The sequence below is a fragment of the Lolium perenne genome, chromosome 2 (genome assembly GCF_019359855.2).
Source record: "Lolium perenne isolate Kyuss_39 chromosome 2, Kyuss_2.0, whole genome shotgun sequence".
NCBI lineage: Eukaryota > Viridiplantae > Streptophyta > Magnoliopsida > Poales > Poaceae > Lolium > Lolium perenne.
Window position 1 is genome coordinate 263798709 of NC_067245.2, and position 72089 is coordinate 263870797.

Sequence of the window (72089 nt, forward strand, 5' to 3'; positions counted from 1 at the left end):
ATAAAGATAAGGAGAGGTTGCTACAGTAGTAAATAACTTCCAAGACTCAAATATAAAACAAAGTACTGTAGTAAAAACATGGGTTGTCTCCCATAAGCGCTTTTCTTTAACGCCTTTCAGCTAGGCGCAGAAAGTGTGAATCAAGTAACATCAAGAGACGAAGCATCAACAACATAACTTGTTCTAATAATAGAATCATAAGGTAACTTCATTCTCTTTATAGGGAAGTGCTCCATACCTTTATTGAGAGGAAATTGATATTTAATATTACCTTCCTTCATATCAATGGTGGCACCAACAGTTCGAAGAAAAGGTCTTCCCAATATAATGGGACAAGATGCATTGCATTCAATATCCAAGACAACAAAATCAACGGGGACAAGGTTATTGTTAACCATAATACGAACATTATCAATCCTCCCCAAAGGTTTCTTTATAGCATTATCAGCAAGATTAACATCCAAATAATAATTTTTCAATGGTGGCAAGTCAAGCATATCATAAATTTTCTTAGGCATAACAGAAATACTTGCACCAAGATCACATAAAGCATTACAATCAAAATCATTGACCCTTATCTTAATGATGGGCTCCCAACCATCTTCTAACTTCCTAGGAATAGAGGTTTCAAGTTTTAATTTCTCTTCTCTAGCTTTTATGAGAGCATTTGTAATATGTTTTGTAAAGGCCAAATTTATAGCACTAGCATTGGGACTTTTAACAAGTTTTTGTAAGAACTTTATAACTTCAGAGATGTTACAATCATCAAAATCTAAACCATTATGAGCTACATCAATGGGATCATTGTCCCCAATGTTGGAAAAAAATTCAGCAGTTTTATCACAAGCAGTTTCAGCAGTTTTAGCGATTTCAGGTAATTTTGCACGCTTTGCACTAGGAGTAGAAACATTGCCAACACCAATTATTTCACCATTGATGGTAGGAGGTGTAGCAACATGTGAATCATTATCATTACTAGTGGTGGTAATAGTCCAAACTTTAGCTACATTATTCTCTTTAGCTAGTTTTTCATTTTCTTCTCTATCCCACCTAGCTCGCAATTCAGTCATCAATCTTATATTCTCATTAATTCTAACTTGGATGGCATTTGCTATAGTAACAATCTTATTTTCATTATCCTTATTAGGCATAACTTTTAATTTTAAAAGATCAACATCAGAGGCAAGTCTATCAACTCTAGAGGCAAGAATATCGATTTTATCAAGCTTTTCCTCAACAGATTTGTTAAAAGCAGTTTGTATACTAATAAATTCTTTAAGCATAGCTTCAAGACCAGGGGTACACTCCTACTATTGTTGTAAGAATTCCCATAAGAATTACCATAACTATTACCATTAGCAGCAGGATATGGCCTATAGTTGTTACCAGAATTATTCCTATAAGCATTGTTGTTGAAATTATTATTTTTAATGAAGTTCACATCAACATGTTCTTCTTGGGCAACCAATGAAGCTAAAGGAACATTATTAGGATCAACATTAGATCTACCATTCACAAGCATAGACATAATAGCATCAATCTTATCACTCAAGGAAGAGGTTTCTTCAAAAAAATTTACCTTCTTACCTTGTGGAGCTCTTTCCGTGTGCCATTCAGAGTAATTTGTCATCATATCATCAAGAAGCTTTGTTGCCGCCCCCAAAGTGATGGACATAAAGGTACCTCCAGCAGCTGAATCCAATAGGTTCCGCGAAGAAAAATTCAGTCCTGCATAGAAAGTTTGGATGATCATCCAAGTAGTCAGTCCATGGGTTGGGCAATTCTTTACCAAAGATTTCATTCTCTCCCACGCTTGAGCAACATGTTCATTATCTAATTGCTTAAAATTCATTATGCTACTTCTCAAAGATATAATTTTAGCGGGAGGATAATATCTACCAATAAAAGCATCTTTACATTTAGTCCAAGAATCAATACTATTTCTAGGCAGAGATAGCAACCAATCTTTAGCTCTTCCTCTTAATGAGAAAGGAAACAATTTTAATTTTATAATGTCACCATCTACATCCTTATACTTTTGCATTTCACATAGTTCAACAAAGTTATTAAGATGGGCAGCAGCATCATCAGAACTAACACCAGAAAATTGCTCTCTCATGACAAGATTCAGTAAAGCAGGTTTAATTTCAAAGAATTCTGCTGTAGTAGCAGGTGGAGCAATAGGTGTGCATAGGAAATCATTATTATTAGTGTTTGTGAAGTCACACAACTTAGTATTTTCAGGAGTATTCATTTTAACAGTAGTAAATAAAGCAAACTAGATAAAGTAAATGCAAGTAACTAATTTTTTTTGTGTTTTTGATATAGAGAACAAGACAGTAAATAAAGTAAAGCTAGCAACTAATTTTTTTGTGTTTTGTTTAAGTGCAGCAAACAAAATAAAATAAAGCAAGACAAAAACAAAGTAGAGAGATTGGAAGTGGAGACTCCCCTTGCAGCGTGTCTTGATCTCCCCGGCAACGGCGCTAGAAAAAGAGCTTGATGCGTGCAATTAACACACGTCCGTTGGGAACCCCAAGAGGAAGGTGTGATGCAGACAGTAGCAAGTTTTCCCTCAGAAAGAAACCAAGGTTTATCGAACCAGGAGGAGCCAAGAAGCACGTTGAAGGTTGATGGCGGCGAAGTGTAGTGCGGCGCAACACCAGGGATTCCGGCGCCAACGTGGAACCTGCACAACACAACCAAAGTACTTTGCCCCAACGTAACAGTGAGGTTGTCAATCTCACCGGCTTGCTGTGAACAAAGGATTAACCGTATTGTGTGGAAGATGATTGTTTGCGAAGAACAGTAAAGAACAAGTATTGCAGTAGATTGTATTTCAGATGTAAAGAATAGACCGGGGTCCACAGTTCACTAGCGGTGTCTCTCCCATAAGATAAATAGCATGTTGGGTGAATAAATTACAGTTGGGCAATTGACAAATAAAGAAGGCATAACAATGCACATACATATATCATGATGAGTACTATGAGATTTAATCAGGGCATTACGACAAAATACATAGACCGCCATCCAGCATGCATCTATGCCTAAAAAGTCCACTTTCAGGTTATCATCCGAACCCCTTCCGGTATTAAGTTGCAAGCAACAGACAATTGCATTAAGTATGGTGCGTAATGTAATCAACACAAATATCCTTAGACAAAGCATCGATGTTTTATCCCTAGTGGCAACAGCACATCCACAACCTTAGAACTTTCTGTCACTGTCCCAGATTTAATGGAGGCATGAACCCACTATCGAGCATAAATACTCCCTCTTGGAGTCACAAGTATCAACTTGGCCAGAGCCTCTACTAGCAACGGAGAGCATGCAAGAACATAAACAACATATATGATAGATTGATAATCAACTTGACATAGTATTCAATATCCATCGGATCCCAACAAACACAACATGTAGGATTACAAAGAAACGATCTTGATCATGATAGGTGATACGTCTCCGACGTATCGATAATTTCTTATGTTCCATGCCACATTATTGATGATATCTACATGTTTTATACACATTATATGTCATATTTATGCATTTTTCGGAACTAACCTATTGACGAGATGCCGAAGAGCCAGTTGCTGTTTTCTGGTGTTTTTGGTTCCAGAAATCCTAGTAAGGAAATATTCTCGGAATCGGACGAAATCAATGCCCAGCATCCTATTTTTGGACGAAGCTTCCAGAACACCCGAGAGCCGCCAGAGGGGAGCCCTGGGGGCCCCACACGCCACCCTGGAGCGGCCAGAGGGGGGGCCGCGCCCCCCTAGTGTGTGGGCCCACCAGACCCCCTCCGAGGCTGCCCTTCCGCCTACTTAAGGTCTCCGTCGCGAAAACCCTACCACGTTCGACGAAACCAGAGAAAACCTTCCAGAGTCGCCGCCATCGCGAAGCCAAGATCTGGGGGACAGGAGTCTCTGTTCCGGCACGCCACCGGGACCGGGAAGTGCCCCCGGAAGGCTTCTCCATCGACACCACCGCCATCTTCATCAACGCTGCTGTCTCCCATGAGGAGGGAGTAGTTCTCCATCGAGGCTCGGGGCTGTACCGGTAGCTATGTGGTTCATCTCTCTCCTATGTACTTCAATACAATAATCTCATGAGCTGCCTTACATGATTGAGATTCATATGATGATGCTTGTAATCTAGATGTCATTATGCTAGTCAAGTGGATTTTACTTATGTGATCTCCGGAGACTCCTTGTACCACGTGTGTAAAGGTGACAGTGTGTACACCGTGTGGGTCTCTTAGGCTATATTTCACAGAATACTTATTCACTGTTATGAATGGCATAGTGAAGTGCTTATTTATATCTCTTTATGATTGCAATGTGTTTTGTATCACAATTTATCTGTGTGCTACTCTAGTGATGTTATTAAAGTAGTTTATTCCTCCTGCACGGCGTAATGGTGACAGTGTGTGCATCGTGCAGTACTTGGCGTAGGCTATGATTGTGATCTCTTGTAGATTATGAAGTTAACTATTGCTATGATAGTATTGATGTGATCTATTCCTCCTTTCGTAGTGTGAAGGTGACAGTGTGCATGCTATGTTAGTACTTGGTTTGGTTATGTTGATCTGTTATGCACTCTGAGGTTATTTAAATATGAACATTGAATATTGTGGAGCTTGTTAACTCCGGCATTGAGGGTTCGTGTAATCCTACACAGTTAGTGGTGTTCATCATCCAACAAAAGGGTGTAGAGTCTAGCATCTATTTATTTATTCTGTTATGTGATCAATGTTGAGAGTGTCCACTAGTGAAAGTATGATCCCTAGGCCTTGTTCCTAAATACTGCTATCGCTGCTTGTTTACTGTTTTACTGCATTTATACTACCTGCAATATTACTACCATCAACTGCACGCCAGCAAGCACTTTTCTGGCACCGTACTACTGCTCATATTCATTCATACCACTTGTATTTCACTATCTCTTCGCCGAACTAGTGCACCTATTAGGTGTGTTGGGGACACAAGAGACTTCTTGCTTTGTGGTTGCAGGGTTGCATGAGAGGGATATCTTTGACCTCTTCCTCCCTGAGTTCGATAAACCTTGGGTGATCCACTTAAGGGAAACTTGCTGCTGTTCTACAAACCTCTGCTCTTGGAGGCCCAACACTGTCTACAAGAATAGAAGCACCCGTAGACATCAAGCACTTTTCTGGCGCCGTTGCCGGGGAGGAAAGGTAAAAGGTACTCACACTCCGGATCTCGGCTACTAAGCTATTTTCTGGCGCCGTTGCCGGGGAGGAAAGGTAAAAGGCACTCATACTCCGGTCCCAGGTAAAGTACTTTTCTATTGCCGTTGTGTGTGTGCTCGAAGCTATTTCCTTTAGATCCTGCAAATTGCATCTTTTTGTTTCTTGTTTACACTAGTTAGGCATAATGGACAACAATGAGCTTCTTATTCTATTTCCTGATTTAAGACATGGATGGTTTGATGCGAAAATTAAAAAACCTATGAAACATATTAGTATGAACGCTTTGAACACCATTGTTGCTAATGCTATGGAAAATTCTAAGCTTGGGGAAGCTAGCTTTGATGAGCATGATATTTTTAGTCCCCCAAGCATTAAGGAGAAAATTTACTTTGATGATACTTTGCCTCCTATTTATGATGATTATAATGATAGTGGTCTTTTGGTGCCGCCTACTATGGAGGATAAGTTTAATTATGATTACAATATGCCTCCTATATTTGATGATGAGAATAATAATGATAGCTACTTTGTTGAATTTGCTCCCACTACAACTAATAAAATTGATTATGCCTATGTGGAGAGTAATAATTTTATGCATGAGACTCATGATAAGAATGCTTTATGTGATAGTTATATTGTTGAGTTTGCTCATGTTGCTACTGAAAGTTATTATGAGAGAGGAAAATATGGTTGTAGAAATTTTCATGTTACTAAAACACCTCTCTATGTGCTGAAATTTTTGAAGCTACACTTGTTTTATCTTCCTATGCTTGTTACTTTGCTCTTCATGAACTTGTTTATTTACAAGATTCCTATGCATAGGAAGCATGTTAGACTTAAATGTGTTTTGAATTTGCTTTTTGATGCTCTCTTTTGCTTCAACTCTTATTTCTTGGGAGTGCATCATTGAAATTACTGAGCCCATCTTAATGGCTATAAAGAAAGCACTTCTTGGGAGATAACCCATGTCTTTATTTTACTACAGTACTTTTGTTTTATATTTGTGTCTTGGAAGTTGTTACTACTGTAGCAACCTCTCCTTATCTTAATTTTATTGCATTGTTGTGCCAAGTAAAGTCTTTGATAGTAAAGTCAATACTAGATTTGGATTACTGCGCAGAAACAGATTTCTTGCTGTCACGAATTTCGACCTGCCTCTCTGTAGGTAACTCAGAAAAATCTGCCAATTTACGTGCTTGATCCTCAGATATGTACGCAACTTTCATTCAATTTTAGATTTTTCATCTGAGCAAGTCTGGTGCCACTTTAAAATTCGTCTTTACGGACTGTTCTGTTTTGACAGATTCTGCCTTTTATTTCGCATTGCCTCTTTTGCTATGGGGGATGGATTTCTTTGTTCCATTAACTTCCAGTAGCTTTGTGCAATGTCCAGAAGTGTTAAGAATGATTGTGTCACCTCTGAACATGTGAATTTTTGATTATGCACTAACCCTCTAATGAGTTTGTTTCGAGTTTGGTGTGGAGGAAGTTTTCAAGGGTCAAGAGAGGAGGATGATATACTATGATCAAGAAGAGTGAAGAGTCTAAGCTTGGGGATGCCCCCGTGGTTCATCCCTGCATATTTCAAGAAGACTCAAGCGTCTAAGCTTGGGGATGCCCAAGGCATCCCCTTCTTCATCGACAACATTATCAGGTTCCTCCCCTGAAACTATATTTTTATTCAGTCACATCTTATATACTTTACTTGGAGTGTCTGTTTGTTTTTGTTTTTGTTTTTGTTTTTGTTTGAATAAATGCTTGTGTGGGAGAGAGACACGCTCCGCTGGTTCATATGAACACATATGTTCTTAGCTTTTAATGTTCATGGCAAAGGTTGAAACTGCTTCGTTAATTGTTATATGGTTGGAAACGGGAAATGCTACATGTAGTAATTGATAAAATGTCTTGAATAATTTGATACTTGGCAATTGTTGTGCTCATGTTTAAGCTCTTGCATCATATACTTTGCACCCATTAATGAAGAAATACATAGAGCTTGCTAAAATTTGGTTTGCATATTTGGTCTCTCTAAAGTCTAGATAATTTCTAGTATTGAGTTTTGAACAACAAGGAAGACGGTGTAGAGTCTTATAATGTTTACAATATGTCTTTTATGTGAGTTTTGCTGCACCGGTTCATCCTTGTGTTTGTTTCAAACAACCTTGCTAGCCTAAATCTTGTATCGAGAGGGAATACTTCTCATGCATCCAAAATCCTTGAGCCAACCACTATGCCATTTGTGTCCACCATACCTACCTACTACATGGTATTTCTCCGCCATTCCAAAGTAAATTGCTTGAGTGCTACCTTTAAATTTCCATCATTCGCCTTTGCAATATATAGCTCATGGGACAAAATAGCCTTAAAAACTATTGTGGTATTGAATATGTACTTATGCACTTTATCTCTTATTAAGTTGCTTGTTGTGCGATAACCATGTTCCTGGGGACGCCATCAACTACTCTTTGTTGAATATCATGTGAGTTGCTATGCATGTTCGTCTTGTCTGAAGTAAGGGCGGTTTTCACAATCAAATGGTTTGAGTATGCATACTGTTAGAGAAGAACATTGGGCCGCTAACTAAAGCCATGAATCATGGTGGAAGTTTCAGTTTGGACGTAAAACCTCAATCTCTTATGAGAATATTAACTGTTGAATGCTTAAGCATTAAAAGAGGAGTCCATTATCTGTTGTCTATGTTTTCCCGGTATGGGTGTCTAAGTTGAAGAATGATCAAAAGCGAGAAATCCAATGCGAACTTTCTCCTTAGACCCTTGTACAGGCGGCATAGAGGTACCCCTTTGTGACACTTGGTTGAAACATATGTCATGCAATGATAATCCGTGTTAATCCAAGCTAATTAGGACAAGGTGCGGGCATTACTAGTATACTATGCATGAGGCTTGCAACTTGTAAGATATAATTTACATGATACATATGCTTTATTACTACCGTTGACAAAATTGTTTCATGTTTTCAAAATAAAAGCTCTAGCACAAATATAGCAATCGATGCTTTCCTCTTTGAAGGACCATTCTTTTACCTTTTATGTTGAGTCAGTTCACCTATCTCTCTCCACCTCAAGAAGCAAACACTTGTGTGAACTGTGCATTGATTCCTACATACTTGCATATTGCACTTGTTATATTACTTTGCATTGACAATATCCATGAGATATACATGTTATAAGTTGAAAGCAACCGCTGAAACTTAATCTTCCTTTGTGTTGCTTCAATACCTTTACTATGAATTTATTGCTTTATGAGTTAACTCTTATGCAAGACTTATTGATGCTTGTCTTGAAAGTACTATTCATGAAAAGTCTTTGCTTTATGATTCAGTTGTTTACTCATGTCATTACCATTGTTTTGATCGCTACATTCATTACATGTGCTTACAATAGTATGATCAAGTTTATGATGGCATGTCACTCCAGAAATTATCTTTGTTATCGTTTACCTGCTCGGGACGAGCAGGAACTAAGCTTGGGGATGCTGATACGTCTCCGACATATCGATAATTTCTTATGTTCCATGCCACATTATTGATGATATCTACATGTTTTATACACATTATATGTCATATTTATGCGTTTTTCGGAACTAACCTATTGACGAGATGCCGAAGAGCCAGTTGCTGTTTTCTGCTGTTTTTGGTTCCAAAAATCCTAGTAAGGAAATATTCTCGGAATCGGACGAAATCAATGCACAACATCCTATTTTTGGACGAAGCTTCCAGAACACCCGAGAGCCGCCAGAGGGAAGCCCTGGGGGCCCCACACGCCACCCTGGCGCGGCCAGAGGGGGGGCCACACCCCCCTAGTGTGTGGGCCCACCAGACCCCCTCCGAGGCTGCCCTTCCGCCTACTTAAGGTCTCCGTCGCGAAAACCCTACCACGTTCGACGAAACCAGAGAAAACCTTCCAGAGCCGCCGCCATCGCGAAGCCAAGATCTGGGGGACAGGAGTCTCTGTTCCGGCACGCCGCCGGGACGTGGAAGTGCCCCCGGAAGGCTTCTCCATCGACACCACCGCCATCTTCATCAACGCTGCTGTCTCCCATGAGGAGGGAGTAGTTCTCCATCGAGGCTCGGGGCTGTACCGGTAGCTATGTGGTTCATCTCTCTCCTATGTACTTCAATACAATAATCTCATGAGCTGCCTTACATGATTGAGATTCATATGATGATGCTTGTAATCTAGATGTCATTATGCTAGTCAAGTGGATTTTACTTATGTGATCTCCGGAGACTCCTTGTCCCACGTGTGTAAAGGTGACAGTGTGTGCACCATGTGGGTCTCTTACGCTATATTTCACAGAATACTTATTCACTGTTATGAATGGCATAGTGAAGTGCTTATTTATATCTCTTTATGATTGCAATGTGTTTTGTATCACAATTTATCTGTGTGCTACTCTAGTGATGTTATTAAAGTAGTTTATTCCTCCTGCACGGCGTAATGGTGACAGTGTGTGCATCGTGCAGTACTTGGCGTAGGCTATGATTGTGATCTCTTGTAGATTATGAAGTTAACTATTGCTATGATAGTATTGATGTGATCTATTCCTCCTTTTGTAGTGTGAAGGTGACAGTGTGCATGCTATGTTAGTACTTGGTTTGGTTATGTTGATCTGTTATGCACTCTAAGGTTATTTAAATATGAACATTGAATATTGTGGAGCTTGTTAACTCCGGCATTGAGGGTTCGTATAATCCTACACAGTTAGTGGTGTTCATCATCGAACAAAAGGGTGTAGAGTCTAGCATCTATTTATTTATTCTGTTATGTGATCAATGTTGAGAGTGTCCACTAGTGAAAGTATGATCCCTAGGCCTTGTTCCTAAATACTGCTATCGCTGTTTGTTTCCTGTTTTACTGCATTTATACTGCCTGCAATATTACTACCATCAACTGCACGCCAGCAAGCACTTTTCTGGCGCCGTACTACTGCTCATATTCATTCATACCACTTGTATTTCACTATCTCTTCGCCGAACTAGTGCACCTATTAGGTGTGTTGGGGACACAAGAGACTTCTTGCTTTGTGGTTGCAGGGTTGCATGAGAGGGATATCTTTGACCTCTTCCTCCCTGAGTTCGATAAACCTTGGGTGATCCACTTAAGGGAAACTTGCTGCTGTTCTACAAACCTCTGCTCTTGGAGGCCCAACACTGTCTATAAGAATAGAAGCACCCGTAGACATCAATAGGCAGCTCACAAGATCGAGCATGATAGCACAATTAGGAGAAGACGACCATCTAGCTACTGCTATGGACCCATGGTCCAGGGGTGAACTACTCACACATCAATCCGGAGGCGATCATGGCGATGAAGAGTCCTCCGGGAGATGATTCCCCTCTCCGGCAGGGTGCCGGAGGCGATCTCCTGAATCCCCCGAGATGGGATTGGCGGCGGCTGCGTCTCTAGAAGGTTTTCCGTATCGTGGCTCTCGGTACTGGGGGTTTCGCGACGGAGGCTTTAAGTAGGCGGAAGGGCAGAGTCGGGAGAGTCACGGGGGCCCCACACGCTAGGGCCGCGCGGGCCCCCTCTAGGCCGCGCCGCCCTAGTGTGGCGGCGCCCCGTGGCCCCACTTCGTCTCCCCTCCGGTCTTCTGGAAGCTTCGTGCAAAAATAGGACCCTGGGCGTTGATTTCGTCCAATTCCGAGAATATATCCTTACTAGGATTTCTGAAACCAAAAACAGCAGAAAACAACAACTGGCTCTTCGGCATCTCGTCAATAGGTTAGTGGCGGAAAATGCATAATAACGACATATAATGTGTATAAAACATGTGAGTATCATCATAAAAGTAGCATGGAACATAAGAAATTATAGATATGTTTGAAACGTATCATGCACTCTCAGCTATTTGAAACAAGTCATGGTAAAACCATAAATACTAAGCACATGACAATAATAACATCCAACATGACATGCCAAAGTCTATGCCACAGTGTAGACAAACTTCCATTTGCATCACTATAGTTATGAAATATTTTACTCGTATCCAACACCAATCAATTTATTTGAAATAACTCTTAGAGATGAAATACAATATGGATCAGAGAGCTAATCATACATAAATAAAGAATACTAACGTGCTCTGAAAAAAATTCAAGTGAAAGAACAAGAGCTAAACGCAGTATCAGAAAATTAGAATACTCGCAGAACAATAACAACGAAAATTAGAGCGTTCTATGCAATTAAAAAGGAGCGGGTCTTTCTCCAAAACAAATATGCCGGGATCCAACATATGCTACAGCAAACAAAACTAAACTAAACTAAAATAAAGACGCTCCAAGAACAACACATAGTGTATGAAGCAATAAAAATATAGCGTATAGAGAGATGACCTGTTGCTCTGTTGATGAAGAGGGGATGCCTTGGGCATCCCCAAGCTTTGAAGATTGTACCTCTTGAATATTTCTTGGGGTGCAGGGGCATCCCCAAGCTTGAGATTTTGTCCATACTTCATCTCATCACATCATTCTTCTTTCCCTACACTTGAAAACTTCCTTCATACAAAAACTTCACACAATTCTCTATTAGCAACATTAGTATAATTAAAATAAACAAATTCACCTGTGTTCAGTACTAACATATATTAAACATATATTAAATCATAAGCTACTGTAGCAACCTTTCAAATAGCTATTTGATCAAAAGAACTCAAAAAGAAAGAATTTTAAGAGGCAAATGCAAATAGTGCAGAAATCTGCCAAAATAGAACAATAGGTAAATATTGAAATTTCCGAAAATTCTCTGTTGCTTATTTGGAGAAGTGGTCAACTATCTAAAGTTAGATAATAATCTGGGGCATATTCATAAAAAATGACACCTGAAAATTACGTGCTGGCTATTTTTACGAATTTTTATGGTAACAACACAAAATCTATTTTCAGAACTGCAACTTCCCCAAACATTACTTTGTTCCAATTAGAAGTTATTCTTGGCACAAACACGAAATAAAAATGATAAGGAGAGGTCATTACAGTAGTAATAACTTCCAAGACTCAATAAAAAATAAAAATTACTATAAATAAAACATTGGTTGTCTCCCATAAGCGCTTTCCTTTAACGTCTGTCAGCTAGGCGTAGTAAAAATGCGAACATCAAGTATTATCAAATGAAGAAGAATCAACATCATAATTTGTTCTAATGATAGAGTCATAAGATAACTTCTTTCTCTTTCTAGGAAAGTGTTACATACCTTTCTTGAGTGGGAATTGATATTTAATAATCCCATCTCTCATATCAATAGAAGCACCAACAGTTCTAAGAAACAGTCTTCCCAATATAATTGGACAAGAAACATTGCATGAAATATCCAAAACAATAAAATCAACGGGGACCAGGTTATTGTTAACCATAATAAACACATTATCAACTTTCCCCAAAGGTTTTTTTGCAGCAATATCAACAAGATGAACATCCAAATAACATTTTTCCAACGGTGGCAATTCAAGCATATCATAGATATTTCTAGGCATAACAGAAATACTTGCACCAAGATCGCATAAAGTATTGAAATCAAAACCATCTATTTTCATCTTAATGACGGGCTCCCAGCCATCTTCTAACTTTTTAGGAATAGAGGCCTCGCGTTTTAATTTGTCCTCTCTAATTTGCATAAGAGCATTTGTCATGTGCTTTGTAAAAGTCATATTTATAGCACTAGCATTAGGAATTCTAGCAAGATTTTGTATAAACTTAATTACTTCAGAAATATTGTAATCATCAAAATGAAACTCATTTTTATCAAAGGTAAAAGGAATCTTGTCTCCCATACTTCGAAAAATTTCAGCACACTTATCAGGAGCAGTTTCAGTGGTTTTAGGCAATTTTGTAGAAGAAGCGGGGACTTTTCCTAGACCATTTAATTTATTATCAATAGTAGGAGAGTGGCTAGCATTTGAAACATCATTCCTACTGGTGGTGGTGATGGTATAAACTAGTCAAATTATTGTTTCTAGCAATTTCATCTTCTCTTTCCCACCTAGCATGCAATTCCGCCAACATCCTAACATTTTCATCAATTCTAACTTGAATCGAATTCAAAGTTTTACTCTCCTTAACATCTTGAGGCAACACTTTTAATTTAAGAAAATCAACATCATGAGCAAGGCTATCAACTTTAGAAGCAAGAATATCAATTTTGCCAAGCTTTTCCTCAATAGTTTTATTGAAAGTAGTTTGTTTACTAATAAATTTCTTGAGCATGACTTCAAGATTAGAGGGTGCACTTTTATTGTTGTTTTAGAAATTATCATAAGAATTGCCATGAGAATTACCATTATTAGAAGGATATGGCCTATAATTGTTGCTACCAAAATTATTCCTATAAGCATTGTTGTTGAAATTGTTATTTTTAATAAAGTTCACATCAACATGCTCTTCTTGAGCAACCAAAGAAGCTAACGGAATATTATTTAGATCAACATGTGCTTTACCATTAACAAGCATAGATATAATAGTATCAATCTTATCACTCAAGGAGGAGGATTCTTCGACAGAATTTACCTTCTTACCGTGTGGAGCTCTCTCGGTGTGCCATTCAGAATAATTTATCATCATATCATCAAGTAATTTAGCTGCAGGCCCCAAAGTAATGGACATAAAGGTACCTCCAGCAGCTGAATCCAGGATATTTGTTTAAGAAAAAATTAGTCCCGCATAAAAAGTTTGGATGATCATCCAAGTAGTCAGTCCATGAGCGGGACAATTCTTTACCAAAGATTTCATTCTCTCCCAAGCTTGATAAACATGTTTATTATCAAATTGTCTAAATTTCATTATGTCGCTTCTGAAAGATATAATCTTAGCAGGGGGATAATATTTTCCAATAAAAGCATATTTGCATTTAACCCAAGAATCAATACTATTTCTAGGCAAAGATAGCAACCAATCTTTAGCTCTACCTCTCAAAGAGAAAGGAAACAATTTCAGTTTAATAATGTCACCATCTATATCCTTATATTTTTTCATCTCACAAAGTTCAACAAAATTATTAAGATGAGAAGCGGCATCTCCAGTACTAACACCAGAAAATTGCTCTTTCATAACAAGATTAAATAAAGCAGGTTTAATTTCGTAGAAGGCTGCTTCGGGAGGAGGTGGAGCAATAGGTGTAAAAATAAAATCATTGTTGTTGGTGCTAGTAAAGTCACACAACTTTGTATTTTCAGCGGAACCCATTTTAGCAAAATTAAAACTAAGAAACAAAATAACAACTATAATAGAAACTATTTTTTGTGTTTTTGATATAAAGACAACTATAAAAGTAAACTAATTTTTTTGTGTTTTTGATACAATGGAAGCAAAATAAACAAAGTAAAGTAAACTAAGCAAACTATAACAAACTAAAGAGATTGGAGATGAGAGACTTCCCTTGCAGAAATCCTCTTTCTCCCCGGCAACGGCGCCAGAAAAATAATTGTTGTCGTGGGAGTTAGCAATATCTGTGGTGTAACTTTTCTTCAGTTCCTCGGCGATGGCGCCAGAAAAATAGCTTGATGGTGCTTATCGTAACACCGACTTCACACTGTTGGCAAACCCCAAGAGGAAGGCATGATAAGCACAGTAGCAAGTTTTTCTCAGTAAGAAACCAAGGTTTAATCGACCAGTAGGAGAAAGGCGTGACTTCTGAAGGTGTTGCTGGCGGACTAGTGGTAGAGCGCACTACCGGCATCAGCAAAAACCTGGAACCTGCACACAAAACAACCAAAGTACTTTGCACCAACTTGCAGTGAGGTTATCGATCTCACCGATTTGCTGAATACAAAGGATTAGACGTATCGAATGGAAGGAGATGTTTGCAGAAAGTAAACAGAACATGATTGCAGTTGAATTTATCAGTAAAGGAAATAGGACCAGGGTCCACAGGTCACTAGAGGTGTCTCTCCATAAAGTAATATCATGTTGGGTAAACAAATTACAGATGGGCAATTGACAGAATATCGATCGATAAATGACAAGATGATTACTATGATAATTTAGTATTGGGCATTAAAACATAATACATAGACCGTAATCCAACTGCGTCTATGACTAATAATCCACCTTCAGGTTAGCGTCCGCATCCCTTCCAGTATAAAGTTGCAAGCAACAGACTATCACATTAAGCAATATGTGTAAATTAAACAATAGAATTACCCTTGGATAAAACATTGTTTGGTTATTCCTAGTAGCAACAACACATCTACAACCTTATAAGTTATAAAGTCACTCTCCCATATTAATAGAGGAATGGACCTACTATCGAGCATAAATACCCCCTCTTGGAGTCACAAGTATCCATTTAGCCAGAGTTTCTACTAGTAACGGAGAGCATGAAAGATCACAAATAACATATGACATGAATATATAATCAATCTTAACATAGTACACGATATTCATCGGACCCCAGCAAACCAAACATAGAGGTTTACATAAAGATGATCTTGATCATGTAGGGCAGCTCACAAGATCGATACATGAAGCACAAGGTGGAGAAGACAACCATCTAGCTACTACTATGGACCCATAGTCCATGGATGAACTACTCACGCATCACTTTGGAGGCAGACATGGCGATGTAGATGCCTCCGGCGATGATTTCCCCCTCCGACAGGGTGCCGGGAGGAGCTTCAGAACCCCCAAGATGGGTTCGGTGATGGCGGCTGCAACAGAACTTTTCATGATTGGAGGCTCGGGTATCCAGGGTTTTTCCGAGAAGATGTATAAATAGGCGGAAGATTCAGATCGGTGGGGCGCCTATGGGCCCCACACCTGCCCTAGGCGCAGGCCAGCCCTAGGCCACGCCTAGGGGTGGTGTGGGCGCTCTTCGTCCCTCCTCTGGACTTCGTCTTCGCTTCGATAAAATATTAACTTCGACTTTTGTTTCGTCCAATTCCGAGAATATTTCCTGTACAACTTTTCTAAAATACAAAAAATAGCAGAAAACAGGGACTGGCACTGTTGCATCTTGTTAACAGGTTAGTGCCGGAAATCATGTAAAAGTGCAACGAAGTGTAAACAAAACACATATAAATTGGTGTAAAATAAGCATGGAGCATAAAAAATTATAGATACGTTTGAGACGTATGAGCTGGCGTGCCCGTTACTGGGACGTGTCGGGGCGCACCCTCTCTGCCGTCGACAACGGCCTCCACACCAGCGGCCCAGACTCAAGACGCCTTCATCCACGCCGCCGCCGCCATCGCGTTGGCTTCCGAGGGGGACGACCTCGCGTTCGTCCTCCTCCCACTCTTTGTCGTCAGGGCCAGCGCGCTCAACACTGGCCTCCTCCTACCGCGTCTCCCCCTACCCTGTGGAGAAGCGCTAGGAGAACGAGCAGTACGAGAGTCCGTCACCACGGAGAAGACGTGGTAGCAGCGGAGGCATTAAGATCCACGAGCAGGTGCTGCAGCAACAGCGCGCCGGCCTTCTCCGCCCAAAGCCAGAAGTAAAGGAGGAGGAGGACGACGAGGTGGCGATTCTCCTCCGCAAGCAGCGATGACCCCGTCGACATGCCGAGATACAACATCGTGTACACTTCGTGGTTGAACGACCATAGCGACTGCGCGGGCAACATCAAGGACGCGATCGCCGTGTTCATATGTGAGAGCGGCAGGCCGCTCGTCGACCTCACAGGCGACAACAACGTTGTGAAGGAGGATCCCGTCGACCCTCGCGACAAGCAAGACGTGTGACCGACTACGACTACAACTTCACCCAGTACTACGACCGCTCCAGCCACCGCATGCGCCGTTAGTCTGTTTTTATGTTCAAATTTAGTCGGATTTCATTCAAATCTTTTTAATTAAATTTGAATGATTTCGAGTGTTTGTGGTTGAATTTAATTTGTTTAAATTAATGTTTGGGGACGCGACTTGAAAGACATGCCCTAAAAGTGGCACCACACCCGGCCCCTTCAACGTTTTTGCCGAATGCGGTTTGAAGACGTGACTGAAGATGCTCTTAATCTAAAAAAAAGAAAAAAAAACCATTCACTTGCATCGTAATCTAGTAAAAAGAAGGTTAAAGCGCCCAAAGCCAGAAATCACTGCACTTTTCTTATTTGTCATTTTTTTTCTTTCTTACAGCGAGAGATCTGAAAAAACAATGACAATAGCGACAAGAAGAGGTATTCACAAAGTCACATGCTACATAGGAACAATTAATTCTGGAAGCTAGCTTTCGCTCATCCTCTGAGAAAATTGAGGATCAGCAGGAGCTCCAACCAGCTTGGCACACGCACACCGGCCTCCGGCGCAGGATCGCCTCGATCTGGTGTGAGAGAGAGTGCACTCGCACCCGAAGGCCGGGATCTTCAGACCATGATCGTCATCTGCAGGCTCGACATCTCGGGGGCCATCTGGAGTGTCATCTCCGACGACAGCTGCCTTGGCCGCCTGATGCATTGCTCCAGCTCCTGCAACTTGGCGACCAGGAGCACCAGCCGCCGCGCCGGCACGAGAATGAGCGTCACCGGGATGATGCACACCCCGAGCTCGAGTATCAGCATGGCTGCTAGACTTGATCAGGTTGCTGTGGCTCCTCGCAGTCGCAGGATTTCCTTCTCCACGAGCTAGGTAACTGAGTTGATGTTGCTTTAATTTCTTCGTTCCTTTTGGTAAGTGTTGCTTGCCTTGTGGAGTTGCTGAGTTGCTTGCATATATAACCTTCCGATGGATAAACATACACCTACTACTAACTGCTCTTGACCCGGACGCTCGTTGGCATATGATCGATGGGGCTTATTTTACTACTCCCTCTAATAAGGTTTGCCCGTCCATGTTATTCCTAACATGGCATTATGAGTCCATGTAAGACAAACGGGTTAGCTACGGAAATGATTTTATTTAGTTTAATTAAGTAGAAAAACTCGAGGCACAGCTTTGTGGAGAGGTGACCGGCGTCAAGAGCATTACTATAATTTCTAAAGGGACGCGCTACGCGTCGGGCGACTGATTTGGGGCTAAAAATCGGTTGCCCCGCCCGCCGTTGGATGGGCCCCGCGTGCTGTAGGATGCTTCTGTCCACGCACGTCGCTTTCCTTCCTCTTGCCAGAACGAAAGTTGCTATCGCTTTCCTGTGTGTAGAACCGAAGTCTCCTTTTTCCTCTCACTGAACACCCAACACACCCCGGTGGACAAAAATCAACTAAAAACCATGTGCTATCGTTGGATGTTTACAACAAAAGTAATCCAACAAAAAGCAAGAGCTCCAGCACCAATAATATTTTGTGCCAAAATATATATTTACAACAAATCATCAATATATTTACAACAATAAATTAATTAACAACAAATCATCAATATATTTGGGTGTTCACAACAGTTCACATGCCATATATTTACAACAAATCTGCAATATATTTACAATATTAATTAACGACAAAAAAAATAATTAATTTGGGTGTTTACAACAATAGGCAGCAACATTTTAAAAAACAACAATTCTCATGTTTACAACAAATTGACAATATATTTCCCACATTAATTTACAAGAAAAACAACAACTAATTTGGGTGTTTACAACAATACCCGGCAACAATTTTAAAAAACAACAATTCTCATGTTTACAACAAATTAACAATATATTTCCCACATTAATTCACAAGAAAAACAACAACTAATTTGGGTGTTTACAACAATAGCGGCAACAATTTTAACAAAAAATATCTCTCATGCCAATAATATATTTACAACAAATTACTAATATATTTATAACAATAATTAACAACAAAAACAACAAAAAAAGGTTACCGCGCCCCACGCGTCCTTGGCCATCTCCACCGGTACCTGGCGCCGGAGACAACATATCGGTGTCGACCTCACCACAGTGATTCCCGGTGGTCAGGGCGCTGTAGTAGCCAAGCAGCAGCAACAGGCGTAGAGCGCGCTCGTCGGGGGAGCGGTAGGGTGCAGCTGGATGGAGAGCAAGGCGGCAATCGCAGAGAGGGGCAGGAGGTGCTCGCCGACGGAGGAGCAGGGGCGGCGCGCTCGCTGGCGGGCGGTGGAGCAGGACGCGGCGCGCTCGCCGGCGGTGGAGCAGGGGCGGCGGGCCGGTCGGGAGTGCAGCTGGGGCGTCGGGCCGGTGGAGGAGCAGGGGCTTGCCGCGTTAGGATAAGGATCAGTGGGGCCCAGCCACGTGCGTGTTGCGTGTCTTCTCTCCACGGAGATGGAACGACCGATTTTTCTAGAGTTATCGGTGGGCTAATGGAAAGCGTTTTCCATTTCTAAAACATCAACAATGTGGTGGGCTGGTGGCTGGTTGGACGCTTACAAATTACACACGTGAGAGCGGATATCTTTGGTAAATCTCGCCGTGATTTACCTTATGGCGAACCTACAGTTTCGAGGGGGTTATTTCCGCTCACAGGCATCCTTATTTACAAGCATTGATTCTTTGTGCTTCAAAAGTTATATAGTTACACAATTTAGAAGTCGTCAGGCCCAACTTAATCAGTTTCGAAAGAACTATTTCCCTCCGTTGATTTAGAAACAACAATCAGGCTTCTAGTTTCCAGGTCGGCTTGATGCTCCGATGGGGCCCGTCGCCGCTAGTGAGTTTTGTCGTCCTGAAATGACGTATAACGGTGACTACAGTCACCCTCACCCAACTTATAAAATGGAGTACTAGCCCCGACGCAGACGTTTGGAACCCGGACGCGCGCGAGGAGTAAATCTGAACCATTAATTCCTGCTTTGAGATATGTGGCTAATATAGCAACTAATCAATACGGCAGGGATACATGTGAGATACATCTTGAATACAAAATGAATACCCATCTAGTGGCTCAGTGTCTTTTATTGCTATCAAATGCAACGGCACAAAATTAATGCTCTCATTGACTAGAAATGAAGTTGAATTAACTTGAGTAAGCTAGAATAAGAATAATTAGCCTTGCTGAATGAGATTTTTTTCCCTTTGGATGAACTCTAAAAACAATTTTTTCCCGATGATTACTCCATTTGGAACTTACTTCATAGAATATTAAAAACATCAAGATCTAAAAAGATGTCATTTTTTTACTAATCCAAAATGGACATTTTGTACTAATGATTTTGTGTTATAATATTTTTTTAACATTATTTTTAAAATATGGAAAGATTCATTGGCAGTTTTCCCCATTAATAGTCAAAATCGAAAATTTTGGAACACAAAGTTTTAAACAATGATAAAAATAAAATGTTGTTGCATTCAAAATTATTAAGTTAATAAATTGATTGATTTAGTGCACCAATTAGTTTATGAGTTCTGGATAAATTCATGAACAAAATAACATTTGTTACCACTGGAACATTTGGATCGGAAGAAAAAATACACATTCTTTTAAACAGATCGAAATGAGATTAAGGCTAATTTGTACAAAACCAGCACGACCTAGAGCAAACCAAAAGAAACACACAGGAGTACGATACGACTGACAGAAAATCAATAGAAATCCAACACACAAAACGAAATGTACTGCGGCGCTCGTACAGATTGAAAACCGCGTTCTCCGGCACGGGCCGGCACCGCCATCGTGGTGGTGGTGGGTCTCTCGGCTGAGGAAGATGGAGCCGGCGCCGCCCCCACAGCGGCCTCTCGGAGCACGATGACGAGCGCGGCCGGGTTGGCGTCGGCGTCCTCGAGCACCGCCGGGTTGAACGCCCTTAGGGCTGCTGTCCTTGGACGCTCGGAGTGCGACGACAAGCGTAGCCGGGTTGGCGTCGGCGGCGACCTCGAGCACCGCCGGGTTGGACGGCCTTAGCGCTGCTGTCCTTGGACGGCCGGAGCACGACGACGAGCGCGGCCGGGTCGGCGTCGTCGGAGAACTAGCCCGCAACACCTTGGTGGGCATCACCGCCGGCCAGGAGGCGCGCTGGAGCTCGACGGTGCGCGTGCCGGTGAGTATCTGGACGCGGGCCAAGCGCCAGATCGACCCACCGTCCCTTCCCATACTCCCATGCCGTCGAGGTCGACGCGTTTCCTCGCCTCCGCGCCTTTTGGTCCAGCCCCCAGTGCTCCTGGTACTCCTCATGTGAGGAGGACGCCGGTGACCTCGTTGCACTCGGAGCTTGGCTGGAGGAACTCGTTGCACTCGGCGTCGCACGGAATAGCACGGCAGCCAGAGGAGGTCGCTGACATGATGCTCCCTACGACCCTACCCAAGATCTGGGTCGAGGAGTACCGCTGCGAGAGGAACTCGCTATCTATGAGATTGAACGGAGGAGCACGGCGACCGGAGGAGCTCGGTGCCATGAGACTCGGTGCAGGAGCATGGCGAAGGGGACGACGCTGGCGAAGACGTCCGGCGCGCCATTGCCGAGCGAGATGAGCGTGACCCCGGCCACGGCCGGCGAGAGGCGCAGCGCGGCGGAGAAGTACTCGGACGCGGTGTCGCCAGAGCTCCTCTGGGCGAAGGTGGGCGCCACCTCAACTCACCGTTGGCGGCCGCCGCGTCCCGCCAATAAGCCCCCCTCCGCCGCTCGAGCTAGCACCGCACTGCCGCCGTGGTGGGGCATGACGGATGGCCAGGAGATGCGCTGGAGCTCGAGGGCGCGCATATCGGTGAGCATTTGGATGGCCTGCTTGAAGGAGGAGGTGCGGCCGGCCTGGACGAAGGTCGGCGAGGAGGAAGAGGTGGAGGAGCAGCAACTTCCATGGTTGTCTGGTTTAGGAAGGGAGAGCAGCGGGGAGGACAGGTTGGTGAGAGAGCTCGAGTTAATGTGAATGCATGTTGTCAGAATATGAGGAAATATGGATCATATACTAACGAAAATACATATACAGTCAAACACGTGGTGCTACCTTATTGGTGTGTTTTCGTCCTCGCGCGTTGCCAGGTTCCATTAGCTATTTTCGGTACTAGCCCCGCATATTTTGATCATCATGCAATATGGTATTTTCTTGTATCGTGTTTATCTGCATGTTTGATACGTGTGTCCCATAACTTCGATTGGGACCTCTCTCATCGGATAAGCTATGAAGAATAGCGCAATTCTTGTGATTATTCTCTTCAAAAGAATAATCTGCAGCTCACTGATGGCCCTTCGGGTGTTCAGGGGGCACGATAACAAGCCAGGCACCACACTCTAGAGTCTAGAACAAGGAACTTACGGTCTATTTTTAACAAATGAAATTTAGGGGAATAACAATCAGCGGTCTTATTTATGAGTTTAACTTTTGTGTTAAGTACCTTCTTGTCACTATGGGCTGTGCACATTCGTTTCGTGCAAACATGATTGTGACAATAGGTCTTCAAACCATACTCATGCATGCAAACAAAAGAGATTGCAACCGGAGGTGTTCAAGCGAAAAAACAACGGGTACACTACTGTTGACACCAAAAGTGTAGCTAACATATTTTTCTTCTGCATTATCATCATCTTCACCAAGATACCCTATTGGCTTTCTCGCTCGCTCGACAATAATGCCAAGCTTGCATTATCGCTTTAGATATGTAGGTCACAAATTGATAAAGTAAACTGACTGAAGAGAAATTATTCCATAAAATACTCCAACTATGACATTGAGTAGGCCCATCTAGACGTAGCACATTGCGAGACAGAAGTTGACTAAGTGTAATTCCTTGCTCTTTCAATAGAAAATTGTAGTTGACATTGAATATATTTTGAGAATACTACATTACATTCATTGAATCTGCTACCATTATATATCCTTGCAGTTTCAATAGAAAATTGCAGTCCAATAAATAACCCAGGAACGGTCCCGACAAGATATTATTGAATTTCCATGAGAGTGAATGGATATAACTTACCACGAGGATTACGACTTATTGGTGAAGCGGCTCTTTGTTCGAAATATCTTTCTATGTAAAGGCGTTACTGTCCGCCACATCCTGCATGCTGGATATTCTGACAGGATACTGAAATGTCCATCCATGGCACATCGAGCCATGCACTCCTTTCTTATTAATCGCAAATACAATACAAACAAAATTGTGGTATTCACGATAAATTCTTGATATATCATTCATGGCAGCATCCCGAGGCTCCATCCACTGCCTGATGTTGCAGCTCATCAGACCATAGGTTTAACTTGGGATACTCATAACAAAGCTAACATAAGCTTAAATTCATATTTCAATGCTCCGTCAATCTGGATTGGAAAATATGTGCATGGGTGAACATAAGGAGGTTCTAATTGATAAGGAATCGATTATAGCAAGAAAATGTATCCTTCTTTGGAAAAAAAAAGAATACATCCTTTGTTTCCAAATTAAGACGTGTTGGGAGTTCAATGTGAAGAACGTCTTATTCTTAGGAACAAAGGTCTAAATTTTTAAATAATCCACTTTTTCATTACCATGGAGTGAAGCGTAACATAATATCATCATCACCATTAGCTCCACAAGCCCCAACTTCATCATCACCATATGCAGAAGATTCTACCATCGGCCCATCACCTACCATGGAATCAAATGATCAGCAAGTTACTCAATACTATGTACTAGTACATGTCAAAAGTAAAGAGTTGTTCAGAGTATTTGAGCATATTTCTATCCATATCAAAAGGCAGCTTCATTCTTCAAGTAGTTATTCGCTATTTCTATATAAAATAGAAGTGAACAATCATGATTAACTTATGATAATATTGTAAATTTATATACTAGTCCCATTATTAGTGATACAACTTATAACTATGAACCATCAAGTTTTGTTATCTTCTATCCAGCTATACAGGAAGTAACAACATCAACAACATTCACCACTCGCAATGTTGAGTACTATGGTTATCATTCTTCATTTTTATTGTCTCATTCCCCATCACACCGAATAAATATACAAGAGAGGAGACCAAATAAATATTACACTTATTTATACATTATTGCGGATGCATTGAATAAACAGACTATAACGATATTGAAAATATAGAATCCCCTAACACTAGGCAAATATGCTCACCTTCTGTGAATCTCAAACCTAACACCATTGGTTAATGTGCCAACTACTACATGACCAATCTTGACAAGAAGGTTTAGAAAAGAAGGTTTCTATGATATGGTGGCTTCAGAATGGAATTCTATTGATCTTGGTAGCACGCCTAGGGAGGTATGGAAAAATAAGAAACATCATCATCCTAATTTTTTAAGAGGGTTACAAAAATTTTGAGTAGTCAATATAGAAAAGAAAAAGAAGGAAATTTTCTTTTGGTCATTGAATCTTTGTATTTGAAGGCCGAAACCACACCAATTTCTGAAACCGAAAGATGTATGATGAGAGAGGTGTTGGATAAGATTGTGTCCCTTCGTAGAGATGAAGAGAAAAAATATATCCACCATGTGGCTATTGGGAAACATAGAAGGAAAAAATATTCCAACTTGAATAAGACGAGGCTATGACAGTTGGCCATGAGAACCATATAAAAACTACATCACAGAGTATTAGAAAATTTTACTTGGGACACCGACACCAAATTACTTCTCCTTAGTAGAGTCCCAAATTGATGACATTCCACAACTATCGGAAGAAGAGAGTAGTATTATCGTTGCTAACTTCGCAGAGGAGGAAGTACATGATGATATTATGCAAATGCAAACAAAAAGGCACCGATCCTGATGGGTCTCCAACTGAATTTTATCAAACTTTTTGCGGTGTCATAAAGGGAGATCTTTTGAATATGTTTTATAAATTTCAACAGGAGGAACTCCAGTTGTTCCAATTTGATTTAGGCACTATAATTTTTCCTCCAAAAAAATAAAATGTAATTCGGATAGAACAATATAGACCTATTTGTTTACTTGATGTAAGGTTCAAAATATTCACTAAGGTGGGTACAAATAGGCTTACCAGTATTGCTAAAAATGTGATCGGGTCTACGCAAACGGAGTTTAATCCTAGACGCCATATTCTTGAGGGAAATCTATTTTTGCATGAGCCCATCCATGAGTTTCATAGGAAAAAGGTTAATGGCGTATTATTGAAACTAGATTTTGAAAAAGTATATGATAAGGTTAGGTGACCTCTCCATCAACAAGTTCCTCGGCTTAAGGGCTTTGATCCAAAGTGGTGTCAATGGATTAATAACTTTATTATCTGGGGGTGTGGGTATTAAAGTAAATGATGATGTTGGCCATCATTTCCAAACTCAAAAAGGACTTAAGCAGAAAGATCCTTTATCTCATGTTCTTTTAAATATTGTTGCGGACGTTTTGGCTAACATGATACCTAGGGCTAAAGAGGATGATCAAGTAGAAGGGGTCATATCTCATTTAATTGACGGAGGAGTATCTATTTTACAATACGCGATGATACTATTATTTTTATGGAGCATGATCTTCAAAAAGATCTTAATATGAAGCTAATTTGAATTATCTTTGAACAACTATCCGGGCAGAAAATGAACTTTCGTAAACATGAGGTATTATTTTTCTGTCAGGCTAAGGATAGTATGCAACAATATTAGAACATGGTAGGATGTGAGTATGGTTCGTTTCCATTCAAATACGTTGGAGTTCCTATTCATTTTCGTAAGCTTAATGGAGAATGGAATCGGGTTGAGGGTTGCTTTGAGGGAGAGCTTGCTAGATGGTTACTTTATTATGGTGATAGGCTTGTGCTCATTAATTCAGTTCTTACTAGCTTGCCTATGTTTATGCTCTCATTCTTTGAAATGCCTAAAGGGGTATGAAAGATAATGGATTTTTTAGATCATGTTTTTTCTGGCAAATTGATGGGCATAAAGAAGTATCGTTTGACGGAATGGAACATTATCTATAGATCGAAAGACCAATGAGACCTTGGTGTGGAAATCCTAGAAACCAAAAACATAAATGTTTATTCAATACATGGTTATTCGATATCCTAAATGAAGATGGCATCTAGCAGGATCTTATAAAGAAAATAACTCCGCTCAAAAACATTCACAACTGCGCAAGTAAAGCAAAATGCTTATGATTTTCCTTTTTTGGAAACGATTATTAAGATTTAAAGATGACTTCTTCAGTAGAGGGCATTTTATTGCTGGTAATGGCCTACAAACATGTTTTATAACATTGATTTATAACATTGTCCACGAAAATATGTTTTCGGTGGATGATGTTTTGTCTCATAATCCACTGAATGTAGTGTTTAGACGGACTTTAACCGAGAACAAATGGGAATTGTGGTTGCATTTGGTTCAAAGGTTGATGGATATTAATTTGAATGATAACAACGATGTATTTGTGTTACGTCATCGGGTATGTTCGTTGTTAGATCCATGTATCTAGATTATACGAATGGCCATACAAATTATTTACGTTAATACATCTAGAAAATGAAGGTTCTACTAAAAACTGGGATTTTTATGTGGTTCTACAAGAAGGATAAAGTTCAGATTCGAGTGGAGGCCTATGCTTTATTATGGGAAATATGGAACACGATGAATGATTTCATTTTTAACAAACCAAATGCTTCTTTATGTCTGCAACTTATCCCGCTGGCAACACATAGAATCCGTATGTGGTCTTTTCTCCAGCCGGAGGAGCGGAGGGAGGACATGATTTCTAGATGCAACCATTTGCTGGCGGCCTAATAATAGGATAGATTGCTGAGTTTCTGGTTTATGATGGCATGTCATTCTCTGTTTAGGTGGTTGCTACATGCAGCAACACTCAATGATCTGTAAATTATACTGAATATTTTGATGAACAAATTAATAAAAGCTATATGCATCGATTGATGCACAAGTCGGAGAAGAAAGGGGGAAGAGGTGGGTGACATAGGCATCCCCCAATGGACCTGCCGAAGATGGTACCCGGGGTTTAATGAAGGCCCACGACCCAAAGTATATGAAGTGCGGAAGCCCAGTTACGAAATAATTAGGGAAAGATAGAGTTGTATTGGGAATACTGACTTGTAACTATTACGGGACGAACTCAAAGAGTCTCCCGGACTTTGTAAACCTGTACATCATGAAACCCTTGGCTCTGCCTCCTATACAAGGGGAAGTCGAGGAACAAAGAGAGGATCGATTTCATTGTCAACCCAACCCTAATTTCTTAGCAGTCGAGTACTTTTCTGGCTGAACCTTCGAGATCTACTTGCCCTTTACTTCCCTGAAAACCCTAGTCTACAATCTGTAGGCATTGACAAGTCGATACCTTGTCAATTGGCGACAAGGAGCTGATCTTGATGGCATGCTCAACATCATCGACATCTTCGGTGGCAAGCAACGCGATGGATAGAGGTAAACAGATTGAAACTGATCTAGTCGATTTTGTTCCTCACCCGCCCTCCCGTGTGGATGCATATGTGTATCTGGAGGAGCCTATGGAGATGACGTTCGGGAGGTTCCACTTCCGCGTCGGAAACGAGGGATCGCATCGTCTCGAGGTTCCGATTTCATCGGGATCGTCGGCGGCCGACTCCAATTTTTCGGAATCGTCGTCATCGTTCGAGATTGACGCCGAGGAAATCTCGTCGCCACACTTCGCCAAGTCGGCGACAAGCGGAACGCTCGTCAAGATCTTCGGCAGCATGTTCGTCGGGTCGTCTGCGGACTCCAATATAAGCAGCGACTCAGACAGCGTCGACAGCTTCAACTTCATTGACAGATCTACTTCTGTTCGGGAGGTCTTCGCCGATCTATACGACGGTGTCACCAACCCCGGCGAAAGTCAAGCTTCAAAATATCATCAAGTCTATGCAATTGGAGAACCAAGTCACCCACAGGAGGAGACATCAGAGGCTTTCGATGATGTAGGAAATCCATACGTCGATCCCGCTGATCTTACGCGAGGTTTGGGCACCAAGTACATCGGGCCTGCGACGCGACAGATGGTGTAACTTCCGCAAGCAGCTTGGGATAGAGCTGCAAGAGCCATGGACGGTACAGAGCCGATGACTACAACTGCCACGGACGAAGAATTGCAAGCATACCAGTATAAACTCGCCCGTGCTGGACGAGAACTCGAAAAGCAAACAGCTGAGCTTAATAGGAGGAGAGCCGCAGCTTCTGCATCAAGCCGAAGAAGGGCAGAGCTCAGCCAACATTCAGGAACTTTGGAATCTAATCATAGGGCAGCCCGTAATAGAGCAAGGTCTAGGCTGCAGAACGTACCCGAAGGTGAGAGGGACAATCTGATCCAAAATCTTGATATGTCTTTTATGTCAATAGATACAAGGGCAAACATTATTCCCAAAACACCGGAAGCTGGATATATGGCAACTCAGGCCTTTATACTGGCAAATAGACCACCTCCCGGAGATCCGAGGGAAGCATTGTATAACATGGCTATAGTAGGAGTTGGAGTCATGAGAACAGCATTCGCAAACACAGGTACACCTCCCGAAGGTGCTCCAAGGAAAAATAGTCCACGACCCACAGTGGTAGTACAAGACCCGCCAAGAACAAGCGTGGCAAGAGATACATCGACACAGACGCGAGTTGATAGGGCGCAGCAAGAAAGGAGAGAACGTCGGCAGTCACCAGAAGTCGACGAGGAGGTGATGTGCGGACTCTCCTGTTTCACTCGAAGAGTTCGCAAAACGCGGGTTCCATCTGGTTTCAAGTTACCCGACAACTACAAAAAGTTCGATGGCCTGCAAGATCCAGAGGATTGGCTAGTCGATTATCTGGAAACAGTGAAATTGATGGGAGGAACCAAAGCAACTGCCATGCAGAGCATCCAAGTGTACCTAAGTGGAGCAGCGCGATCATGGATAAAAAAGTTACCACCTGGATCCATCGACAGTTGGGAAACTTTCGAGGACATGTTCGTGAAAAATTTCTTATCCACATGCAAGAAACCTGCGTCAATAGAGCAGCTAAGGGCCTGTAGACAAAAGTATGATGAGTCAATGAGGATGTACATTCATAGGTGGAACATTATCAAAAACTCAGCAGAAAACATATCTAATGAAAGAGCGATAGATGCGTTTGTCGCTGGGATTCGAAGGAAGGACCTAGTCGAAGATTTGGGAAGGACTAATCCAAAAACAATAGTGGCATTGATGGAAATAGCGAATCGCTGGGCAGATGGATAAGACGTTGTTCACAACAAGCGGCATAGGTCGCCTGAGGACGATCGTAATCGAAATATTCAAAATAGACGGCGATTTTCTCGCCAATTCACCGACTATGACGGTCCCGGCCAAATATCGGCTGGCTTCCGAGGAAATAGCGGAAATAATAATCGAGATGATTATCAAAAGAGTGGTGAACAGCGTAACGATTACAGAGATAGTACAAGTCCCACCAGGAAAAATAATGGACCAAGGTTCCAAAGGCCGTACATATTTCCCGAAGATATGATGAACGGGCCATGCCAGATGCACTTCTTTCTCGACAGCAACGAGAAGAGGCAGTCGGGGCATTTGCAGAAGGATTGCCGAACGTTCCAAGCGCTGAATAGGTACGCTGGGCATGCCAACGCACAAGCAGCAAACAGGAACCCCCAGGGGCCAAGGAGTGAGATCCACCTTCCACCTCCTCCCGCAATCACGGACGAAAATCGACACCAGTTGCAATTGGCGGCAGCTCCACACCCGCCTCCTTACATCGACACCAATGGTGCGGTCTCGATGATTCAGAAGGCCAGGCCATCCAACAGAGCTCAAAAAGTAATTTCGCGACAAGTCTTCATGGAAGAAAAGATGCCTCCACCAACAATCGAGTACCTGAATTGGTCGGGACAGGACATTAGTTTTACCATAGCGGACCACCCGCAGCAAGTCCCTCGACCGGGGCAATCAGCTTTGATCTTACCAGCGGTGATCGCAGGATTCGTCGTTTCACGAGTATTCATAGATGGAGGCAGCAGTTTAAACCTCATGTATGCAGATACTTGAGGAAGATGAACATATCTTTGGCAAACTTGAAACCAACTGACACGCGCTTCCATGGTATCACACCAGACAAGCCAAGTTATCCACTGGGAAAGATCAATCTCGACATTCAGTTTGGAACCCGAGAGAACTACATGATAGAAAGGCTAGAGTTCGAAGTCGTGGATTTTCCATCACAGTACCATGCTCTATTGGGACGACCCGCGTATGCCAGGTTTATGGCGGTACCACATTACACATACCTATTGTGGAGACTCCCTGGACCCAAAGGCCCAATCACAGTAAAAGACAGTTTTGCGCTAGCGGATAAGTGTGACAAGGATTTTCATCGACTGTCAGAAACCTTCGGGATGCAAGCAGAATATATGGCGTCCAGGCTAACAACTGATTATGACGTGTTGCCTGATGGAGGAAGGCCGGTAAAGGAGCCAACCTTCGACACAACCAAAAACTCAAAGGAAGTACAGATCCACCCGACAGATTCCAAAAAGATGACAGCTATCGCAACAGATATGGATCTCGCATAGGAAAGCGCGCTCATCGAGTTCCTCCGTGAGCGCTGGGAAATCTTCGCATGGTGTCCAGCAGACATGCCAGGAGTACCCAGTGAACTTGCCGAGCACCCTTTAAAATTGGATACATTGTCTAGACCAATCAAGCAACCATTGCGGCGTTTTTCGGAACCAAACCGCAAAGCTATGCTGTCGAAGATTAATCGACTCAGAGAGGCTGGATTTATCAAGGAGTTACACATTGAGGCCACATGGGTAGCTAACCCAGTGCTGGTCCCGAAGAAAAACATAGAGGTCCTTCGCATGTGCGTCGACTTCACGTGTCTTAATAAACATTGTCCAAATGATCACTTTCCCCTCCCAAGGATCGATCAAATTATCAACTCTACGGCAGGCTGTGAACGTCTTTCCTTCTTGGACGCATATTCTGGTTACAACCAGATCCGATTAAAAGAAGAAGATGAGGTCAAAACTGCTTTTATAACACCCTATGGCGTGTTCTGCTATAAAACAATGTTTTTCGGGTTGAAAAACGCGGGAGCAACATATCAGCGGATGATGTAGAAGTGCCTTGCCACTTAGATTGGCAAGAACGTTCAAGTGTACATTAACGATGTCGTCATAACAACAAAGAAAGGGTTGTAGCAGGCCTCTTTGGGCCGTGTTGGAGGAGCGATGGCCTTGTGCGGGTGGACACACCCAGCTCTGCTCCTTTCGTTCCTTCGTTCTACCCGCGCCAGGAAGCAGAACTACCAAGCTAGGGATGAATCAAATCGAGACGGGGCAGTGACGACAAATAAAATTACGACCAAAGATCCTCGTCCTCTCTAATTCTAAATCAGCAGCTCACGCCCAAAGATCCATATCAAATCTCCATCAATCCTATGTCCGGATCTACTTTTCTATGGGCACTTGCTCGGTGATTACGTGACAGAATCTCTACTCGAGTGACTTGGTATCGCTTAGCTGAAGCTCCACAAGTATCGTTTATGTTGGTTGGCAAACAGTTGAAAATCAGAGGATGATTTGAACACATGGTAAGTATCTTTTCAGTAACTGCTAGTGGTCTTGATCCTATTCTATTATTTAGTTCCGACTTAAGGAGCCAACAGTCCAGTCTCCTTATACGGGTAATTTACATAACAATTATTTTGGAACTCAATGCATTGCATTAAACAGTGAACGAAGCAAAAGCGCTCGCCACTAAACCAGATACACACAGAAAAAGTCCGCCAAACACAGACAGGCTCCCCAGCCATTTGTGCTCCTTTAGCCGCAGGGGCATGAGCGACCTGATTACAAGATCTAGGACTAGTACATGAACTTTGAAAACACGGAAATTGATCCTAAGACTGCTCATAGTGGGAGTAACATAGCTAGTAACATCACACATCTCAAGGCATTTTGGTGACATGGCATGTAAATAAATGAAGAAAGAGAGTGAGGTGGTAACTAGCTATGTTACCATAACATCACACACCTCAAAGCAAAATAAGTCTATAACATAATAAATGACACAATGCATGACACCACATATAAGTTACTACCCACTAAGAAGGTAGTAACCTAGACTAGTAACATGGCATATGTTACTAGTCTAAGTTACTCCCCACTATGAGCAGCCTAATGAGCTCCTCGATACGGGCAATGATGACTTCGACCACAGTAGATTAGCTTTCGTGTCTTAAATAGCATTCTTCAGAAGTAAAGCACCAGTTTCCAGCAGAACCTTTCCCATCCCGAGGCAATCTGGATAGCATGTTCAGCCACCAGCGCTTCAGCGTGCAAGGCGCTATGGATGTATGGAAGGTGGCCTCCAGCACATGCAACAACAACACCATCAGAATCCCTAAGCACACCTCCCCAACCTCCTCTCTGCACATCAAGCTCGAAAGAACCATCAACATTGGCTTTGATCCCGTCCTCATCATGGGGTTGCCACGCTGCAGGCACTAACTGTGCCCTTCCTCTCCTCCTTGCCTAGCTTCCAAAACTCCTCATCGGAGGATGATTTGAACACATGGCAAGTATCTTTTCAGTACTGGCACTTGTACTGCTAGTGGGTTTGACTGCATTCTATTCTTTAGTTCGGACTTGCGTGTTAAGGAGCCAACAGTCCAGTCCCCTTATGCAGGTAATTTACATAACTTTCTTCAAGTTATATTTATATGGAAACTAACGGATTCTAGTCTTTTTACGGTTAAATCTATGTATCCTGATTTGATGAATGGACATACTAGATTTCTTCGTAAATACCTTTAAAAACTTAAAATTCTATTGAAAAGTAAAATATTTATGTGGTTTCTTCATAACAAAGTTTTGTTAACAAAAGATAATTTGGCTAGACGGAATTGGAATAGTTGTCAAAAGTGTTGTTTTTGTGATTCTAATGAAACCGTCGAGCATTTTTTTTCTTTCTTCTCCGTTTGCAAAGATTGTGTGGCTCATGCTTTATTTTGCTTGTAACATTTCCGCTCCAAGTAACATTACTAATATGTTTGGTAACTAGTTAAATGGAGTAAGCAAGAATGATAAGGCTAGGATACGAATTGGTATTTCAGCCTTGTGTTGGTCCATTTGGACACGTAGAAATGACATTGTCTTTAACAAGTAGAAGGGGACTAATTTTTTGCAGGTTATTCGCTGAGCTACGCACTCGATTCAGCTATGGGTGTTCTTGCTCCGGAGGATCAGCGGGAGGATATGGTTACTGGATGTAGCCGGCTGCTGACGGTTGCTCGGGACTTCTTTTTTCATGCTACTAGGTGGTGGCATATTAGCAGAATATCAAATGGATAGCTTCTTTATGCGTTTGATGTTTCTTTGGTTGATACATGTATCGACCTTGTCTGATCAATAATTGTAAATTTTAACTATTTCGTATGCAACGTGTGCATCAACTGATGTAGAGGCTGGGGTGATGCTCCCTTTTCGAAAAAAAGAATTGGAACCAGCTGTTAGAGCATGTTGTGATTGATGGTTAACCTGAATGTGATAAAAAAAAAGAAGTATAACAGGAGCTGGATTTGTACGTGAAGATGACGTGGGCTTAGCCCAGTGGTTGGGGTCACAGTGGCGCACCACAACGACCGGAGTTTGATTTCTGTTAGGGACAAATTTCGGAATTGACACGCCAAGTCCCGCTTCTACTATATCAAAAAAGTGTCTAGTTCCTCATAGACACGGTTTCAATTTTTTTTTTGGATTTGTACGCGACGAATTATGTAAGTATGTTGAACGCGGACGATGTATGCTCGGGCTTGGTTGCTCCGGATAAACGAGTGGAGGAGGTTAACCCACTAGCAATTTTTCTACTATGATACGTTGCCTAGAATTCGTAAAACTGGTGTATATTTGCGGGTCTATTCGTACAGGATTAAATGGATCTGGTTGGCTGCTGGAGCGACACTTGATTGCCCGTCTAGCTGGTGTCCTGTACCGAGCACTTAGAATCCCGTCCATGGCACATCATGTTCCGGGTTCATTAGGGGTTGTGAGTGTGACTAACTCTGGATTACTAATAATGTATTTCCGAATGTTTTTTCTTGCAGATTTAGGGCTTAAATTCTAGATAACATGGTTGTCGTTTCATCAAATTCAAATGCCACAACGAAAAAATCGATTCAAATTACATCAAATGCAAATACTAGAGTCTAAATCACAAAGAATTCTCAAGAAACTCTACAGCACAAAACTATTTTTTTCGAAAACCATAGTATCAACAAATAATTCTCAAGAACATCATGCATGTAGATTTGAATGTGAGTCCCCTCTTGAAGCCACAGGAGGAGGTGATGTCGTGCGCGATGCCGAAGGACATCCCATTGTCGATCTGGCGTTGTTGGTATTATTTTATCTTTCTTTCTCTATTTTTCTCTTTTGCTTGATTGTATTGTTAGGCCATCTCCAACGGGCTGACGCAAAACAGACGCCAAAAGTGACCCACGCTTTCGTTTGCATCGGCTCGCGAACTGGCGCGTACGCTGCCAGGCCGACCAGCTCGAGGCGGATGTGGCGGCGGTGGAGGAGGCGCGACTGCGAGTAACCCCGGCCATAGTAGGCCGCGCAACGGCAAGTAGGTACAACCGTCGTAGTTTTTGGTTAACTCGACTAACTATCTTTGTAAAGATGGTCTTTTTGGCCAATCAAAAAGTAATGGGAATTTTTTTCTTATCTATGTCACTGCCAACACGGACGTGTAGCGTGACGCACAGCGTCCGCGCAAACGCAAAATATTTTGGCCACGTTTGGGCCTCGGTGCAGAAGCATATTTCGACCGCGCGGTCCAAAATGGTCGCTTCGCGTCCGTTTGCGTCGGTCTGTTGGAGATACCCTTATTGTAACAATTGTCTCGTTTTTATATCATGTAGTTGCTATATTAATATAACGGGTCGAAAGCTGTTTCGAATCGAGAGCAGAGGGCGTAGCAAAAAATTGCATCCAAGTGTTTCAAAATTTGAATTCCTTCCCCCTTGTTTGAGTGAATTCTGAGGGATTTAACAAACAAATTGGCTGGTGGTTGGCAGTTGTCACGGTTCCGGGACTGAACCATATGGTCCTACTCCTACCTGGGCTGCACCTCCCAAAGATCGTACGGCATGGTAGTTGCATGGGTCCCTGTGGTGACCCGGCATACCACTGCATGGTGTAGTATGCAAGTCTGATACAACACCAATGAAACACCGTTCCACTAGTATTATATCGCTCAGAGTGGTACAACAGAAACATATGCGGGTCCAAGGCATGTCTATAGAATTACAACTCTGACTCTATTACATAAGATCAGCACAGCCTCCTACTTTACAATGAGGTAAATCTGCAAATAAACTCCAAAAGGACGACTCGTAGTCTAATCCTATCACGAACTCTATTTGTAGAGTATTTACCTAGCTATAGAGGCTAAGAATAGATTCTAGCTAAATAGGAGCTAGGTTGAGAAAGCTAGTTCCCTTCTATGACTAAACTATGTTTTCTCCTCGTTGGATGTGATATCTGACTCCACTGACATGGCCCTGTCTCTTGAAGTTGTTGATGACTCCTCGGCCTTCGAGTTGCACTGTAGATCCTCCTTCGATGCCTCCATATCTAAGCAGGGGATTTAAGAGTGGGATGAGTACGAGCGTACTCAACAAGTTCATTATAGGAAAGAGGTGTTTAATGCACTAGCTACAGCATTAGACCAGAAAGTCTAATACCAATGCAAGTTTTCATAACCATTTCTTCAAAAGGTTGCTTTTATTCAGAAGAACTATGTCCGTCAGCCTTCACCGGTTTACTAGAACTTCATGGAGCTCCTTTCCGGCCGCGTTCAGCGATTCCATATCCCGAACAGGGAGTGACAGTCACGGTTCTTTACACTCTGCAGAGGTGTGTTGCTTTACCCATAAGAGATCTTAACCTTGGTGCCAACCAGGTGTACATTCCTGTCCACACTTCCTATGGTGTGAGGCCCGGTATAAGGTCTAGCCAATCATGTTCCTCCGCTACCTCGAACACCCACCCTTTGTTGCATGCCCCGACCCTGGGTCCTCGCCGGTCCCATTATTCCCACTCACGGGTGGACCCCGACCACGACGACAGTTTGGGATCGAACCAAACTCCTTCGCCGGTAGCTGCAACCCATCATAGACCGCAATACCGTGGGGACTTTAGGCTTCCCCAGCCCACCGCTTGCACTTCGAGCGACAAGTGTCTACGGACTATGCCGTGGGGACTTAAGGCTTCCCCAGCCCACCGCTTGCCCTGACAGATACAAGTGTCTACGGTAAAGCGCATCCGTTGATGAACGAGAGGTGGAAACACTTTTGACTACTCCGTCCCACTCCGGATCTTATGGTTAACACGGATATTACGGCACAAGAATCACTGGCGACATTTGTTGTTTAATCCTAGATGGATATAAGCCCGTGCAATGGAACCTCCACCATATCAACACAATCCATGGTTCCATTGCCCACCACATAGTCATATTCATAGTTATGAAAGTAGTGGTTTTGATTTTTGTGCAATAGTGATAACCATAATACTTTGCAAGTAATTTGATAAAAATACTCAAATGACATGAGCAAGTGATGAACTTGCCTTTCTTGGCTGCAAGATTATGCAGACAAGGTCTTCGTTACGCAATAACTCCAAATTCTGAAATAGCATCATCGTCCGGTAAGGACGATGTTTAAAAGATTGGCAAGGATGCAATAATGCATAAGAATGAGATGCAATCGCTCTAAGCGTGACCTAATCCCGATGATTTAGGATCAGTGAGTGGTAATAATTGATTCAGGGTGTGTTGCACTTTTAGAGTGATTCACAAACAAGGTTCTTATTCAGGTGTGATTACTTGGTATCATGAACATGTAGATAATAAAGTACAGTAATCAATTGAGCACACAAAGAATGATAATTGGCATAATGTTAACGTGTAAAGAACAGTTGTCAATTTTAGTACTATATGGCATAGTTAATGATTACTTGTTATATTCTTCAAAAGAATAACTTTTGAAGAACATTTTCTTTAATAAAGAACAAGTATGATAATTAGACTGGTGGGGTTCTATGGTTTACTATGGTTTCATCTAGTTTCGAAGTAGTTATTAGATGGATCACAACCTAGTTGGATTCATCAGACTACTAGGGCTTATATGGTTGAATTAAGTCTAAACATCTGAATTACCAATAGTTGCTATCAAGGTGGTATACCTTGTTGGTGATAGCTGATTAGGGTTTATAGGTCCTTATAAGCAGGGTTGATGATGATTCTTTATTTACTTCAAAAGAATAACTTTTGAAGAACATACTTCTTAAATAATAAGAAGTATATCAATTAGGGTTGAGGTTGTCTAGGTTTTGTCATTTGATCCACTAAGTAAGGAATGATTGGCTCCTAAATAGGATGGTTCATAATTATGAAGTATTTGTAGAGTTCAAGTGGACTATGGTTATGTAATGATAAATATTGGGCCTAGATGCTATTGGGGTTCATCACAATGGTGTGATGCGAAGCATGGATGAATAAGGATGATGGTTTTGACAGTAGAAGCTAGGGTTTAAACCTGGTTGATCCTACTTGATCAACTAGGTTTAGTGGTATGCATACATGGAATAATAAATTGCTAGTGATAGGGTTCTATATTTTATGTGATCATGGCAATTATTTAGTTTCTATTATTGTTCTAAGTTTGAAATTTAAAGTATCATGATCACATGTTCTAACCTAGGGTTTAGGTTAGAAGCAATTTAGAGTTCACATGTAATAATGGAACTAGGGTTCCTAATTGAATTATGGTTTTAGGTTTCACATGAAATGATGAGTTCCTAGTTTTCTACCATAAGGAATTAGTGTTGTATAATTACTATTTAGTTCATAAGTTAATAACTTCAATAATAAAGTTGAAGTTATTAACAACTTTAAAATAAAATAATATTCAATTTGTCTTTTTATTATTTTTAATGAATTAATAATGAAGGTAATTATTAATCAGGGTTTAAATCTCTCTAATAATGATTTACAAATAATAAATAAAGAAAATTTACTTTTAATGTTTTCTTTATTTATTTACTGGTTTTTATTTATTTTATACCTTTTTCCTAAATTTTGAATTTTAATTGAATTTAGAATTAATAAATAAGGCTTAAATAACAATTATTAAGTAATTGAACTTTTAATAAAAATATAATTTTCATTTTATATTTTTATTGGATAGATTTTTCTTTTATAAGAATTTTGATATCTTATTTGTATTTTTCTAAGTTTTTATGAATTTTCTACAAATTTACAAAGTTTCAGTAATTATATCGGATTTGAAATTAAACAGTGAATTACTAAATGCACCCGGGCTATTCTACTCTCTGTCGCTGATAGGTGGGCCTTGGCCACGTCAACTGCCACGTTGGCGGTTGACTGGGTCAAAATCTTCAACGTGGTAAAGGACATGGTGGCCGGCGGGCAGTTGTCGCCGGCGACGACGATTTCGGCCACGCCCAGACTAGCGATCGGTATCATTCGAACCAGCGCGGTGCAGGGAACTGACTGATGGTAGCGCCGCCTCCTAATGGTCGCCGGAGCAAGCTCGTCGGAGAGACCCGAGCGGTGGCGCTCGCAGGTGATCGGTGCTACGGCGATGTTGGGCATGAACGAGAAGGCTAGGATGCGCAGGAAGGTCAGTGACTCACCCAGAACACGAAGAGCTTGTCGGAGAGGCGAGGGGAGGTCGCAATCGCCGGGATTGCTTGATGCCGTCGTCGGAGAAGACGACCTGGCACGGTCGATTGAAGACGCCTCAGCGTAATTCCTTGTAGACGGTGATCAAGTCGAGAACGGTGATCACAGTGGTGGTCACGGCTTGGCTTGGGAAGGCCTCCATCGCCGGCGGTAATGGAGTTTAGCGGCGCCAGGGTTTCGGTATTGGGGAAGAATTGGAGCAAGGAGGAAGAAAACGAGCCAGGGTTCGACAGCAAGCTTTTATATGGCACCCAGACATGCCTCGTCACGACGCCGAACGAGGAGAGCTCGCCAGCGGCAAGGAGAATCGAAGCACGGCTTCGTGCTGGCCGGCATGCGAGAGGAAAGGGATGAGGACGACCTGGTTCGGAGATATTTCGACGAAGGGGTATCTGGGCTAAGTTGGGCTGGTGCTGTTGGGCCAATTGTTGGGCTGCTTGGTGGGCTACACGGCCAGGTAAGTCCAGGTAAAGTTTTTCCCCTCTTTTCTATTTTCTATTTTCTGTTTTATATTTTTTATTTGAATCTGATTTAAACTCAAATTTGAATTGCAGGGTTCTTGTTATGTTAATTGAATTGAGATGTAGTGCAAGGACAATTACTTCATTCTTCATTTGAAACAAATATTTTGTATTGGGTTATAATGCATAGTTGTGGGTTGTTCATACTAGCAAATAGGCATGGGTTTCAATTCTTATTTTTAATTTCTTTTTCTTGTGAATTAATTCTGTCAGGATTTATGAGAGTTGATAATTGCAACTCAAAGTATTTCAGAGGTTATTATTAAGACTTGGTTCCCATTTGAGAAGTGGATGACTTACATTTGATTTTGTGTGATCACCAACTTTTTAAGGTTTAATAGTTTCTATTTTAACCCCTTCGAGTTTAACACTATTATTATATTTGAAAATGTCTAAAGTAGATATCTTCCCCATAATGGCTTGGTCTTGGTTACAAGGATAAATAGTTGATCACTACATATATGGTTTGAACCATATAATGTAGCACATGGTTTTTCTTATGTTCAAGAATTGAAGCATAAGAATTGATTAGTGTGCAATACTAGGGTTCTAATGTTATTTACCAAATGGCATATGGTTTGGAACTTAGTTGTGGCTTAGGTGTTAGTTATGATCACCCAAGTGATACTCAAACTAGGGTTGAGATTTAATTCTAGGTTATAGAGATGGGATAACACCATATTGCATGTGCTAGGGTTTAATCTCCCCTAACCATGATAAGGGTTTACTTGCTTAATATTTTATGTTCTCCTCTAGTTACTAAGGTATTGAGAATTGGTTTTATCTTTTACCAACAACTTCTATTATTATCCTTAATTTGTTATTAAGATAACTAAAGTAGTTATATTTCTTTTTATAGTTAACTTTGGTTATAATGATGGATGGTTTCTCACTTTGGTTCTTATGGGCTTATATCTTCTACTTCTAGTTCTTAGGGTTTATGATCACTACACAATTTATAATGATCAAAGGTTTAGCTTCCTATGGTATTACTAGAAATATTTAGATATGGTTGTACCAATTACCCCTCTCACTCCACAAGGACTTTAATTATAATCTAGGGTTCTACTCAAGGAATGCTGATGTGATTATCTAAATATATAGTTTTCCTAAGAATTCTACCTTGCTATCTTCTGTAGCTTGTTCTTCAGGAAATCTGATAAACCTGCATCTTGTGGCATGCCTCCACCTCCTAGCTGCTTCATCTTGATCCTAACTATTTTATGGGTTGTCTCAATGTGTTGGTTTTCTTGCATCATGGTGCAAGATGATGGGATGAATGAAGTGTGAGGCTTCCTTTTATAGGCTTGAGCAAGCTCTAATACCATGACACATAGATGGTGACTCTTGTTTTGATTTGGTGAGTAAGGTGCTTGGTTGTCATGCTCTCATCCATAGTAATCCTTTAAGCATGAGGTGGCATAGCTTAGGATTCAAGCTATGTAGATATTTTGATCCTATGTGGCATTGGTATTATCCTCTCATGTGATTTATTTATGGATAGCCAAGTGGCTTTTGTTACTAAACATTTTGTGAATGATTTTATGCTTGTGGTTGAGTCACTATATCATATGTGATTGTATTAATATTATAATTGGGATCAAAATGTCAAGAATAAGAATTATACCCCCAATTTTGAATGATGATTTTGATTTCCCCAAGGCATGATCATATAAGTTTCAAAGTACTCATAGTTTATTTTATTCAAATAGTTTGAACTATAATTCGTAATGCAAACGAATTTAGTTTTGTAATATTCCACATATTTAATAAGTTAGGATTGCAATAAGAATGTGTGGCTTTTATGAACTTAGGTCCTTGTGTTTTGCTATATTTGGTATTTATTTTTAAAGTGAATTCAATTGTTCCACAAGGTAGTTGCTTAACTTTTAAGTGTTAATAATTTAGAGTTTGCTTCTTTTCTCTTTGATGGTTATATACCTCTCCCATCTCTAGGGTTTAATGATAAGCTTCTGTTGATGTTAAGTTCAAGAGTTTAGTTCAAGAATTACCATGAAGTTCATGGTAGGAATATTTATTTGTTAGAGACATGGAAGAGTCAAGAATGTTTTCTTCATTTTATTGTTAGTTGGTTTGTAATTGAACAGATGTTCTTATGTCATTGCAATGATTACTATATTATGATCTGTTATAAGATCAAGTAGTTGATCATTGAGTAAAGTGTTGTGGTGTTTATTATTAGTTCCATTTGATCTAACCCCTTAGATCAAATCATCTCTTCACAAAACAAAGTTTTAACAAAGTCACATTGAGGTTTATAGTGCTTGACTTGATGAGCTACTTCAATTCCACCAAGGTCAAGTGAAACTTCAGTTACTGTGACTGTTTTACTTTAAAGCGCGAAAATTCCCCAGATTTTCTATGCATGAATGCAATGCACACATCTGTTTCCTCTATTTTTGTAACCCCAATACCTGGGATATTACAGTCTCTACCCCTTAAACTAAACTTCGTCCTCGAAGTTTGATATCTCTCACGTTTCGGAGTGTGGATCTGACTTGTGCAGACTACATCTTTTCTCAAACTCCTTGGTGATCTCACTGGATATAATTGAATATATCCCTTGTCCAGATTCTTCCTGGAATCCATTAGGGTTTGTCTCTGAACCATGGTTCTTACCTTTATTCATTGATTTCTTCCAACTCTATAAGCTTGTTTCCTTTCTCATTGAAGATTCAATGATTGAGACTTCTTCTTGTCCTGACAGTCTTAATTGAGGACTTATTGGATAACATTCTCCTATTTGATAAAATAGGTCTTTGTTTTCCCTTACTACCAAAAGTGCAGTAATGGTACTTGGTAAGGCACTTACCATGGAAATGGTTGTGGTGGTTTCTTTCCCTAGGAATGGATTAGATTTATTTAGTCCATCCAATCAGAGTTTATAATTGATACCTATAACTATTTTGGGTTATTTAGGTTCCATGAAAGGAATCATTCTATTAGTCTTTGGTATTGGTATGTTCAATTTCCTTCGGTCTTTTGGCCTTATTGAGCTGTATATGGTATATAGTATTTTCTTCGTCCAACTTCTTTATGCTTAACTTACTTGAGCTTTCGTACCTCTGAGTAAATATTACTCACTTTCTCAAGTTCTAGTCCTCTTCTTTCTTCCTCGAGGTATGAATCTCGGCTTCTGGTCTGACATCCTTCTGAAAGTGGTGTTCAACAATCTTATGAAAATAAGATTGAACTTCCGCTCAGTTCAGACCTTCTTCTTCTATTTTGTTCCAAGTATTGAGTCATTGTACATCCAACTTGATTTTTACTCTACCCCTTAGAGTTTTCTATGGTTTTCAACTCCTTTTCTTCCAACTATAGGACTTATAGTTGGAGTATTGGTCTGGGTCAAACTTATGGTTTGTGCTCCTTCTAAGGTTTTGCAAAGAATATATGTGGTGCATCCACTCAATTGTGGACTATTTGTAATACCAACTGATACCAAATTTGTGGTTATTATACCAACTGTGGCTATTTGATATCTAAAAAAAATGGATTTTATTATAGGTTCTGATCAACTGGACGAGATATCTTCTGCTTTATCTCACAGTATTGATCCTATATCAATTGTGGTCTTCTGATATCAACTATGGTCTTCTTATATCTGTTATGGTTTCAGATATCATCTTCCTTCATTCAGGGTTTATTTTGCAAGAAAACCACTAGCTGATACTATGATTATAGCATCCAAAGTGATTTCCCATGCATTCCCTCTTCCTTAATGACTATGGTTCTACTTCTACTTCTCCATAATCATCATATTTCTCACCTTCATGCTTCTTATGTACTAAAGTACTCCTCTGTGGAGGTAAAGCATGAATGTTGATTGGTACTACCTTCTGAATATTGTGGTTGCTTCCCACAACTTTGTTTTCTTTCTTCTAATGAACCTTCATCTTGTCTTCCGAATCTTCCAGAATTCGTCGCTTCCTCACACGAATACTATTACCCTCTAGATCTATAGCATCAAGTAAGGACTTGATTTTGCAACATGCATTTGCATATCAAAGTCAAACTTCATGTATGGATCTAGTCAAACAATCAAAATCCATAAAATCCAAGAAGATTCAGCTTTGTGCTTATAATACACACCATCGTAGGCCTGAATAAAATAGTTGAGTAAGACATCTCTAAACATCGTGCTACTGATGTGTAGTATATAACACCACATAAGATAGGTTTATATCGTGATACTTAGCACGAATATATGGGATTCTACTATTTGTCTCAACTTTTACCTTAATTGCACATTTGCAATGAGATAAACTTGAAACAAAGTGGTGCAGGATGGTTGAGGTTAACCTAAGTTCTTTGGAAGTATTAACTTGGCTTCCATTTTATTTGAGGACTACTTCACATGACATGTCTAAGTTCTAACTTTGCTACTCTAAACACGTACATAACTATGGAAATCTAGCTCCTATTCTTCCAAGTGTTTCAATCCTAAGTCTATGGTCATGATGTGCTTGGCACACTTCCCATTGTTTTGAAGCATCATTCTTACACTATTGTTTTGCCCTTGGCTTCTTATTGTACTCCTCTTAATTAATTATGAGGTTCTAGTCCATCACATAATGATTCTCAGGTGAATCATATATGATTTCTATTTCTACCATGTAAGTAGGCATATTTTATTCCTATCTCTCTTCCTTACCTCCCATGATTGACTCATCATGGTCTATACTACCTCATATAAATCAGAGTTATCACTTACTATCTATTGTTTCACATGTCTAAATAAATTTTACTTACCCTATTACTTGTCTGGGTCTACATCTTCTAGTAGGATATCTTTCGTATATACTATCTTCATCCTGGTATTACTCCTATTACATGTCTGAATAGTTCTTACCTAATCATAACGTGTGTTGGTACACATCTTCCAATAGGATATCTTCCTTATGGTTGTATCCTCTCTTTGGACTACCATGTATTGTATACCAACTGTGATCCACCCATCTATTGTTTAGGAACTTAATTGTGTACTACATGTTTGGGATTAGCTGACTAACTTTACTTTATCTTGGTGAGCTAGGTAAGAAATGTTGACTCAAGTGTGTCAGGATTATTCTCAAGTGAATATCCATCTCAAGTCATAAGAAGTATTTGGTTTATCTACAACAACTTCCTATAGACACTACCAATCCTATAGGTCTCCTTTAAAGGGTTTTAATCCTAAGGTCAAAGCATTTGCTCGATACCAAGCGTGGTGACCCGGCATACCACTGCATGGTGTAGTATGCAAGTCTGATACAACACCAATGAAACACCGTTCCACTAGTATTATATCGCTCAGAGTGGTACAACAGAAACATATGCGGGTCCAAGGCATGTCTATAGAATTACAACTCTGACTCTATTACATAAGATCAACACAGCCTCCTACTTTACAATGAGGTAAATCTGCAAATAAACTCCAAAAGGACGACTCGTAGTCTAATCCTATCACGAACTCTATTTGTAGAGTATTTACCTAGCTATAGAGGCTAAGAATAGATTCTAGCTAAATAGGAGCTAGGTTGAGAAAGCTAGTTCCCTTCTATGACTAAACTATGTTTTCTCCTCGTTGGATGTGATATCTGACTCCACTGACATGGCCCTGTCTCTTGAAGTTGTTGATGACTCCTCGGCCTTCGAGTTGCACTGTAGATCCTCCTTCGATGCCTCCATATCTAAGCAGGGGATTTAAGAGTGGGATGAGTACGAGCGTACTCAACAAGTTCATTATAGGAAAGAGGTGTTTAATGCACTAGCTACAGCATTAGACCAGAAAGTCTAATACCAATGCAAGTTTTCATAACCATTTCTTCAAAAGGTTGCTTTTATTCAGAAGAACTATGTCCGTCAGCCTTCACCGGTTTACTAGAACTTCATGGAGCTCCTTTCCGGCCGCGTCCGCAGTTCCATATCCCGGAACAGGGAGTGACAGGTCACGGTTCTTTACACTCTGCAGAGGTGTGTTGCTTTACCCATAAGAGATCTTAACCTTGGTGCCAACCAGGTGTACATTCCTGTCCACACTTCCTATGGTGTGAGGCCCGGTATAAGGTCTAGCCAATCATGTTCCTCCGCTACCTCGAACACCCACCCTTTGTTGCATGCCCCGACCCTGGGTCCTCGCCGGTCCCATTATTCCCACTCACGGGTGGACCCGACCACGACGACAGCTTGGGATCGAACCAAACTCCTTCACGGTAGCTGCAACCCATCATAGACCGCAATACCGTGGGGACTTTAGGCTTCCCCAGCCCACCGCTTGCACTTCGAGCGACAAGTGTCTACAGACTATGCCGTGGGGACTTAAGGCTTCCCCAGCCCACCGCTTGCCCTGACAGATACAAGTGTCTACGGTAAAGCGCATCCGTTGATGAACGAGAGGTGGAAACACTTTTGACTACTCCGTCCCACTCCGGATCTTATGGTTAACACGGATATTACGGCACAAGAATCACTGGCGACATTTGTTGTTTAATCCTAGATGGATATAAGCCCGTGCAATGGAACCTCCACCATATCAACACAATCCATGGTTCCATTGCCCACCACATAGTCATATTCATAGTTATGAAAGTAGTGGTTTTGATTTTTGTGCAATAGTGATAACCATAATACTTTGCAAGTAATTTGATAAAAATACTCAAATGACATGAGCAAGTGATGAACTTGCCTTTCTTGGCTGCAAGATTATGCAGACAAGGTCTTCGTTACGCAATAACTCCAAATTCTGAAATAGCATCATCGTCCGGTAAGGACGATGTTTAAAAGATTGGCAAGGATGCAATAATGCATAAGAATGAGATGCAATCGCTCTAAGCGTGACCTAATCCCGATGATTTAGGATCAGTGAGTGGTAATAATTGATTCAGGGTGTGTTGCACTTTTAGAGTGATTCACAAACAAGGTTCTTATTCAGGTGTGATTACTTGGTATCATGAACATGTAGATAATAAAGTACAGTAATCAATTGAGCACACAAAGAATGATAATTGGCATAATGTTAACGTGTAAAGAACAGTTGTCAATTTTAGTACTATATGGCATAGTTAATGATTACTTGTTATATTCTTCAAAAGAATAACTTTTGAAGAACATTTTCTTTAATAAAGAACAAGTATGATAATTAGACTGGTGGGGTTCTATGGTTTACTATGGTTTCATCTAGTTTCTGAAGTAGTTATTAGATGGATCACAACCTAGTTGGATTCATCAGCTACTAGGGCTTATATGGTTGAATTAAGTCTAAACATCTGAATTACCAATAGTTGCTATCAAGGTGGTATACCTTGTTGGTGATAGCTGATTAGGGTTTATAGGTCCTTATAAGCAGGGTTGATGATGATTCTTTATTTACTTCAAAAGAATAACTTTTGAAGAACATACTTCTTAAATAATAAGAAGTATATCAATTAGGGTTGAGGTTGTCTAGGTTTTGTCATTTGATCCACTAAGTAAGGAATGATTGGCTCCTAAATAGGATGGTTCATAATTATGAAGTATTTGTAGAGTTCAGTGGACTATGGTTATGTAATGATAAATATTGGGCCTAGATGCTATTGGGGTTCATCACAATGGTGTGATGCGAAGCATGGATGAATAAGGATGATGGTTTTGACAGTAGAAGCTAGGGTTTAAACCTGGTTGATCCTACTTGATCAACTAGGTTTAGTGGTATGCATACATGGAATAATAAATTGCTAGTGATAGGGTTCTATATTTTATGTGATCATGGCAATTATTTAGTTTCTATTATTGTTCTAAGTTTGAAATTTAAAGTATCATGATCACATGTTCTAACCTAGGGTTTAGGTTAGAAGCAATTTAGAGTTCACATGTAATAATGGAACTAGGGTTCCTAATTGAATTATGGTTTTAGGTTTCACATGAAATGATGAGTTCCTAGTTTTCTACCATAAGGAATTAGTGTTGTATAATTACTATTTAGTTCATAAGTTAATAACTTCAATAATAAAGTTGAAGTTATTAACAACTTTAAAATAAAATAATATTCAATTTGTCTTTTTATTATTTTTAATGAATTAATAATGAAGGTAATTATTAATCAGGGTTTAAATCTCTCTAATAATGATTTACAAATAATAAATAAAGAAAATTTACTTTTAATGTTTTCTTTATTTATTTACTGGTTTTTATTTATTTTATACCTTTTTCCTAAATTTTGAATTTTAATTGAATTTAGAATTAATAAATAAGGCTTAAATAACAATTATTAAGTAATTGAACTTTTAATAAAAATATAATTTTCATTTTATATTTTTATTGGATAGATTTTTCTTTTATAAGAATTTTGATATCTTATTTGTATTTTTCTAAGTTTTTATGAATTTTCTACAAATTTACAAAGTTTCAGTAATTATATCGGATTTGAAATTAAACAGTGAATTACTAAATGCACCCGGGCTATTCTACTCTGTCGTCGATAGGTGGGCCTTGGCCACGTCAACCGCCACGTTGGCGGTTGACCGGGTCAAAATCTTCAACGTGGTAAAGGACATGGTGGCGGCGGGCGGTTGTCGCCGACGACGACGATTTCGGCCACGCCCGGACTAGCGATCGGTATCATTCGAACCAGCGGTGTGTGGAATCGATCGATGGTAGCGCCGCCTCCTAATGGTCGCCGGAGCAAGCTCGTCGGAGAGACCCGAGCGGCGGCGCTCGCAGGTGATCGGTGCTACGGCGATGTTGGGCATGAACGAGAAGGCTAGGATGCGCAGGAAGGTCAGTGACTCACCCAGAACACGAAGAGCTTGTCGGAGAGGTGAGGGGAGGTCGCAATCGCCGGGATTGCTTGATGCCGTCGTCGGAGAAGACGACCTGGCACGGTCGATTGAAGACGCCTCAGCTTAATTCCTTGTACACGGTGATCAAGTCGAGAACGGTGATCACAGTGGTGGTCACGGCTTGGCTTGGGAAGGCCTCCATCGCCGGCGGTAATGGAGTTTAGCGGCGCCAGGGTTTCGGTATTGGGGAAGAATTGGAGCAAGGAGGAAGAAAACGAGCCAGGGTTCGACAAAGAAGCTTTTATATGGCACCCAGACATGCCTCGTCACGACGCCGAACGAGGAGAGCTCGCCAGCGGCAAGGAGAATCGAAGCACGGCTTCGTGCTGGCCGGCATGCGAGAGGAAAGGGATGAGGACGACCTGGTTCGGAGATATTTCGACGAAGGGGTATCTGGGCTAAGTTGGGCTGGTGCTGTTGGGCCAATTGTTGGGCTGCTTGGTGGGCTACACGGCCAGGTAAGTCCAGGTAAAGTTTTTCCCCTCTTTTCTATTTTCTATTTTCTGTTTTATATTTTTTATTTGAATCTGATTTAAACTCAAATTTGAATTGCAGGGTTCTTGTTATGTTAATTGAATTGAGATGTAGTGCAAGGACAATTACTTCATTCTTCATTTGAAACAAATATTTTGTATTGGGTTATAATGCATAGTTGTGGGTTGTTCATACTAGCAAATAGGCATGGGTTTCAATTCTTATTTTTAATTTCTTTTTCTTGTGAATTAATTCTGTCAGGATTTATGAGAGTTGATAATTGCAACTCAAAGTATTTCAGAGGTTATTATTAAGACTTGGTTCCCATTTGAGAAGTGGATGACTTACATTTGATTTTGTGTGATCACCAACTTTTTAAGGTTTAATAGTTTCTATTTTAACCCCCTTCTGAGTTTAACACTATTATTATATTTGAAAATGTCTAAAGTAGATATCTTCCCCATAATGGCTTGGTCTTGGTTACAAGGATAAATAGTTGATCACTACATATATGGTTTGAACCATATAATGTAGCACATGGTTTTTCTTATGTTCAAGAATTGAAGCATAAGAATTGATTAGTGTGCAATACTAGGGTTCTAATGTTATTTACCAAATGGCATATGGTTTGGAACTTAGTTGTGGCTTAGGTGTTAGTTATGATCACCCAAGTGATACTCAAACTAGGGTTGAGATTTAATTCTAGGTTATAGAGATGGGATAACACCATATTGCATGTGCTAGGGTTTAATCTCCCCTAACCATGATAAGGGTTTACTTGCTTAATATTTTATGTTCTCCTCTAGTTACTAAGGTATTGAGAATTGGTTTTATCTTTTACCAACAACTTCTATTATTATCCTTAATTTGTTATTAAGATAACTAAAGTAGTTATATTTCTTTTTATAGTTAACTTTGGTTATAATGATGGATGGTTTCTCACTTTGGTTCTTATGGGCTTATATCTTCTACTTCTAGTTCTTAGGGTTTATGATCACTACACAATTTATAATGATCAAAGGTTTAGCTTCCTATGGTATTACTAGAAATATTTAGATATGGTTGTACCAATTACCCCTCTCACTCCACAAGGACTTTAATTATAATCTAGGGTTCTACTCAAGGAATGCTGATGTGATTATCTAAATATATAGTTTTCCTAAGAATTCTACCTTGCTATCTTCTGTAGCTTGTTCTTCAGGAAATCTGATAAACCTGCATCTTGTGGCATGCCTCCACCTCCTAGCTGCTTCATCTTGATCCTAACTATTTTATGGGTTGTCTCAATGTGTTGGTTTTCTTGCATCATGGTGCAAGATGATGGGATGAATGAAGTGTGAGGCTTCCTTTTATAGGCTTGAGCAAGCTCTAATACCATGACACATAGATGGTGACTCTTGTTTTGATTTGGTGAGTAAGGTGCTTGGTTGTCATGCTCTCATCCATAGTAATCCTTTAAGCATGAGGTGGCATAGCTTAGGATTCAAGCTATGTAGATATTTTGATCCTATGTGGCATTGGTATTATCCTCTCATGTGATTTATTTATGGATAGCCAAGTGGCTTTTGTTACTAAACATTTTGTGAATGATTTTATGCTTGTGGTTGAGTCACTATATCATATGTGATTGTATTAATATTATAATTGGGATCAAAATGTCAAGAATAAGAATTATACCCCCAATTTTGAATGATGATTTTGATTTCCCCAAGGCATGATCATATAAGTTTCAAAGTACTCATAGTTTATTTTATTCAAATAGTTTGAACTATAATTCGTAATGCAAACGAATTTAGTTTTGTAATATTCCACATATTTAATAAGTTAGGATTGCAATAAGAATGTGTGGCTTTTATGCACTTAGGTCCTTGTGTTTTGCTATATTTGGTATTTATTTTTAAAGTGAATTCAATTGTTCCACAAGGTAGTTGCTTAACTTTTAAGTGTTAATAATTTAGAGTTTGCTTCTTTTCTCTTTGATGGTTATATACCTCTCCCATCTCTAGGGTTTAATGATAAGCTTCTGTTGATGTTAAGTTCAAGAGTTTAGTTCAAGAATTACCATGAAGTTCATGGTAGGAATATTTATTTGTTAGAGACATGGAAGAGTCAAGAATGTTTTCTTCATTTTATTGTTAGTTGGTTTGTAATTGAACAGATGTTCTTATGTCATTGCAATGATTACTATATTATGATCTGTTATAAGATCAAGTAGTTGATCATTGAGTAAAGTGTTGTGGTGTTTATTATTAGTTCCATTTGATCTAACCCCTTAGATCAAATCATCTCTTCACAAAACAAAGTTTTAACAAAGTCACATTGAGGTTTATAGTGCTTGACTTGATGAGCTACTTCAATTCCACCAAGGTCAAGTGAAACTTCAGTTACTGTGACTGTTTTACTTTAAAGCGCGAAAATTCCCCAGATTTTCTATGCATGAATGCAATGCACACATCTGTTTCCTCTATTTTTGTAACCCCAATACCTGGGATATTACAGTCCCGTTGTGTATTCTTCCCTAGGATTACAGATTTGACAATACACATAGCTATACCAGCTGAGCGTCTGAAGCGATGAACGTGCACCACACATTTATCAGGAGCAGGCAAGCTCGGGCAGACTATGGAGTTTCCGGTTGTGTCTTCCTTTTTATTTTGCTTGGGAGAGAATTTCGAACAAAATTACTTATAGAGAATGATAAAATAGGCTGGGCTGTTGGTGACCCGCACTTTGTGCTCTCAGGTGCAGGCGCACTCTATATACTCCAAAAAAATGTAGTAATTTTAAATAAAGTAAAAAAATTTGAATCCTTTTGGGAATAAAAGATAATCCAGTATTGTACTCGTATAAAATTATTTGGCCAAGAAATGATTCACATTGACTTCAGGCAAAAAGAAAATCTATGATGAATATAACGTGAATAGTACTTCACTCAGGAAACAAGAGAAGTTATTTTTTTTTATACAAGTAGCTCACCGACCATGCCGCTCGGTAACAAGAGAAGTTATTTCATGGTGAATCTTTTGTATACGAGTACAATACATGATCATCTTTGATTGCCAAAAAGATTTGAATTTTTTTAACCTTTTTCCGAATTACTAATTTTTTAAATATAGGGTGCGCTTGCTCCCAGGTTCACTAACGTATTTTCCGGGCTGTAGGGGCGCTATAGGTCCGCCCATGTTAACTACTTAAGAGCATCTCCAACAGACGCGCTAAAAGCCCCGCGCGGCAAAAAAAACCGCCGATTTGCCGCGCGCGGGCGCTGCCGCGCTGCTCCAGCGGAGGCGGGAAAAAGGCGCGCGCGCTAAAAAATTTGCCGCCCGCGCGCTTTCGCGCTATCCCGCGCGGGAAACTTGCGGCGTGCGCTGCTCGCGCGTGCTATAAACACGCCACGTGCGAACGCGGCCAACTGCCACTTCGTCCACGCGTCCGTCTCCCTCCTCGCCTCTCTCCCTCCCGCGCCGCTCCACCTCCGGCCGCTCCGCCTCCAACCGCGCCGCCTCCGCGAGATGCCTCCGCGCCGCCGCCCCTCCTCCGGCTACCACGGTGTCCGGCGCGGCCGAGCGGCCGGTTCGGCGACGCGGAAATCCGCTCCGATGAGGAGCGGATCCGCCTCGGCACGTTCGACACCGCGCACGAGGCGGCGCGGGCGTACGACGCCGTCGCGTGGCGGCTCGGCCGCTCCCGGCGGACGATGAACTTCCACGACGTCTTCACGCGGGAGCAAGCCGAGATGCTGGCGCCGCCGCCACCGATGATCACGCGCGAACAGCAGCGCCGCCATCGGGAGCTGGAGCAGCGCCTCCTCATCGCCGAGCGCGATGAGGCGCTGCGCCTCGAATGGGCGCGCCGCTTCCCCGAGGACGTCGCCGCCACGGAGGCCTTCTACGCGCAGAAGGAGGAGGAGAAGGCGGCTATGAAGGTGGCGAAGAAGGCGAGCCGCGAGAAGCGTCGCGCCGAGTCCGCGGCGAGGAAGAAGGCGAGGGCCGACGCGGCGGCGAGGAGGATGGAGGAAAAGAGGAACGGCGCAGGGCCGTCGACCATCGTCCTCTCCTCCTCCTCCTCCGACTTCCAGTGGACGACGACGTCGACGCCGGTGTCGGACACGACACTGAGCAGCTTCGACTTCGACTGGGAGTCCGACGACGGCGAGGAGTAGTTTATTTTAGTATTTTCGTTTAAATGTCGCATTGTATCGCGCACTTTTAAAATATATTCGTATTTTCGATCATATTTGCATAGTTTGTTTGATGAATTTTCAAAAAAAAAAACGGTCGGATTAGCAGTTTCTGACGCGCGCGCTGCAAAATACACTGCCGGAGGTGCGTTTTTCGCACACCAACGCGCGCTGCAAAATAGAGCCTCTGCCGGGGGCAAATGCGCTATGCCGCGCGCCAGCGGTATACAGCGCGCCCAATCGCCGGTATAGCGCGCCGCGATTTAGCGCGTCTGTTGGAGATGCTCTAACTGGCACACTAATGCAGTAAAAGAACACTTGCGTGCTGCAGCTTACGCGCTTCAAAACACGCCAGAAAGAGGGTTAAAGCAAGCGCATAAAGCTAGAATCTCTGCGGTTTTTGTGTTCGTCGTTTCTCTTTATTACAGCAATATGTCTCTGAAGAAACATTGCCACAATGTCGACAAAGAAGAAGAGGTATTCACACAGTCACATGCCCTACGATTAATTATTGGAAGCTAGCTTTCGCTCCATCACCCTCACAGAAATCTGAGGATGAGTAATCACGAGGAGCTCTAACCTTACGGGGGTTACGGACGAAGCCGACGATCACCGGCCGGCCTCCGGCATAGGATCCGGCAGGAGAGCGCGCAACCTTCACACCATCATGGCCATCGTGTGTCGGACCGACACGCGGCCGAACATCGCCGGGGACATCTGCAGGTGGAGAGACATCTCCGACGACAGCTGCCTTGGCCGCCTGATGCAATGCGCCAGCTCCTGCAGCCTGGCCACCAGGAGCACATTTTCAGAGGTCGCTCCAGGGCGGTCTCTTTCTTCTTCCCCCTTCTAGTTCTCTCCACCTCTTTCTCCCTCAGATCTGGGCCGCTTGGCCCCTCCCCTCTCTCCTCCGGCGACTGCCGGCGTTGAGATTGGGTGAGGGACCCTTCCCGTGTACAGCAGTAGTTTAGGATTTGTTAGTTTGTGTCTCTATGGCGTTGGCTTGTTGCCTGGTTTGCTGCGTCGTACTCGTGCTTGCGAGCAGCACGGGAGGACCTTCGGCTCCCTTCTCTGGAGTTCTTCCGCGGTGGAAGGCGGATGGAGGTGGTGGATCTGATGTATGCGGCCTAAATAAGCTCGTTCTCGGTTCGCTCGTCTCAGGCGGCCATGGTGGTCGGAGAAGGCGAGTGGAGGATGCAAGATTCGACCCTGCCTGGTCTTGGCTTGGCCTTTCTCCTTGCTGCTTTCGTGGTGATGGCACAGGAAGAGAGGAGCGGCCAAGGTATTCATCTTCTCGTTGGGTCAGGAGCTACACCACGGCGGCGATCTGCGAGAGTTCCGGCGCGGGCTGCTGCCTCAGTCGTCGACGGGGCGACAGTGGTCGCTTGCCGGTCTTCGCGCTGCCGTATCTTCTGGTCGAAAGGCGACCATCTATTGATTTCCTCCCAGGCCGTTGTTGCCAAGATGGGAGGCTGGCCAGCTGCTGTACAAAGTCTGCGTCTCCCTCGTCCGCGTGGTGCTGGAGGAGAAGGCGCGGCGGTGCCATCGTCCCAAGTGGTAGCGTCCCCGGCGGTGGCGGCACCGGATTTGTGCATCGGTTGAAGAAAGGACTTGATCGCGTTTTACATTTTGTTGCTAGGGTCCTCTCTGCAAAATCCATGGACTGGACTGTAATCTTCGTTTCTTTGAGTCCTGAGCTGTACTTTACTCTTTGATCTAATGCAGCTCTATATGTTCAAAAAAAAAAAAAAAACCAGGAGCACCAGCCGCCGGGCCGGCACGAGGATGAGCGTCACCGGGATGATGCACGCGCCCAGCTCCAGTAGCAGCATGGCTGGCTGCTCAACGGTTTTGCTTCGCTTGATCGGGCTTCCAAGGCCTTTCCTTCTCCACGGGGCAACTGAGTTGCTGTGCGGCTTTCCTACTCCACGACCACGAGCTAGGTAGCTTGTACATGTGGAGTTGCTTTGCCATGTGTAGTTGCTTGCATATATAACCTTCTCTAGGAAAAAGAAACACCCGCTTCTCTGGAACTGGATGATTACTGGGATATGGTGGCGCTTAGTTAACATGCCCGTCCATGTCTTTTTTTTTTTTTTTTTTTTTTTTTTGAGATGCGTCCATGTCTTCTTTAACTTGGCGTTACGGAAATGGTTTTCTTTATGAAGAAGAACATGGGAGACCTATCAGTTGCGGAGCTTGGCAGAGATGGGGCCAACCTCAAAGCGTTACGAATATTTTTGAGAAAAAAAAAGAACGGTACGGTGGGTAGGGGACCTTTACAAACTAAACACATGAGAGATGGCATCCATGTAATACTCACCCTTATTCAATATACTACGTGCCTATAGTTTCGGGGGTTAGAGCATCCCAGCCGGGGTCTCTAAATAAAAATAGGGGGCATCGAACAAAATCGGTGGCGTTCCCCAAACGCATAACGCGTCCGGGGCGGCCCAATTTCTTGTCCGGCGTCCTGAGGCCGTCTCCGAACCACATGACAAGCTCTGCACGATGGTGCGGCGGTTTCCGAGGCGAAGGCAACCGATATGTCCCGTGAGAGCTGCGCCGTACCCACACGTTGCCGCCGCGCCTTCCCCACGCGGCGGTTGTTGTTGTGTGAATGACGAGTAAACCGGCCATGGAGGGTACCTCACGGTGTGTAGAGAGAGAGGTAGGCGTAAGACGGGGAGCTTCCAAGACGGCGAGACATAAGTTACCCAGCTTTGGATCTCGCAATGGTGGCGAAACCCTACATGTTGCTATAATTCACTATAAGGAAAATAAATATGCGGTTACAATGAGAGGATTGGTTCTTCCTCAAGGGCTCCCGGGATCCGGCTTATAAAGGCGCCATGATGTAGGGTTAAAAAAATAGTCTAGGTCGATCGGATTCTACTAGCACTAACCTAATTTGTACAACTTGTCGTACACGTTAAGGATCTGGCTAACCCATGTCGGTATGAATCCGGCCTACTAAGGCAGAGAAGGATCTGACTGGAGCTTCTGATCCTTGACTCTCCAACTTAGTCAATCAACAACTGGGCCGCCCGGTTGGGCTATAGGCCTATCCACCATATGTGGGTCACCCGAGCTTTCCGGAATTGGTCTATGTCGTCATATTTATGAAGTATATCCACACCAACGGTGTTAATGCCCACCCCTCCTCCTTCCCGCCCTCCCCCCCCCCCCCCCCGCCTCTGTTTACCGCCTCTTCTCCGTCTATAAAACATGGCCGATGTCGCATCTCACCACCACACTTGCAGAGCCACAATCGAGCAGTGCATATCCACAACCTCGTCGCCCTTGCCTAGCCAAAATGGTGCGCCGCCTGGCGACCACGTACTCCATGCTAGGCCGCAACGGCCATCAGTCGCATTCGCCGCCGCAGCCGGAGCCTTCGCAGGACGAGGAGCCCTGCCTGGCCGACTTTGACGAGCAGATCCTAGCCGATGTGGATCGCCGGGCCGCCACCAAGGAGGAGGATGAGTATGACGAGAAGTAGCATGGCAATAAGAGCATGCGGCAATCCTCGATTCCCATCGTTGGGCGCACGACTAGAGTATCACCGCCCGCAATCTGGATGAGGCGATTAGTTTCTTCTCCAACGCGGCCTGGAGATCTCCTGCTAGCGCCTGCGGATGAAGGAGTCTGCCTACCACCTCATGGATGCCGAGAGAGGCAGTGGCTCATTGAGAAAAACGCCCGCACCTTGGCCGATGAGCTCTGCCGCAATGTTGTGCTAGTCGACATGAACGAGGAGTTTGCGAGCAAGCTACAGTGGGTGATGGAGCACTGCCGCACTTGCGAGGAAGCCTCACCGACGGCGATCCAGCACCAGCAATGGTGCGAGTTCATCGTGGCGGGGCGAATGACGAGGCCGAAGAAGCACGATGTGGCACCCCCGGGATCAGGGTTAGACAAACACCAGATCTTCATCTGACATAAGCCTAACCTAGAGCTCGAGAGAATACAGTGAGAGAATCGGTAACACAACAGTGACTCTGCGACTCAAGAAGTAATACAAGCTCATAACTAAGCGAATAACCAAAACATTACAAGCAGAGGTCACTGACCTAACATTACATCAATCAACGGAAGCAAAGTTATGCTATTAGACATAGCAAGATAGCAAAAGGCCTAAGAGGCCAGGAGCATAACGGCGATGGCCCAGCCCATAGATTCCAGGCTTCCACCTGGGAAGGACAAGCTACTCGTCGATGTCAACCTAGAAACCACCATCTGTTGGAGCGACTTCGTCTGAAACAAAAGCATGCAAAGCTGAGTACAGGGACTCAACAAGACTTAGTACAACCTTTTAGCAAAGCGGGTATGCGGGCTTTCTGTAGAGCTTCTTTTCTGTAAAGCTAGTTTTTCTTTGTAAGATAAGAGAGAAGAGAAGCTCGACTACTCAGAACCTTTAAAAGGGGATAAGAGAGCGAGATCTATATCTCTATTGATCATATTGTATCCACCAATCTTCATCATCTCGAACCACTATCCTCGGATCACCCCGTCAACACCCGGAGAAGGTATCCGTAAACACACATTGTTTGCCAAGTTTTACGATCAGGTTAAAGTTCTCTATGATCTCCACGTCCGTTCCCAAGTCGTCCATAACCGTAGACACGGCTTTTCGAAAAGATTTAACCCTGAAGGGGTGCACAACTTTACCCACACGTGCCAACCGACTCTTAATGCCAAGCTATTAGCTCTCTTCCTTGGAAAGTCGGCAGAGGGTGGTCGACCACGACCTTTACCTTATTGTCGCCTAGACCATGAGTCACGCGCTAAGGATTGTTCCGCCGTAACGTGCCAAGTCCCGAAGTCGGTCCTTAACGATGTGAGGCGAGGTGGGTTTCTCCAGGGACTCTAACCCCAGCCACCATGGCCACGCTTACCTACCTGTATGCTATGCACCTTTTCACAAACGTTTTTCATGCATATGTCCAAATAACGCGCAAACTATGTCACTTATGGAATCGACTAGGCAAGTTAGTGAGTCGAGAGGGTACCATAATAGGGCCTCGTGTGGTTGTACGCTCGGTCTTGGTTCAAGAGGCGAGAACTCGGATTCTAGGGTCGGCAGAAACGAAACAACCCACCACATCCCAATGTGGCCTCTCGTCTGAGCCTTTCATCATGTTTAACAACATCTCTATACTTACCACGTCAACCTGTCATGCTATTTTTATTTCATTGTAAGGCTCCAGTCCGAAGAACGGAGTAGCAGCGTAACAAACTAAGCATGGCTAAGCATAAAGAGATAAAGACTCTAGCGATGCACACATGCCAAACCTAGTTATGCTAGGAGCAGTGGATCGGGTATTTGAGGCTACAAGGTGGAACATGCAATAGATAGGATACCTCTACCTATCGATAAAAGACAGTTGAATCGCATGCAATATGAAGTAACCAGAATGAAAGCATTTGTAAAACTTATATGAACCGGGCTAGGGCTTGCCTTTTTCCCTGACAAATCGAAGTGGATCTTCGATAATCTTGTATTTGACTTGTTTCTCGGAGGATGAGTATTGATCTTCAGGGTGGTTGATCTTCATCGTCTCAGACTCGTGCTCTATCGACCGCGAAGAAGCAAACACTACTAACATAGAAATAACATTCAATACATGGCATAATGCAATTCACATTCAAAGATGATGACATGACATGTTAATTAGGTACTAGATCTAACCCTAGGATATGATCGTCAGATTAACTGGGATTCGACGTAACTAGGGTTAGCAGTTCTGGAGCCCTCATAGGGGTACAATTAGTTCTTCTAAAACATATAGGGTTCAAAATTTCTTATCAATGCATGCTTTTGGTACTAAAGTGTAGATCTCATTTTTCTGAAGATTTTGATATATTATACACGTTTTTCTGAATTAAAATGAATTACTTATGAACTTTACAAGATTTAATCATTTTAAATCATTTTCTGAAAATTCCATAAATTATTAAAAGCCTAACAGGTTGGACCCACTGTCATAGATTTATTTTTTCCTAATTATTTTCAAAAATAATAAAAATCTGATAGAGGGGTCCACATGTCATGGATTTTCCTATTTACAAAAAACATTTAAAATAAATGCAAAAGGCTGCAGGGCCTACCGGGTCAACCGCTGGTGGTCAACCACGGTGGCCCGGCGCCGGCGAGGAGCGGCCAGACGCTCCAGGGCTCGCCTGGACGCGCCCAGACGTGGGCGTTCACCTGGTGGCGGCGCCGCTCGCGCATGGTCGCTGGAGCGACCACGGCGGCGAGGCCGAACGGCGACGGCGGCAGTTGCACGACACGGGCGTGCTGCAGGAGGGGAGGGAGGAAAAGGAGGGGCGCTGGAGCATCGGGTGCTCACCAGGAGCATCGTGGAAGGCTTGGCGGCGGCGGGGAAGGTCGGACGACGACGCCATGGTCGACGGAGGCGACGGCCGGACTTCGGGAAGATGGCCTCGATGCGAGCGACAGGGAGCTCCCCGGCTCGGGCTGCTAGGCGGAGGAGGAAGAGGGCGATGCAGCAGAGCGAGTGGCGACGTCGGCTGGGCACGGGGAGGCCGACAACGGCGGCGATCGAGAGACGGCCGAGGCTAGGGTTTGGGGTGGAGCTCACGGGCAGGAAGAAAGAGAGGAAGAGGAGGCGTGTCGGGGTTGTCCTGCGGCGGCGGCGAGCTTTATAGGCCGCCGGGGGCGGCGGAGCTTGGCGCGGCTATCCTGGACGCCGGCGGGATCAGCGGCTGGGAGAGCTCCACCGAGCTGCTTCCAGCTGGAGGAGTGATACGTCTCCGACGTATCTATAATTTCTTATGTTCCATGCCACATTATTGATGTTATCTACATGTTTTATGCACACTTTATGTCATATTCGTGCATTTTCTGGAACTAACCTATTAACAAGATGCCGAAGTGCTAGTTGCTGTTTTCTGCTGTTTTTGGTTTCAGAAATCCTAGTAAGAAAATATTCTCGGAATTGGACGAAATCAAAGCCCAGGGGCCTATTTTTCCACGAAGCTTCCAGAAGTCCGAAGACGAAACGAAGAGGGGCCACGGGGTGGCCAAACCCTAGGGTGGCGCGGCCCCACCCCTGGCCGCGCCGGCCTATGGTTTGGGCCCCCCGAGCCGCCTCTTGACTTGCCCTTCCGCCTACTTAAAGCCTCCGTGACGAAACCCCCAGTACCGAGAGCCACGATACGGAAAACCTTCCAAAGACGCCGCCAACGCCGATCCCATCTCGGGGGATCCAGGAGATCGCCTCCGGCACCCTGCCGGAGAGGGGAATCATCTCCCGGAGGACTCTACGCCGCCATGGTCGCCTCTGGTGTGATGTGTGAGTAGTCTACCCCTGGACTATGGGTCCATAGCAGTAGCTAGATGGTTGTCTTCTCCCCATTGTGCTATCATTGTCGGATCTTGTGAGCTGCCTAACATGATCAAGATCATCTATCTGTAATTCTATATGTTGCGTTTGTTGGGATCCGATGAATAGAGAATACTTGTTATGTTGATTATCAAAGTTATATCTACGTGTTGTTTATGATCTTGCATGTTTTCCGTTACTAGTAGATGCTCTGGCCAAGTAGATGCTTGTAACTCCAAGAGGGAGTATTTATGCTCGATAGTGGGTTCATGCCTGCATTGACACCTGGGACAGTGATAGAAAGTTCTAAGATTGTGTTGTGCTGTTGCCACTAGGGATAAAACATTGATGCTATGTCTAAGGATGTAGTTGTTGATTACATTACGCACCATACTTAATGCAATTGTCTGTTGCTTTGCAACTTAATACTGGAGGGGGTTCGGATGATAACCTGAAGGTGGACTTTTTAGGCATAGATGCAGTTGGATAGCGGTCTATGTACTTTGTCGTAATGCCCAATTAAATCTCACTATAATCATCATGATATGTATGTGCATGGTCATGCCCTCTTTATTTGTCAATTGCCCAACTGTAATTTGTTCACCCAACATGTTGTTTGTCTTATGGGAGAGACACCTCTAGTGAACTGTGGACCCGGTCCAATTCTCTTTACTGAAATACAATCTACTGCAATACTTGTTCTACTGTTTTCTGCAAACAATCATCTTCCACACAATACGGTTAATCCTTTGTTACAGCAAGCCGGTGAGATTGACAACCTCACTGTTTCGTTTGGGCAAAGTACTTTGGTTGTGTTGTGCAGGTTCCACGTTGGCGCCGGAATCCCTGGTGTTGCGCCGCACTACATCCGGCCGCTATCAACCTTCAACGTGCTTCTTGACTCCTACTGGTTCGATAAATCTTGGTTTCTTACTGAGGGAAACTTGCTGCTGTACGCATCACACCTTCCACTTGGGGTTCCCAACGAGCGTGTGCTTTACGCGTCATCAAGCTAAATTTCTGGCGCCGTTGCCGGGGAGATCAAGACACGCTGCAAGGGGAGTCTCCACTTCTCAATCTCTTTACTTGGTTTTTGTTTGCTTAGTTTTATTTACTACTTTGTTTGCTGCACTAAATCAAAATACAAAAAAATTAGTTGCTAGTTTTACTTTACTTGCTATCTTGTTTGCTATATCAAAAACACAAAAAATTAGTTACTTGCATTTACTTTACTTATTTCATCATGTTTCCTTTTAATTTTACCACAAAAGACATACCAGTAGGACATGGGTCAGTTGGGAGAAATAATATAGAAGAATTTTTCAATCATGTTAGTACCATTGAAAATTTTGAAGATAGACACTTGGTAGACCTTGCGCCTACTTATGAAATTGCTGCTGCGCATTTAGTTCGCCTGTTGGAAACTAAATTTGTTAATCTTAATCCTATAATCCAACACATGTTTCTCACACTTGGTGATATGGAAGAAGGGGAAAAGAAAGATTTTGTTTTAGAAACCCTTCTTAGAGAATTTGGTGGTCTAGCGAGAGAGGCTAGAAAGGTCTTTGCTAAATTTAATATGCTTGGTTCTCATACCAATTTTGTTAGTCTCCTTGAAAAGATGGACATGGATAGAATAAGATACACTAATAATATTGATGATGGTGGGGATATCAAAGCACCAATACCATGTAAACTCTTAGCTATGAATGATGCACTAGAGAATAACTATGCTTGGCTTGTTCCTGAAAATTTGTTTGATGAGAGTAGCACGCCTAAGACTAATGAAAAGGGAGATGCTAAAACTTATGTATCAAATATACTATGCCTGGTTGAGAAAACTCCACACCCCGCTGAGAATGCATCACCCTTTGATAATACTTGATACACACTTTCTGCGCCTAGCTGAAAGGCGTTAAAGAAAAGCGCTTGTGGGAGACAACCCATGTTTTACCTACAGTACTTTATTTTTATTTTGTATCTTGGAAGTTGTTTACTACTGTAGCAACCTCTCCTTATCTTAGTTTTGTGTTTTGTTGTGCCAAGTAAAGCCGTTGATAGAAAAGTAAGTACTAGATTTGGATTACTGCGCAGTTCCAGATTTCTTTGCTGTCACGAATCTGGGTGCACCTCCCTGTAGGTAGCTCAGAAAATTAAGCTAATTTACGTGCATGATCCTCAGATATGTACGCAACTTTCATTCAATTTGAGCATTTTCATTTGAGCAAGTCTGGTGCCATTTTAAAATTCGTCAATACGAACTGTTCTGTTTTGACAGATTCTGCCTTTTATTTCGCATTGCCTCTTTTGCTATATTGGATGAATTTCTTTGATCCACTAATGTCCAGCAGCATTATGCAATGTCCAGAAGTGTTAAGAATGATTGTGTCACCTCTGAATATGTTAATTTTTATTGTGCACTAACCCTCTAATGAGTTGTTTCGAGTTTGGTGTGGAGGAAGTTTTCAAGGATCAAGAGAGGAGTATGATGCAACATGATCAAGGAGAGTGAAAGCTCTAAGCTTGGGGATGCCCCGGTGGTTCACCCCTGCATATATTAAGAAGACTCAAGCGTCTAAGCTTGGGGATGCCCAAGGCATCCCCTTCTTCATCGACAACATTATCTGGTTCCTCCCCTGAAACTATATTTTTATTCCATCACATCTTATGTGCTTTTTCTTGGAGCGTCGGTTTGTTTTTGTTTTTGTTTTATTTGAATAAAATGGATCCTAGCATTCACTTTATGGGAGAGAGACACGCTCCGCTGTAGCATATGGACAAGTATGTCCTTGGTTTCTACTCATAGTATTCATGGCGAAGTTTCTCCTTCGTTAAATTGTTAAATGGTTGGAATTGGAAATTGATACATGTAGTAATTGCTATAAATGTCTTGGGTAATGTGATACTTGGCAATTGTTGTGCTCATGATTAAGCTCTTGCATCATATGCTTTGCACCCATTAATGAAGAAATACATAGAGCATGCTAAAATTTGGTTTGCATATTTGGTTTCTCTAAGGTCTAGATAATTTCTAGTATTGAGTTTGAACAACAAGGAAGACGGTGTAGAGTCTTATAATGTTTACAATATGTCTTTTATGTGAGTTTTGCTGCACCGGTTCATCCTTGTGTTTGTTTCAAATAGCCTTGCTAGCCTAAACCTTGTATCGAGAGGGAATACTTCTCATGCATCCAAAATACTTGAGCCAACCACTATGCCATTTGTGTCCACCATACCTACCTACTACATGGTATTTTCCGCCATTCCAAAGTAAATTGCTTGAGTGCTACCTTTAAAATTCCATCATTCACCTTTGCAATATATAGCTCATGGGACAAATAGCTTAAAAACTATTGTGGTATTGAATATGTAATTATGCACTTTATCTCTTATTAAGTTGCTTGTTGTGCGATAACCATGTTCACTGGGGACGCCATCAACTACTCATTGTTGAATTCCATGTGAGTTGCTATGCATGTCCGTCTTGTCTGAAGTAAGAGCGATCTACCACCTTATGGTTGAGCATGCATATTGTTAGAGAAGAACATTGGGCCGCTAACTAAAGCCATGATCCATGGTGGAAGTTTCAGTTTTGGACATATATCCTCAAATCTCAAATGAGAAAATTATTAATTGTTGTTACATGCTTATGCATAAAAGAGGAGTCCATTATCTGTTGTCTATGTTGTCCCGGTATGGATGTCTAAGTTGAAGAATAATCAATAGCGAGAAATCCAATGCGAGCTTTCTCCTTAGACCTTTGTACAGGCGGCATAGAGGTACCCCTTTGTGACACTTGGTCAAAACATGTGCATTGTGATGATCCGGTAGTCCAAGCTAATTAGGACAAGGTGCGGGCACTATTAGTACACTATGCATGAGGCTTGCAACTTATAAGATATAATTTACATGATGCATATGCTTTATTACTACCGTTGACAAAATTGTTTCATGTTTTCAAAATCAAAGCTCTAGCACAAATATAGCAATCGATGCTTTTCCTCTATGGAGGACCATTCTTTTACTTTCAATGTTGAGTCAGTTCACCTATTTCTCTCCACCTCAAGAAGCAAACACTTGTGTGAACTGTGCATTGATTCCTACATACTTGCTTATTGCACTTATTATATTACTCTATGTTGACAATATCCATGAGATATACATGTTACAAGTTGAAAGCAACCGCTGAAACTTAATCTTCTTTTGTGTTGCTTCAATGCCTTTACTTTAAATTATTGCTTTATGAGTTAACTCTTATGCAAGACTTAATTGATGCTTGTCTTGAAGTGCTATTCATGAAAAGTCTTTGCTTTATGATTCACTTGTTTACTCATGTCATATACATTGTTTTGATCGCTGCATTCACTACATATGCTTTACAAATAGTATGATCAAGATTATGATGGCATGTCACTCCAGAAATTATACGTGTTATCGTTTTACCTCGCTCGGAACGAGCGTAACTAAGCTTGGGGATGCTGATACGTCACCGACGTATCTATAATTTCTTATGTTCCATGCCACATTATTGATATTATCTACATGTTTTATGCACACTTTATGTCATATTCGTGCATTTTCCGGAACTAACCTATTAACAAGATGCCGAAGTGCCGATTCTGTTTCTGCTGTTTTTGGTTTCAGAAATCCTAGTAAGGAAATATTCTCGGAATTGGACGAAATCAAAGCCCAGGGGCCTATTTTTCCACGAAGCTTCCAGAAGTCCGAAGACGAAACGAAGAGGGGCCACGGGGTGGCCAAACCCTAGGGCGGCGCGGCCCCACCCCTGGCCGCGCCGGCCTATGGTTTGGGCCCCCCGAGCCGCCTCTTGACTTGCCCTTCCGCCTACTTAAAGCCTCCGTGACGAAACCCCCAGTACCGAGAGCCACGATACGGAAAACCTTCCAGAGACGCCGCCAACGCCGATCCCATCTCGGGGATCCAGAGATCGCCTCCCGCACCCACTGCCGGAGAGGGGAATCATCTCCCGGAGGACTCTACGCTGCCATGGTCGCCTCCGGTGTGATGTGTGAGTAGTCTACCCCTGGACTATGGGTCCATAGCAGTAGCTAGATGGTTGTCTTCTCCCCATTGTGCTATCATTGTCGGATCTTGTGAGCTGCCTAACATGATCAAGATCATCTATCTGTAATTCTATATGTTGCGTTTGTTGGGATCCGATGAATAGAGAATACTTGTTATGTTGATTATCAAAGTTATATCTACGTGTTGTTTATGATCTTGCATGCTTTCCGTTACTAGTAGATGCTCTGGCCAAGTAGATGCTTGTAACTCCAAGAGGGAGTATTTATGCTCGATAGTGGGTTCATGCCTGCATTGACACCGGGACAAAGGATGAAAGTTCTAAGGTTGTGTTGTGCTGTTGCCACTAGGGATAAAACATTGATGCTATGTCTAAGGATGTAGTTGTTGATTACATTACGCACCATACTTAATGCAATTGTCTGTTGCTTTGCAACTTAATACTGGAGGGGGTTCGGATGATAACCTGAAGGTGGACTTTTTAGGCATAGATGCAGCTGGATGGCGGTCTATGTACTTTGTCGTAATGCCCAATTAAATCTCACTATAATCATCATGATATGTATGTGCATGGTCATGCCCTCTTTATTTGTCAATTGCCCAACTGTAATTTGTTCACCCAACATGTTGTTTGTCTTATGGGAGAGACACCTCTAGTGAACTGTGGACCCCGGTCCAATTCTCTTTACTGAAATACAATCATCGCAATACTTGTTCTCTGTTTTCTCGCAAACAATCATCTTCCACACAATACGGTTAATCCTTTGTTCTGACAAGCCGGTGAGATTGACAACCTCAACTTTGTTTTCGTTGGGGCAAAGTACTTTGGTTGTGTTGTGCAGGTTCCACGTTGGCGCCGGAATCCCTGGTGTTGCGCCGCACTACATCCCGCCGCCATCAACCTTCAACGTGCTTCTTGACTCCTACTAGTTCGATAAACCTTGGTTTCTTACTGAGGGAAACTTGCTGCTGTACGCATCACACCTTCCACTTGGGGTTCCCAACGAGCGTGTGCTTTACGCGTCATCAAGGAGGAAGAAAGGGTTTTTTGCGAAAACCCCCTAGACTTTAGGGTTTTCTCTGGAAATTTTAAAATAGGGTTAAAATCACTTCCATTTGGTTATTTTGAACTCTTTTGCAACCCCCAAAACACTCTAAACTTTGCAGAAAATATTTAGGACACTTCCTAATAATAATTGAAGGTCCACATATTTTTGTGTTCAGGTTTCAAACATTTTAACAAATTTCAAACAGAGGTGGAAACTTTGAAATTTAGGGTTTCCACTTTATTTTATTTGCAAAATTTTCTTAATGCATTTTACATGATGCTCATGAATGCACAAACAATTCCTAATTAGGGTTTGCTAGGAACAGGGATGTTACACACGACGATGAGAGGAGGAAGCGAGCGAAGAACAATGCCGAAGCAAGGCCATCCCGCCCTGCCCCCGACAACGAGTAGTGCCAACTGACAGCAAGTAGGGTAATTGTATTTTATATTTAGTTACGTTCATTCAAACTTGTAATATATAACGAAACTTGAATGAAAATTAAGTTTCCAATCCTTTGTTTGGGGAATGCCGTTGGGCAGAGCCGTTCACCAAAAATAGCAACCCAATCCTCAAATGGTATGTCAAAACTTGCGTCGGACGCCATTTGGGGGAACTGAAAGGACATGGATACCACCTAGAGGGGGGGTGAATAGGCGGTTTAAAAACTTTTCGATATGGGCTTAACAAATGCGGAATATAACTAGCGTTTAATTTGTCAAGCACAAAACCTATATAACTAGGGTTCACCTATGTGCACCAACAACTTATGCTAAGCAATACAAGCAACTATGTGATAGCAATATATATGACTTCAATCACGAAGGCTATCACAAAGTAAAGTGCATAGTGAAGAGCTCGGGTATAGGAATAACCGAGTTGACGCGGAGATGACGATGTATCCCGAAGTTCACACTCTTGCGAGTGATACTCTCCGTTGGAGCAGTGTGGAGGACAAATCACTCTAAAAGCCACGAAGGCCTCACCGTATTCTGCTCGAGCCTTCCCACCAAAAGGGAAGTTCTCGATCCACTATGGAGCTTTGAGGGTGGTCACCAAACCCGCACAAAGCTTGGGACAATCTCCACATCTTAGTTGGAGGCTCCCAAGAAATTCACCACAAAGGCCTCACAAAGCTTGAGGAATCTCCACAACTTAATTGGAGGCCTCAGGAACACCACTAAGACCACTAAGACGTCTAGGGTTCCAAGAACCCAGGAGTAACAACCTTCTCACTTTCACTCCCACGAATCACCGTGGAGTACTCAAACCGATGCACCAAATGCAATGGCAAGAACACCACTAAGATGCTCAATTTTCTCTCTCTCAAATTCCAACAAAGCTACAAAAACTATTGGGGGAATGAGAGAGGAAGAACAAATAGGATAAGGAACACCAAAATTCTCTTCCAAGAACTAGATCTAAGGATTCCCACACAAAGAGGGGAATTTAATTGATGGGATTGTAGATCTAGATCTGCTCTCTCTTTTCCTCAAATATGAGCAAAAATTATGGAGGGATTAGAGGGAGAGGAAGCTCTCAAATGTTGGCAATGGAGGAGAGCAAAAGGAAGGAAGAAGAAACAAAATGAGAGGAGGAAGAAGGCCTATTTGAAGGGGCCAAGATTTGTGCCCATTGGGGGCCAAAAACATGTCTGGGCGGCAGTGTTGCCCTTCTCTGACTGGCACTGCTGCCCTCTCTGGCTGGCAGTATCACCCTGGGAATACCGAAACACCCCGATACGAAAATATTAAGAACTTTTGCATCTGGACTTTGATTTCGATGATCTTGGGCTCGTTGAAATCAAAAGAATGATCTCTAAAAATGCATAGAAACATCATAGTACAACAATGGAGGATAGAAACAAATGAATAAAGATTTTACATATCTATAAAAGGCAAACCGGTAAAATCGCCAATATGGAAAATGCAACAACTTGAGTTAGGAAACTCAGATTTAGGTGAAACCAACTTTGTTGTAAATAGGATGCCAGGAGATACCCCCACAAAGATTGAAAAACTTAATAATAAGTGGGGTATATGTTCTATGGATTTGAGAGTAAAACCTCTCAATACGAGAAACTAAGAAGAACTCCAATATCGAAAACATAACAAGTGATTCATGTGGAATCCATTTTCGGCGAACAAGAGCTTCCCATGGAAATAACCACAAACTCTAAATCACCACATGTATAAGATGAAAATAACTACCAAGAAAGATGATGCACGGATGCAAACGTTTGAGCTCTCTCCGAACGATATGATCGAGTTACTCACTCGAGAGCCCTCTTGATAGTACGGCAACTAACCTATAAACCGGTGCCCCAACTAAACCACGAGATCGAACCCCTATCAAAAGCAAACCTTAACCTTATGCGTTCCACTTGAGCTCAATGATGACGATCTTAACCGTAACAAGATGAAACGTCTTTCTTGATTATGCTTGCCTGGTGAAGTCTTGCGGATTGCTCCCCCATACTCCACTATGGAGAGATTCTTCTTTGGTGAATCTTCACATATCCATGATCACGATATGCATAGCAAGCTTCAAGCATATGATCTCTTCGAGGTGGCTCATCTTGAACTTGCACCTCCTTTGTTCTTTCTTCCTTATTTTCAGTCTTGAAGATACACATGAGAGCTCAACCAATCTTCTTCTTCAAGACATACTTATCATTTGATCTTCGTCAATTCTTATTGCAACCTTGAAGCCAACATACGGTTCCACATTTCCTATGGACAACTTCTGCAGATACAACTCAATGCAAACATTAGTCAATAGGGATTGTCATCAACTACCAAAACCACATATGGGGGTTCCATGCACTTTCAGAACCTGGTTGTGGATGCTCTTATTCTCCATGGAGCTTACTTGCATGTCGACTTGGGGATTGCAAGCGGCATTCCTCTTAAGGCCGTGAATGCACTATGTAGTTTAATCTAGAGTAATTCGTTTAAAGATTTAAACTAACCTAACTAATTTGACTATGAAGAGGGACAGGATGGGGCGTGAATCGGGCGCGCCGATGCTTTGTGACACGTCGGGTTTTGCCTGCGAGCCCCACCTGGCAGCCACTAGCCTTAAAATCCTACAACTATTTGGCAATTCCTCCTCCCGCTCGCCACTTCATTTCTCCTGCCCGCCACTTCAGCTCCCGTCCACCGCTCCAGCTCCACCCATACCCTCGCAGCCACCGATTTAGGCATGCCTCCAAACAAGAAGGCGCCCACGAAGGGGCCGACAAAGCCACGCGTCACGTTGAAGGAGAAGTCGTTGACCATGCCGAAGGAAGAGTAGATGGTCAAGCGCGCCCGTTGCGCAATCTTGACGGCGGACCGTAAAAGTCGCGATGATGGCCAGGCGCAATCTTGTCGTGCATTGTGTTTCATTGTGTTTATCTGGCCGGCTGATACATGAGACCCACAACTTCGATGGGGACCTCTCATCGGATAAGCTATCAAGAACAGTGCAATTTTGTGACTGTTAACTTCAGAAGAATAATCTTTAGCGCCCTGATGGCCCTTCGGGAGTTCAGGACGAATTATTAACAATGGACTGACGCTATATTTCTATATTTACTTACAGAAATAGTTAATCAGCATACACATTCTTCATGCAAACAATATTGGGAAGGGAGGTGTTCAAGTGAAAAAACAGGGGGCACGCAGCCAGGCACCAACAGTATGCCAACGAATATTTTTGCAGTGGCAGAGCCAGGTGGGTGGAAGGGTGGTGCAGGCCCCACCCTAAGATTTGTCCAACCAATATATCAGCTAGAAAAAATAGGGAAAAAACAAAAGGCTCAACCCAATTTAGGCCTGCTCCACTAACAAATTGGGTTGGATCCACCACTGTTTTTACTGCCGACGATAAGGCCAAGCCTGCGTTATCGCTTTAGATAAGGCACAATGATTGATGAAAATAAACAACGAGACAACACATACATTCACAGAGCAAAGACAATGGGTGTCAACTCTATACGGCAACAAACTCAAACCGACCAGGAATCAAACTTGCGAAATAACCAAATGCAAAAAAACAACAACGAAGGTTATTTCGCAAGTTGGGTGACATATTAGATGCCTTCCCAGCTCTGAAGATGACTTATTCCACAAAATACTCCAAAAATGACTTGGAAGTAGACCCATCTACATCTTAATGCATTAAACTGGTATAGTTGCAGTACACAAGTTGACTAATTCAATTGCAAATATATTTCGAGAAGACTACAGCGCATTCACTGAATCTGCTACCACTATATTTCATTGCAGTTTCAATATAAAATTGCAGTCCAATAGATGACAGGGGAACAATCCCCACACGATTTCTTGCATTACCATGGCAGTGATTGAATAGAACTTAACACGATGAGTATGCCTTGTTGTTGACGCAGCTTTTTGTACTACAGATATGCCTATGTCAAGGTGTTACTGTGAAGACCTCCACATCTCGCATGCTGGAATTCCTGACAGAATACTGAAATGTCCATCCATGGCATGCCCCGGCATGCACTCCTTTCTTGTTAATCGCAAATACAGCACCAACAAAATCGGGGTATTTCCGAGAAATTCTTGATATAGCATCCATGGCAGCATCTCGAGGCTCCATCCCTCGCCGCATGCTCTCTACTACTTGATAACTGCAACAAAAATTGCAGTCCACTGGACCATTGCTTAAATTGGGCTACTAATAACAAAGCTAACATAGGCTTAAATTCATATGGAAGTAGTCGTCTTAAATCAGGATTGGAAAAATATGGACATGGTTGAATATCACCATATCTCAGGATACAACTTTCAAATAATACCACATAGGGGAAAAAGATGCATGAATATCAAAAGATGGCATCCTATCGTATCTCCCCTTTTCAGGATAATTGCAGCTTGCTAGTGAGTAGTGACTAATGAGATCTTAATTGAGCCAGTGATCACAACAAGAAAATATATCGTTCTTTGGATAAAAGGGTAATAAATCTTGAAAGAAGTCCTTCTCAATTACCATGGAAGGAAGCGCATCATAATATCACCATCACCGGTAGCTCCACAAGCCCCAACTTCATCATCAGCATATGCAGAAGAACCTGGTATTGGTCCATCACCTACCCTGGAATCAAATGATTAGTAACTCAATACTCTGCACAACTATAAAGAGGTAAATAGCTGTTAGGGTATTTGAGAACGATGATACACATATCAAAAGGCAGCTTCAGCCTTCAAGTAGTAGTATTATTTGTATGTAAAATACAAGTGAACAAACTAAAAGTACAACTATAAGTATGTCTTGCCATAATCCATTCAGGATAAATATTACTCCCTCCGTTCCATATTTGTCGTAGATTCGGATGTATCTATACACAAAATGTGTCGAGATAGATACATCCGAATCTACGACAACTAATATGGAACGGATGGAGTATAAATCTACATATCAATCCCATCATTAGTAAGTTGACGTAACTTTTTAATATGCACCATCAATCTTGTTAGATTTGTTCTGCCATACAGAATTAACATCATAAACAGTCACCACTCACTAGTGACTTTGAAAATATACCAGATTAGCAGTGTACAACATCGATAGTTCGGACACTACAAGAAGACTCGGCATGGAAAGTATTATTATGGCTATCATTAATTCATTATCCACCTGACAGAAGTTTGAATATACAAGGGACCAACTAAATAATGCACTAGCTCGTTCATATATCTGCAGATGCAATGTATGCAAATAATATATATTTCTCTAAAAAGAGGTGTCAAACGAAACTTTAATGTCAAATCTACCAATAGCAAGACAAGAAGCTCACCTTCCAGGAATTTTGAACGCAGCACCATTGGTTGATGTGCCAGCTGCTACATGACCCATCTTAACAAAGAAAGACAACTGAGTATCAGATTGATGGAAAGAGCAGTTTAATTTTAGATGAGCTAGGTACCTTGTCAATCAC

The 72089-nt window shown here is 42.2% G+C and overlaps 1 protein-coding gene across 3 annotated transcripts in view; it reads right to left on the bottom strand.

Moving 5' to 3' along the window:
* Positions 1 to 70270: 70270 nt before the first annotated feature.
* The window catches only part of LOC127335835 (probable isoaspartyl peptidase/L-asparaginase 3), a 3632-nt gene continuing 1813 nt past the window's right edge, over positions 70271 to 72089 (bottom strand). For 2 of the 3 annotated variants that reach the window (XM_051362569.2, XM_051362571.2), the window contains 4 exons: positions 72078 to 72089; positions 71949 to 72007; positions 71141 to 71245; positions 70271 to 70781 (listed from right to left, as the gene is read on the bottom strand). The exon at positions 72078 to 72089 is cut by the window's right edge. In XM_051362569.2, coding sequence (XP_051218529.1) covers positions 70562 to 70781; positions 71141 to 71245; positions 71949 to 72007; positions 72078 to 72089 — 396 coding nt within the window. In that variant the 3' untranslated portion in view covers positions 70271 to 70561. Of the gene's footprint in view, positions 70804 to 71140; positions 71246 to 71948; positions 72008 to 72077 lie in introns of all 3 variants that reach the window. The other variant, XM_051362570.2, reaches the window with a different exon arrangement.